The 69,496-nt window shown below is 55.7% G+C and overlaps 1 protein-coding gene across 6 annotated transcripts; it reads left to right on the top strand.

Annotated features, from left to right (window-relative positions):
* The first annotated feature begins 29,516 nt into the window (after positions 1-29,516).
* Positions 29,517-57,024, top strand: CDK18 (cyclin dependent kinase 18). Of its 6 annotated transcripts, none has more exons than XM_053909004.1 (16): positions 29,517-29,623; positions 47,091-47,240; positions 47,426-47,565; positions 48,161-48,286; positions 49,351-49,407; positions 50,207-50,321; positions 50,526-50,620; positions 50,844-50,906; positions 51,807-51,930; positions 52,037-52,157; positions 52,927-53,024; positions 53,253-53,358; positions 53,485-53,527; positions 54,190-54,280; positions 54,609-54,686; positions 55,441-55,586. In XM_053909004.1, exons 2-16 carry the CDS (start codon positions 47,117-47,119, stop codon positions 55,473-55,475), a joined length of 1,416 nt encoding a protein of 471 aa, XP_053764979.1. In that variant the 5' UTR covers positions 29,517-29,623; positions 47,091-47,116; the 3' UTR covers positions 55,476-55,586. The 6 variants fall into 6 exon arrangements, with proteins under 6 accessions (XP_053764979.1, XP_053764981.1, XP_019288961.2 ...); XM_053909006.1 differs by lacking the exon at positions 29,517-29,623 and adding an exon at positions 29,638-29,736; XM_019433376.2 differs by lacking the exon at positions 29,517-29,623 and adding an exon at positions 29,817-29,897 and having other exon boundaries at positions 54,632-54,686; positions 55,441-57,024.
* Positions 57,025-69,496: the final 12,472 nt, after the last annotated feature.

The raw sequence follows: 69,496 nt of genomic DNA, 5'->3' as shown, positions 1-69,496 counted from the left end.
CTCCGTGGGATATAATTACACTCTCTGGCCTGTTTTAATGAAGGCAAACATATTCAGTATTTGTATTCAGGCTTCTCCTGTGTTGGAGAGGGTTGGAGTGGGCAGGGCGGGGAGGTGGTTCCCTGGGAGAATGGGAGAGTACTAACCTCACTGCTCACTTCCACAAGCCTCTCTGTTCACGAGGTCCATTCACGTGTATTTTCTCATCAGTCCTGCTGCCCTATCGCTGTGGCCATGCATTCGAGACCTGTTCGCGCCAGCAAGGTGTGCCCGCGTGGCTTTACAATGATGTTGGCATCGTGTCAGTGCAAGTAAATCGGTATTTCCAGCTCAACCAACTAATTTAGCTGGGAGCTCAAATACCAGGATACGGGTTAATTCACACAATCCCACCATCACAAGTGTTTCATTACGGAGTCAGTTTTCATTTCTCCTACTGTTCATAGTGATAGTCACTAACCTCTGCCTAGCATACTACACAAACCTTGGACCATACAACAAAAGCATAATTATTTTACAAGCCACCAAGAAAATAAAGAGGTTTGCCAATTACTATGCAACCTCCAGTTATGCGCTGTGTGCCGATTTCAAAGATGCTAAAATTTGAAAAATAACGCATGTGAAAATCAGTGGGAGGGCATAAATGACAGAGAACACAACACTACGCATCGGTCCACCTGCCTTTGGCATATGAATCTTTTTATTGAATGTTTACCCCAGATTCAATGGCAAGTGGGAAGAGAGTAGAGAAAAAAGGGGGAGAGAGGCAATTTCCAATTTTTCTGATGCTCTAAAAGCCACTAGAGATTAAAATTTTTATGGTTCCATTTTACAGGCGAAACTGTCAAGGCTCAGAGACATTTCAGGGCTACCGAAGGCCACGGAGGTAGAAGTGGCATGGGATACAATGCTGGGATTTCTGTTTCCAAGTTCAGTGCCTAGGGGCGCGTGGGTGCTCAGTCGGTTAAGCGTCTGACATCAGCTCAGGTCATGACCTCACGGTTTGTGAGTTCCAGCCCCTGGTCGGGCTCTGTGCTGACAGCTCACAGCTCACATCTTGGAGCCTGGATCCTGCTTCAGATTCTCTGTCTCTCTGCCTCTCCCCTGGTCAAGTTCTGTCTCTCTCTCTCACTCAAATATAAATAAACATTAAAAAAAAAGAGTTCAGTGCCTAAACCACCCAAATGTTCATCAACTGATGACTGGATAAACAAACCGTGGTATAACCATACAGTGGAATATTATTCAGCCAGAAAACGGAATGAAGTACTCATACATGCTGTAACACGGATGAACCTTGAAAACATGAAGTAAAAGAACCCTGACATACAAAGCCACATATTGCGTGACTCCATTTATATGAAATATCCAGAACAGGCAAATCTAATTTTTTAATGTTTATTTATTTTTGAGAGAGAGAGAGAGCAGGGGAGGGGGAGAGAGAGAGAGAGAGAGAGAGAGAGAGAGAGACAGATTTCAAAGCAGGCTCCAGGCTCTGAGCTGTCAGCACAGAGACTGACGTGAGGCTTGAACTCATGAACCGTGAGATCATGACCTGAGCTGAAGTCAGATGCTTAGCCGACTGGGTCACGCAAGCGCCCCCAGAATAGGCAAATCTATAGACACAGAAAGCAGACTAATGGTTGCCAGGGGCTGGTGGGGGGAGGGGGGTACCTATTAATGAGTGTGGAACTTGCTTTTGGTGTGATGAAATTTTCTGGATACATAGTGGCAATGGTGCACAATCTTGTGACTATACTAAATGTCACTAAGGGCAAATTTTATGTTCTGTGTATTTTACCACAGTCAAGAAGAAAGATACAATCGGGGGGGGGGGGGATCCCATTCCCTTTCCTCCGTGGCACTCCTATAGAAGCAGGGAGGAAGGGTGGCCGGGGAGAAGGGGAAAGGATGGGGATACGAGAGCAGAGGGCACCCAGGCACTTGGCAAGCCCTCCCCCACCACACACCTAGTTCTGACTCTCCCTCCTCCAGCAGGAAGATGCACAGAGCTGGCCTGGGATCATCTGTCTTCATTACACCATCCCTACGAGCTCCATCGTTTCTTGCCAGAAAACTCATCAATATTCCCCTGTGGCTTGGCAGACCCAGCCCCCCTCCCTCCCCTGCCCCCACACTGGCTCCTTCTCCTCTTCCCAGGTTATGAGCCTGGACCAGCTGATACACACACCCCAGGGGCCCTGCTCTCCTTTGTCTCCCCTGGAGGTCCCCAGCCATGCCCTCCCTCCCTGGCTGCAGGGTCTCTGGATACCCTGGAGGTGTGCAGGGGGCTTTGGGAGCCAGACAGGCTGAGAGGTGCTGAGTGTTGTCAGCCCCTTCGAGAAGCCACCCTCGCACCTCTATTTGAACTTTCTAAGCACTTCCTAGTACTCTGGACTCCTTGTGTCTACTTCATCTTTCTCTAGTCTAAAGCATCGATCATTTTCTAATATGAGTTATATATTAATATCCTATAGTATTTATAGGTTATAGGTATAATATATGTATGCTGTTTACTGTTACTCATCCCCTATTAGAATGTATGCTCCGTGAGGGCAGGGCTTACATCACATGTGTTCACTGTTGCACACCCAGCGCCCGGACCAGTGCCGGAACTAATAAGCAGAATGAATGAATGGGGGCTGGGTTTGGATGCCCAGCTACAAGGTGTTAGCAACTTTGAGGGCTTTTCAGTACTTCTGGAACCCAGTGGCTGTGATAGCAAGAAACAAAAGTGTAAATCAGATCGGAAATTCTCCTGCTCTCATCCATCCGGTGCCCTCCATTACCCTTCGAACAAAATCCATACTTATTCCCCAGCTTGGCCATGTCTCTGCTCTTTCCTACTCTGCCTCATTCACTCTGTGGAAGCTACTCTGGACCTCTTGCAGTTCCCCAGCCTTCTAAGGTTATTCCCTGCCCCCACCCCGGGTCTCAGCACTTGCTATTTCCACAGCCCTGATTCCAATGCTGTTCCCCATTTGACATTCAACCGCCTGCAGATGGCCTGTCTCTCACCTCATTCAGGTCTCAGCTAAAATTTCACCTTCTCTGAGATGCCTGCCCTGACCACCTGAGCTAACACGGCGTCCCTCATCCCCCTCCACCTCCTTTCCCCAGTGCTACCTGGCTATGCACTACATAGGTTTGTTTACGTCACTCTCATTAGACGGCAAGCCTCATGAGGGCAGGAGCTTTGTTCCCTGAAGGTAGCAGTTGCTGTTGGTGCCCCAGCTCACCTCCTCCGCCCCACCACAGTCAGTGCACAGCAGACTCGACTCCAGCTGCCAGCATCTGTATTTCTCTGCAGGATGGCTTTCTCCAGCTGTGCCTGCTTTGCTTGTATCTGCATCAAGCAAAAGGGAACTGACGGGAAATCAACACACACGCAGACACACCCAGAAGGCCTCAAACGAGGCTCCTGGAAATCGGTTTATACATCCCCTTGCCCCCTCCTCCTCGGGCAGAATGACTTTGAAGTGCCGAGTTCTTCACTCCCAGGGTTAGGCAGTGGCCTTAAGCTTCAATCGTTCTCAGTGGTAATTTGCTCGATGATAATCCTTTACTGGCCGCCTTCCCTTCTCTTTCTCCCTCCCCTGTTCTCCTACTGGTGTTTCCTGGGATCACTTCCCAAATAGAATCCTACAGTTCAAATCTTATCTCGAATTGGAACGCTCATGCATTGCTAGTGGGGATGTAAAATGGTCCAGCTGCTTTAGAAAACAGTTTGGCAGTTTCTCAAAATGTCAAACATGGAGTTACCATATGACACAGCAACCCCATTCCTAGGTACACACCCGAAAGAATTGAAGACATATGTCCACACAAAAACTTGTACACGCACACGTTCATAGCAGCGTAATCGATGATAGTCAGAAAGTGAAACAACCTAAGTGTCCATTAACTGAGGAATGGATAAGCAGAATGTGGCAGACCCATATAGTGGAACCGTATTCAGCCACAAAAATGAATGAAACACTGACGTATGCTACAATGTGGGTGAATCTGCAAAATAGTACGCTAAGTGAAAGAAGCCAGTCACAAAAGGCCACGTATTGTATGATTCCATTTATATTAAATGTCTAGAGTAGGTATATCTCTAGACAAAGTCCGTTTGTAGTTGCCAGGAAGGCAGGGAGAGAGGACAATGGGGAAAGACGACTAAGGTCTGTGGGATTTCTTTTTTTTTTAATGTTTAGTTTTGAGAGACAGCACAAGCCAGGGAGGGGGAGAGAGGGAGGGGGAGAGAGGGAGGGGACGCGGGATCCAAAGCAGGTTCCGCGCTGACCGCAGAGAGCCCGATGTGGGGCTCAAACTCATAAACCACAAGATCATGACCTAAGCCAAAGTCTGACGCTTGACTCATTGAGTTACCCGGGTGTCCCTGTGGGATTCTTTAGAGGGTGATGACCCTGTTCTAAAATTGAGTGTGGTGGTGGTGGCACAGCTCTGAAAATACACTAAAAATCACCAAAATATGCAATACGAATGGGTAAATTTTATAGTGAATGAATGAAATCTCAATAAAGCTTTTTAATTCTTTTAAAGCCCTTTTCTCAAGGCCCACTTCTGGAGGAACCCAAAGGAAGGTCATCAGAACCTAGGACCGTGCCTAGCACATAGTAGGTGTTCGATCGACATACAAATAACACGTGGAATAACGAAATGAATGGAAAATAGCTGCCAGCAAAGACTTGATGAAAACCACGCAAATAACTTCAAACAGAGCTACAGCTGTTCCCCCAAGTTCACCCTCAGCCATTACCTCGTGTGCCACCGGGAACAAATAGCACATCTCATGGGCACGTCTGTCTGGAATTAGCACGAGAAGGAAGCAAAGTGATGTGGGTATGTGTCCACCATGAGATGGTGAGGGTGGGAAAGGTGTGGCTGTGTGTTTATATGTGTTTGTGTGTGTGTTATGTATCCGTGTGTGAGGGTGTGCCCATAGTGAGTATGTAAGTGTGTTTGCATGTGTGGTACATGTGGGGTGTGTGTGTGTGGGGGGGTGGCTGGGTGGGGAACCAGAGTCAGGCTAGGAGCTGTCAGGAATCTGACAACAGAACCCTTGGTTGTTGGGGGGGGGGGCGGGTTCTGAGCGCCGCCTCCTGATCCCCGAGAGCCAGGGCGTGCATCCCAGCCCCCTTGGGGTCTCCTCTGGGCCCGTGAAGCCCCTCCTATTGGAGGCCCCCTGGGGTCCCCGGAGCAGATGCTGTCACTTCAGCAGGATGCTCCTACCTGCAACGTTGTCAGCCATTTCGTCGCTCAGCTGGTCGGCGGGTCCCCTGCATAGGGGTGGGGGGCTGAGAGGAGCAAAAGGAGCCCAAGTGGGAGCAGGCTGAGGGAACAGAGGGATCCCTCCACACCCGTAATCCAGTATTTCAGACCTTTTCTTGTCCATTAGCAACAAGACCAGTCCTTAATCGACTTAGAACACAATCTCCATTAGAATGTGCTTCCGATTGTCTGTGACTCATCATCTCCCTCAACTGAGACTTCAGAGTCCCCGCCATGCTGCCGAAGGGCTCCGCTGAGCTTCAAGGACTGACACCCAAGCCTCTGCACGTGTCTTCTGCAAGTCCGTGGGTTGGGTGGAAAGCACACGGGTGACCAGAGTGTGAGCCCTGGGAGGTCCTGAGCAGGTCCCACTTCCTCACAGTGTGTGAGGGCAGGGGGCTGGGTTTTGCTGACGCTGACATTCTGTGTCCTGTCCAACACGGGACAGCCCTCCTCCTCTCTCCATCTTGGCAGCCCCCAGGACCACCCTCTACTTCCTCACACCCCCGGCGGTTCCAGGGGTGACCGACCAGTGCCCCATCCATTCTGGAGGGCCATGTGGACTCTCCCTCTAGCTGTCCCCGGTCCAGGAGCTCAGTGGCAGGAGACTAAATCCTCTAGGCTGGCTCCAAACTCTACCTCCCTGGGCACCTGCCCTTCCCGCCCCAGCAGATGGCCACAGCGCCCTGGGTCGCCGTGAGCAGGAAAAGAAGCATGGCACCCGGACCAGGCTCGCCCTGACGTTGCCTCCTGTGACCCCGGCATCTTTCTTTGGATCCCTCCCCAAACAGAGAGCCCTGTCCGTGTCCGGCCAGTGTTGGCTCTCCCACCAGCCGATCCCAGCGCTCCTACTGACCATTTAGTCAGTCGGCACTCAACAATATTTTTGGCCTGTCTGCTCTGAGCTGGGCACTATGCCAGGTCTCGAGGATATCAAGATGAAGGAGGATGTGGGAGGGTCTCTGCCCTCAAGAACCTTGGGAGAAGCAGACAGGTGACATAACCTGTCATGGTAAGGGGCGCCTGGGTGGCTCAGTCAGTTAAGTGTCCGATTTCAGCTCAGGTCATGATCTTGAGGTTCATGAGTTCAAGCCTGGTAGGGGGCTCTTTGCCTGTCCCTGTGTGGATGTCTCTTCTGTCAGCTCAGAGCCTGCCTTGGATTCTCTGTCTCCCTCTCTCTCTGCCCCGCACCCAGCCTGCTCGCTCTCGCTCTCTCTCTCTCTCTCTCTCTCAAAAATAAATATTAAAAAAAAAGAAGAGATGGGGAGGGGGGCAGGTGGCTCAGTCAGTTGAGCATCCGACTTTAGCTCAGGTCAAGATCTCACCCTGCCTCTGGCGCCCTGCAGTGAGCACAGAGCCTGCTTTGAATCCTCTGTCTCCCTCTCTCTCTCTGTCCCTCCCCCACTGGTGCTCTCTATATCAAAAATAAATAAACACTAAAAAAAAAGAGAGACATGTCTTGGTAAGAGCAAGGACAGTGCTCATAAAACACTGTAAGAGAACTTGCCACATGTAATCATTGTTTTTTGGGCAATTACTGTTTTAAGCACACATATATTAAGTCACGAAGTCTAACAACAACCCCGTAGTACGGATATTACAAAGACAGAAGCTGAGGCTCAGAGAGTTTAGGTAGCTTGTCCAAGATCATCCCGCTGGCACAGGGGGTGAGGAGGGATTCAAACCCATGCCATCCAGCTCCAGCGTGGAACTTTTAAACAATGCTAGCTTGCCTCCAGATGAGTACAGGAGAGAGACACACAGGGGCCAGGCCATCTCAGCTGCTTGGATGAGTAGGGAAGGACTACTGGACCATCAACCTTCTCTTCCCAGATGTCGTGAACGAACTTAAACTTGGCTCTAAACACAAAGGTGGGGCAGGGGGCCGCCTGACACAGTTAGAACAGGCAGCTCTTGATCTCAGGGTCATGAGTGCAAGCCCCATGTTGGGTGTAGAGGTTACTTAAATAATTAACAAACAAACAAACAAATTTACGTATCTGTAGATATTTATATAATCTATATACATAAGTATATATACTTATATATCTATAAGTATATATACTTATATACTTATAGATATATAAGTATATATACTTATGTATATAGATTATATAAATATGGATGAATATAGATGTTAATATACCAATATCTGAATATAGACATTTATATATCAATATGCATAAATATATAGATATTAATATATTAATATATATAAGGCCTTTGAGCTTCAGAATATTTTTTAAAAATTTTTTAAAATGTTTATTTATTTTTGAGAGACAGAGAGAGACAGAGTGTGAGCGGGGGAGGGGCAGAGAGAGAGAGAAAGACACAGAATCTGAAGAGGCTCCAAACTCTAACCGGTCAGCACAGAGCCCAACGCGGGGCTCGAACTCACGGACCGCGAGATCATGACCTGAGCCGAAGTCGGCCGCTTAACCGACTGAGCCACCCAGGTGCCCCTAAAAATTTTTTTAATGTTTATTTATTTTTGAGAGAGACAGAGACAGAACGTGGGTGGGTTAGCAGCAGAGAGAGAGGGAGACACAGAATCCGAAGCAGGCTTCAGGCTCTGAGCTGTCAGCACAGAGCCCGACGCGGGGCCCGAACTCACAAGCCGTGAGATCATGACCTGAGCCGCAGTCGGACGCTCAACCGACTGAGCCACCCAGGTGCCCCTGAGCTTCACAATATTAAGCGCTTAATGGTCAAAGGCTTTTTGCAAACCGAAGAGCAGAAATGTGGTCCTTGGCATGGGAGGGCAGGGAGGGAGCAGGGTCATGATGCCAGGAATCAGTGACCATGAGAGACTACAAGACCCCATGCCTTTGGCACCCGGTACCACCGCACGAGCAGAGGGCCGTCCTGGTGTCTCAGCAAGGACTATCCCCCTCTCATTTCCTTCTCTTTCATTATTCTCTACCCTCTCTTGGTCGTAACTCACCACACTTGAACGTCACTGTTCCACTGTCCGTCTGTCTCACTCTCCAAGTTCTCTGGGGGCCGGGGCTCCATATGTCTTACTCCAGGTCATGCCCTCTGCAGCCAGTGCCCTTACCTGGAATGGAAGACACACAGTAATGCTACTGAATGAATGGAGGGTGGGGGGATGATGGGCGAGTGAATGAATCCGAGCCTTACAATCACCCCAGGAACATAGAGTAGGTATTACTGTCCCGTCTTATAGGGTTCAGAGTGGCGGCCTGGAGGAACTATGGGACCAGAGCGTTGGTCTGACTCCAGCCCAGGGAACGTCTTTGGGTCACACTAGGGGTAGGTCCCCAGGGTCATAAGAATCAAGGGACAGCTGGCTTCTGGCAGCCCCAGGTCCCATTTTCCTTCCTCTTTGTTTCCTCCCTCTGCAGGTCCCTCCAGCCGCGGTCCATAGACCCCAGATGGCTCCATCCCTTCCCTCGGCTTGGCCCATCATTGCGTTCTTGGTGGCCATTGTAGTGGAACAGACATGTGCCTGGGGAGGGACGCAAATAATAACATGTATCCCTGAGGCCACGGTGATGCCAGCAAAGTCCTCCTACACAAGCACTTTCCCTGTAGTGAAATGTGCTGGACTCTCAGGGAAAACATTTCATTCCATTCATTCATTCGCTCACTCAACACACATGTATCAAGGGCACACTGTGTGCCATGCGGTTCTGGGCACCAGGGCTCCAGGAGGGACTGGCAGTCTAGCAAGGGAGACAGACAGACAGTCACACGCCAGCAGGACAAGCAGCAAGCACGTGGTGGGTACAGCGAGGCGGGTAAAAGGAAGTCACCTCTCAGAGGGGCCCAGACACTGAGTTGAGAAATAACGCAATTTGCATGGTGGGGGGGTGATGACAAGAAGTGCCAAGCTGAGCCAAGCTGCCGAAGCGAATGCGTGCGGCAGAAAGGGGCAGCAGAGGAAGCTGGGGGAGGCAGTAGTAACGCTCCCAGTTCTCAGAGGAGCTCATGGAATTCTCACAAGCCTATGAGGCAGGTACTCTTAACCTCTTAACATTCTGATTTCACAGACGAGGAAACGGTGGCACAGAGAGGTTCAGTAACTTGCCCTTGGTCACAAGCTAGGAAGTAGCAGGTGGGATTTGAACCCAGGAAGTCAGGCTCTAGCATCCGTGCCTCAGATCACATCCCGCACCGCCTTGGCAAGCGGGAGTCAAACCACAGGTGCCTTTTGGGTCATGCTGAGCAGTCCAACCTGATCCCAGGGGGGATGGGGAGACCCTGGAGATGTAAATGGGACAGAGAGCGGCTAGGCGAGCCCCTTTGGGGTTTGAGCCTGGAGGCCCCCTGGGGGGACGGGTTTGTGGGTGCAGGCAAAGAGAGCCAGTTCCTGTGATCCAGGTGAGAAGAGGGGAGCAGGGGCTGGTGGGAGAGGGAGGTTGAGTTGGAGAAACACAGAGAAGGTAAACTTGGCGAACTGTGGGGCCTGGCAGGAAGTGAGGAATCAGAAAGAGGAGACGGGGAGGAGGACCTCCTGATTTCTGGCTGGGTCCTGGGGGGCCGGTGCTTCTCCAGCCAGGAAACAGAACTAGGAGAACGTCGTAGGGGAGCGCCAGAGCTCAGGCTGGGACACGTTACCTCTGAAGTAGCTTTGGGACACCCAGGTGGCCGTGTGCGGAGGTTACACAAGAGTCCCACAGCCCGCTGCCTCCCAGGCCCCACTTCCTCCCACCTGCCCTGCCCTCCCCACCCCCAGCCACTGCCCGGCCCTGCCTTCCACGGCACCCCAGAGCCACCAGCTTCATGGAAAGCCCCAGTGCTTACTCTGGTCTTCCAGGGCCCTGCAGTTTCCAGGGCCCCTCCCGGCCTCCTGTCGATGGGGGGTCCACGGACCCTCCCCCACTTCCTGCCTGCCCCCTGACGGTGGGATGGGACTTTTCCACTCTGGTTTCCCCTGGCAGCGGTGGGCGGGACGTTAGTTATCTCCCTTTATGGGACTCCACCCAGCACCAGCACCAAACTGAGGACGACCCCAAGCGGCGTGTGCACAGGGGTGGGGTGGGGAGAGTGTTGGCACCGGTGGCTGGGGGGGAGCTGCCACGGGGTTCCTAGAGGGTAGCCCCCCTGGTCTGTGGCGGGAGATGGGGAAGAGCGGTGTCTGGCAGGCACAGCTCCGGAAGGGAAGGTCGGCCGGGTCCTCTCCCCGGGGATCGAGAGACCCTGATGCTATCCTGGCCCTCCTACTGACTTGCCACGTGACCTCGGGCCACATATTCATCTGCACAGGTCTCCTCGGTCACATCTAGCCTGTACACCTCTGCCCTCACCTCCCCGTGGGGAGCCTCCCCCACCAGTTCGTGAGGGGGAGCCCATAGGGCCACACAGTGCTGTTCTAGAGGGGGGCGGGGCACTTGGCAGAAAGCTCAGGAAGGTATTTTAGCAACAAGCCGGACAATAGGGCGGCTTAGAGCTGGGAGCTTTATTCTGCTTATTTCCCCCGTCTGTGTGTCAGGACATGCCAGGGTTGGGTGTCTGCATTTCGGTAAGCCTCTTGCTACAATAGCATTCTCAGCTCCACTCACTTAGACCACAGGGTAATCGGCTCAGGAAGAGCCTGGCCCTGCCGCAGCCCAGCCCAGCCCAGCCCAGCCCAGGGGCTGCGTTTGGGACAGGGGTCCCGGGTGCCCGTGCAGACACTCCTGCTTGTCTGCCCCCGCTCTTCTTTCTCTCCTCGCCCAGTGTGTCACCTCCAGATGCCCTACAGACCCACCGACAAGCGCCCATCAGTGGGAGGGCCGACAGGTCGACAGGTCGCACTCAGCTGAAAGTTGGGGTGGTTCAGTAAGAAGCAATGTGGTCCCTCTTTGTCTAACGAGTGTCAAAAATACGAGCTGTTTTCTTGTCTGAGGTAGAACTTAGCTGACTGGAAGTTTGGCATGAAGGCAGGGAGATGGCCATTAAGCCTCCAGAACTTTCTGGAAAGGAGTTGAGTAGGGACTGGCGGGGAGTATATCAAAACCATTAGTGAGGAATACCCCCAGGAATAGCTCTCCAAGACTCAGCTGCCCTTTGCCCTTTGAGGTAATGAACTTGACTGTGAGTCCTGAGTCCCAGCTGTGAGTCTGCCTACAGGAACTGTCTGACCCACTGTTTCCTCTTCTGTCACCCAATTTTGGGCTGAAAAGCCGTCTCTGACCTGACACCCTCAGCATTTGATACTATTCATCTTCCCTCCGTTTTGAAACCTTCTCCCTTGATCACTAACAAGTGACATTCTTCAAGTTCTCCTCCTTCTTGTGAATGAGGGATCTTCCATTTACAGGAAACAGAAAACTCTATCTTAACTGCCTTCAACCACAACGGACATTTATTCATTCACCAGTGGTTCAGGCAAGGATCGATGGGGCAACTCTAGGATGTCCCCAAGGGCCAAGTTTCTTTCCATCTCCCGCTGTCTTCCTCAGCCTTAGGCTGGCTCCCCGGGGGCTCCCAGATGGGGGTCAAGTTCTCTTGGTCCCACATGCCTCTTTGTTCATGTACATGGAAAGATCTTTGCCCCGCACGTCCACCAAAAGTGCCGTAATTCTCTGATTGGCCAGACGTAGGACAAATGTTCCCCCTGAACCAACCATGGTTGCCCCACTCAGGAGCTGCTGGGATGAAGAAGGGGACTCCCCCCCCCCGGGAGACCCATACAGACAGCCTGCCCCTGGGCCCTCCCCTGATCACCCCCTCTCCTGCTGGGCCTCAGCCTTCCCCTACCCTGCCCACCTGGCATCCGTTCTCCTTCTCACAGCTCCAGAGGTCATGTCCACGTGGCTACTTCCCTCCTTATCTGTGTCTCAAGCCCTCTCTTCCAATGCCCACGGGGGTTACGTCCCCAGATCCCCGAAACCACAGAGAGTACCGACCCCTCGTATACTATGTTTTTTCCTGTACATCCGTACCTACAATCAAGTTTAATGTATAAATTAGGCACCGTAGGAGCACCTGGGTGGCTCAGTTCATTAAGCGTCCGACTCTTAGCTTAGGTTTAGGTCATGATCTCACGGTTCGTGAGTTCGAGCCCCGCATCGAGCTCTGCACTGGCAGCGCGGAGCCTGCTTGGGATTCTCTCTCCCCTCTCTCTGCCCCTCCCCCACTCGCTCTCACTCTCTCTCTCTCTCTCTAAATAAATAAATAAAGTTAAAAAGATAAATTAGGCACAGTAAGAGATTAACAAAAAATAACAAAATAGAACAATTATAACAATACACCGTAGTTAAAGTTATGGGGTCTCTTTCTCAAAATCTCTTACTGTACAGTACTCACCCTTGTGGTGACGTGAGATGACAAAACGGCCATGTGATGAGCTACGTGGGCACCGGGACGTAGCGTTAGGCTGCTGTTGACCTTCTGATGATACTCAGAAGGAGGGTCATCTGCTTCTGGACCCCGGGTGAGTGAAACTGCGGACAAGCGGGGCACTAGGGTATCTTGAAGTGGTCACAGAGCGTTTCTACCTCATGTCCTCAAATCCTGCCTCCTATAAAAAGAATTCGTCCTCTTGTCCCTACCATTGCCACCTCACTCATGGGCACCACGTGGCTCTCCAGCTGGTCCTAATTTGGGCTAGTCTTCCTCCTTCGCCCTCCCACATAATATCGGGCTCGACACCCTGGCAGTTCACCTGGAACCCGTGCCTTCTCCAGGCCGTTGGTGGCCCTCAGCCTGTAGCACAGAAGCATCCTCCTCTGCTTCCTTCCCGATGTGTCCAGTCTCCTCATCACTTTCACATCAGCCTTCCCGAAACTTCCGCAGCGCTTACTGTCCTACCCTCCTTCAAAAGCCTTCTCTGCTCTCCCCGCTGCCCACATGACCAAATCCACCTCCCTTAGCCTGGCATTCAAGGCTGTTTGCCAAGCAGCCGCCTCTAACTTTATGGGCTCCCATACTCCCCTCTACTCTGCTGGCTGGTCCAGACCCCCCCGTCTGGTTCGCTGCAGCCCCTGAAAGACCATGAGCCTTTCTGCCTCTCCGCTCTCCTTCCTGCGCCTCCCCAAGGGCCATTCTCCCGACAGCCTTCCCCGACCACTTCAGCCCAGCAACCTCCCTGTCACAGTCTGCAGCTGAGCCTCCCGTCCACGTGTGTATGTGCCAGTGTGCCCTCGCGTTCCCAACTGTTCCCACAAACCCCTGGACCCAACAGTCTCTGCCTCAAACCCCCTGGGAGAGCCTGTTCTCAGTTGAAATGAGCTCACGTGCGGGGAAGCACTTGAAATGTTCCCGAGTTCCACAGAGGAGCGGTTTGGTGTTTCATCATCAGGAGCAGGACACTGAGGGAAGCGGCGGCAGGTCGAGCCTCAGGGACAGTGTGGCCGCAGATGACCAGGAGAGAGCCACACCTGGCATCGGAAGATACGTTCCGAGCTATAATCCCAGCCACCCTGCTAATGAACTGTGGCATCTTGGGCAAGTCACCTCCCCCCCCACCCCCTCTGAGCTCCGGTGCCCTCGCTGGGACGACATCATCCCACCTGCTCTGCCTGCATCCAGGGGCACTGGAGGTTGACGAGAGGTGATATGCAAATAGATGGGAGAAGGAATATTTATTTATCCAGCGGCCTGGCCTCAGCCCAGCCGGCCCCAGAAAGGGCAAGAAAAAAGCCTGGCCTGCCCCCGGCAGGAAGCTCTGCGTCAGTCCGGCCCTCAGCAGGCTGTAGGGAGAGCAGGAGCTGATCACAGGCCAGGCTTGTAAACAGCAGGGGCAGACACCTCTCCCCATGCAGGGAAGCTGCAGACCGACTCCCGCTGACGCCCTCCTGGCAGCCAGCAGGGCCCTCCTGCCCCCTAGTGGGCGCGATTAGGAGGTGCATCCACTTCCGTAGCCCTGGCAGGGCCGCCTGCCCTAACAGCAGCAAGGTCTGTGGATGGCAGGAAGCCACTGTGCACTGGGAACTGTGCTGTGAGATTTGTCACCTTGTAGAATTCTCAACAGTCCTCCAAGGTCTGTGTTATGATCCCCTTCTCACAGGTGAAAATCCTAGGGTTTAGAGGTTATGGGATTGTGTAAGCCCAGCAGTTCACAATGGTGGAGCCGGGATTTCCAGACCAGAGGGTGTGGGGAGGGGTCCGGGCGCCTTTAGGATTCCCCTAGGGAGCTAGCAGGAAGCTGGGAAGATGTAGGTTCTTCACTGGGGAGTCTTGTCCTGGGAAAATCAGGGCAGCTGGCTCTGGTGAAGGTCTCCCAAGAGCCTATCTCCTCCTTCTGCTCCTTTGACCGGCCCCTCCTTCCTCTGCTGTCTGCAACCTGCACATCCCGCATCCTCTACCCCCTACCGCCCTCCCCCCAACTCCATCCCACCCAGCGGACAGGCTGCTTCCGCTGCAACAAGGGGGCAGATCCTGTGGCTCAAGGCCCTTTTACTCTAAGCTCAGGATCCACACACTTTTCCGCAAAGGGCCAGATAGCAACTATTTTAAGCTTTGCGGCCATATGGTCTGCGTTACAACTCAAGTCTGCCATTGTAGCTGGAAGCAATCATAGAGAATGCATAAGTGAATGAGCACGGCTGGTTCAATAAAACTTTATCTGCAGACATTGAGATTTGAACTTCACGTAATTTGGGGTGTCATGACATATTCTTCTTTCGAATTTGTTCGACCATTTAAAAATGTAAAAGCCCCATGGTTCACCAGCCCTTCAGTTTACGTTACCCTTCCTTACCTGTGTGTTACCTGGAGAAGGCGTTTCCCTTCTCCAAACCCCCAGCAGCGATGTGGTTTGCTCCAGAAAGCGTGCAGGGTGCTGCTCCCACCCCAGCTTGGGTCTACATCCTGACTCTGACACCAGCTAGCATGTGATCCTTATCTTGTCCTCCTCCGGGGCACATTGTGTCTGTGTCTCATGCTATGTTGTTGGAGAAGCAATGAGAACTGAGTTATGGGCCAGGACACCTGGTGTCTGGTTCCAGCTCTGAACTCGGGGAAATTACGGGGTGCTGGGTGCTGGGGTATTAGGGCCTTTTGCATCAGGACACACAGACCTGGATCTCAGAAGAGATGAAGATTTGGGCTGAGAATAGATCTTAAATGTTCTCACTTCCCCTCCCCCCCCCACATTCAAAATGTAACTATACGAGGGGTGCTTGGCTGGTTCAGTTGGTAGAGCATTGCACCCTTGATCTTGGGGTTGTGAGTTCGAGCCCCATGTTGGGTGTAGAGATTACTAAATAAATTTGAAAGTAAAATTTAGGGGCACCTGGGTGGCTCTGTCAGTTAAATGCCGACTTCGGCTCAGGTCATGATCTCGCGGTTCGTGAGTTCACGCCCCGTGTTGGGCTCTGTGCTGACAGCTCAGAGCCTGGAGCCTGCTTCGGATTCTGTGTCTCCCTCTCTCACTGCTCCTTCCCCACTCCTGCTCTCTCTGTCTCTCAAAAATAAATAAACGTTAAAAAAAATTTTTAAGTAAAATTTAAAAACCTATAACTGGGGGCACCTGGGTAACTCCGTAGGTCAAGCAATCTGATTCTTGATTTCGGTTTAGGTCATGATCTCACAGTTTGTGAGTTCGAGCCCCATGTCAGGCTCTGCACTGACAGTGTGGAGCGTGCTTGGGATTCTCTCTCTCCCCTTCTCTCTCTGCCCCTCCCCTTCTCATGCTCTCTGCTCTCTCTCTCTCTCTCTTTCACAAAATAATAGATAAAACTTGAAAAAAAATGTAAAAACCCATAACTTTACGAGGCCATGGATGTGTGATCATTTCACAGCATATACATATATCACATCATCATTTGCACACCACAGATTTGTGTGGTGTATGTATCAACTGCGTCTCAATAAAGATTGCAAAACCAAACCTTCAATGATCATATATATATGGGAGTCAGCTGCATGTAGGTGGTCACATAGCCCTGGGAGAGGATGACATCAGAGAAGAATCCTGAAAAACACCCCTGGGCTAGTCTTAACACTTTGTGGCCAGGAGGTGGCAGCATAGCCCTTTAAGGGGTGTTCTGAGGGGCGGGAAAGGGGCTTGGGAGAGAGGGGTAGGCCCCCCAAATTTCAGATTTGCCAACTGGTTGGGCAAATGCCTGGTACCCAGGTATAGGAGGGGAGGAGAGCTGAGTCAGGGGGGTTTATGTATATGTGGATAGAAACACATGTAGCTTTTTTCCAACTAAAAACTCCCTGGAATCAAGCAGGTATTATATTGCCAGGAGCACTGACCTAGAAGCCCGAAGGGTAGCACTCACTTGGGGAGGGCTGGAGGAACACAGGGTACACACTCCCAGGCTGCCTAGTTTCAAACCCCAGCTCTGATGTTTACTAGCTGTGTGACCTTGGGCGACTTACTTGACTTCTCTGTTTCAGTTTCAACTCTAAAATAAGGACAATGATAATATCTATTTCCACAGGGCTGTCTGAGTACTGGACGAATTGATACACGAAAAGCTCTTAGAACAGTGCTTGGCACATAGAAAGTGCTTAAATATCAGCAGTTAACGTTATTAACTTTAAAATGCCACACTGAATGGGAATCCCCCAGGTTCCTTACTTCCCAAGAGGTGCTGCAATCTCAGCCTGGGGACTCAGAAACATAGTAGCCACATCAGATCAGCCATTAGCAGAAGGGCCCTTGGCAGAAGCATAGCATGGCTTACCAGGCCAGGAGACTCAGATTTCAGAGGCCATGCCAATAGGAGGGTCAGAGGGCACATACCTGCTGACTCCGAGCCCATTTTACCAGACCTGGGTCCCCACCAGTCCCCAGGAGGAATTCGAACCGTGTGTGTGTGTGTGTGTGTGTGTGTGTGTGTGTGTGTAGAAGGAGGGGGATGGGAAGAAGACAGCCTCTCCATCTCTCATGTCCCCCACTCTCCCAGTTTGTCTCTGATCCTGAATTCAAATGATGAGGCAGAAAGACCCCCGGACTTGCCATTAGGCGACCCAACTTCCAATCCTGGCTCTGTGACTTAGGGTGACTTACCTTCCCTCTCTGATCTATTTCTCAGAGGTCCCTTCTGGCTCTGGCATGTCATGGTCTTTGGGGGGGCTTATGACTTCTCACCCCCCCCGTCATGCAGTGTGGGATGCCACACTCCTCTTCCCAGTGTCTTCTCCCTCATCCTCCCCAACCCACTCCCGTGTCCTTGTAAAAGGATCCCAGGTCAAGTCCTGTTTTGAGAGCGAATAGGAAGAGACAGGCAGCCTCCCAGCCTATCTGTTTCCATTTCCCCTGCAGCAATGCTTCTCAGGGGTCAGTAGGTGGGCCCAGACTGCCAATTTAGCAAACGGGCTGGGCCCCCTGGGAACAGGAGTCTAAAAACAGCTAAGGGGCAGACGCTGTGGAGGTCAGATGCCTCAGAGCAGTCTGCGTCGGAGGGAGGAGGCGGCTCCGGGTCCGGCTCCGGCTCCGCCTCGGGTTCCAGTCCTGGGACAAGCGGTGTCTGGAGTGTCTAACCTGGTCGTCGCTTTCTGACCTTATTACTCAGAGCTCTGTCTCCTCCCTGGCCTGTAGCCCTCATCACCCCAGTGGGTGCCGAGGGGGGCTCGGCAAGTGTCGTGACCCTGCCATGCATTCTTGGAGGAAGTGATTTGGGACGAGTGGAGGCTCCCAACCTTGTGGGGCACTTAACACTAAATGGGGCTGGTGGCATCACGGAGACCACCCTCTGTTGCAGAGAAACTTCGTGGGCATAGAAACTCCTGAAATGATGAAACGGTGGAGGCTTGTTCCGGCACGGGGCACGGTCAATTCTTTCTGGATTCAGGGAACTGAACCCAAACCAATAAGCAGGATTCGTTAGATAATTTGCAGGACCCAAAGCAAAATGAAAACCGCAGGGCCCCTTGTTTAAAGAGCATGAGGAATTTCAAGAAGGCAACAATGAGGCATTAAACCAAGCGTGGGGCCTTCTAAGCGTGGGACCACCTGGGCCCGACCCCGTGCGTTGCATGACTGAGTATCTGTAAAGCCACCCCTGCCAAGAACGATTATGTATTAAGGGGTGCTACATATTTTAAATGATTTTTTAAGTTTATTTTGAGAGACACAGAGACAGCGTGAGCAGGGGAGGGGCAGAAAGAGAGGGGGGTGGGGAGAGAAGAATCCCAAGCAGGCTCTGCAGGGCCGGCACAGAGCCGGACACGGGGCTCAAGCCCACAAACTGTGAGATCATGATTTGAGCCCAAGCCAAGAGTTGGACGGGTAACCGACTGAGCCCCCAGGCGCCCCCTAAGTTTTGGGGCTCCTACAGAGTCACGGTGGGCCCGATCTCTTCTGTGCGTGGCAGCTGCTGGTCCTGATGCTGGCACCCGCGTGCTTTCCTTCCTCAGCGGGGTCTCAGTCCAACGCCGCTCCTTTCCTTGTCCCCATCCCCTTCCAGGGAAAAGTGTCCCCTTCCTGCAGGAAGGCCTCCTGCCATGGGTGCCTCCAACTGGGTACCGCGGCAGGACCTGGGTGCCTTCTTGATCTCAGGGAGAGAACCCTGAGCCCCCTCATCTACTACTGGTCCCAAAGTTTCTTTCTAGTCTCTTCCAGCCCATGGCAGGAAGAGGAAGTAGATGGTTGGGTCCGGGGATACCTAAGGCCTGAGAAACCCTCCAGTACCTGAGAAAATGCAGCAACTTCTCCCTTCTTATCGCCCCTCCCCCAGAACCCAGCCAACTGCCGCCTCGGGCTGCCTGGGGTGACGCCTGCCCCTTTGCCCTCTCTCCAGGAGTAAATATTGGATCAGCCTCAGTCACCAGCTGTTTAACGAAGAGCGAAGTTGTGGGTTCACAAATGGCTGGGATCCCGGAGAAGAAATGCTGAGCCCTATCAACACCGCAGAGGGACCGTGGGCAAGTGCCCCGGGGCAAACAGTAGGCCTGTGGGTTCCAGACTGTTCACGGATCCTTTCCTTCTCTGGGCTGTGCTGAGAACTGTTAGATACCAACCTGCGAGACTGGGCTGTTCACCGGTAGCAGCCGGTCCCCTGGATTGGGTCTTTCTTGCCAGGTCATTTGGCACGCTGGTCTGAGTGGGGGCAGCCTGGTGGATCCAGGCATTGTACCCGGTTACGCCTATTCACTCAGCCACACCGTGGCCACCACTGCCTGGCCACTCAGGTACATTTTCACCTGATAGTACCCGACATATTCAGATATATTTTGATTGGACATTCCTGTTCATTCAGGTATAGGGTCCCTGGACCTAGCTGATCGTTCGGCTGTGTCTGACCTGAGCAGGCCTGGTATCTGCTCCATCACTCAGACAGGGTGTGCTCCTGGGAGGCCCCAGTCATCCACACCCTTCTGGTCACAGGCTTACCTCAGAGAAAAAGGATTGTGAGTCAAGCTCCCTACTCCTTTCTCCCTCTTCTGGTTGTACCCCCAACACCGGGCCTGTCCCGATTCCTTCTGGTTCCAGATCCCTCCTGACCCCTCCCATCTGCCAGGCCCCACTCCCATCCCTTAGGCCACACCTGGCTGCTCCGGGGCCCCAGCCCCTCCCAGGCTGCAGCAAAAGGGGAAGTTGGTCTGGGAGGAGCCCCCAGGAAATTAGCTGCCTCTCCAGGGCTGGGTTCACCTGGTGTGGTGACAAAGGGCTCCCCGCTGGTCCCAGCAGGCCGTAGGCACAGCCTGCCCCGGCATTTCTCAGGGCGGCCTAGCCTCAGAGGCCAGCACTGTGAGTCAGCACTGCAAGGCTGTCCTCGCCTCTCCCTCCTTCCCAGATTGGTGGTGGCAGTCCTGTGGTGGTCGGGCCAGTCCGAGCCGGGGTAACCCCCAGGGGCGAGGGGCAGGGGCCAGACGGGTGCACTTGTCTGATGATGGGCAGTTAGTTCTCTGTGCTGCAGCTGGGTGCTGGTCACCAGTCCAGCTGCTCACTTTGACATTTAAGGCCTTGCACACGTATAGCATCCACGTTTTCTATCTATGCCTCGGTCTCAGAGGCGCTGGCCTCTGGGTCTCCCCGTCTCTGCCCCTGTGAACTCACCTTCTTGCCTGTGCAGAATGATGTGCTCCGTGGCTCTGTCCTCCATCAGGATCCAGCTGCTGGAGCCGGGCTTGGAGCTTGGAGCGTCGGGTCATTCAGGCCCGAGCCACTGAGGCAGAGGGACCGGATAACTCTGGAAGGGTGTGGACGCCCCATCCCCACGCCCGAGGCACCTGTCTTCTCTCCAATCTCCTTTCTGCCTCTACTCCACCCTCGTGCTGCGCCCCCGAGCAGCCCCACTTGGGTAGGGGCAGAAGCCCCGTGGTATCTTCTCTACCCTTCAGCTGGAGATCGTGTTTGGCTGGAGACACGTGGGTGCCCAGGGCAGGCCAATCACGTGGCACCTCTTCATCAGGGTATCTTCGCAGTATTTGTACAAAGTGATTTTAGCAGAGAAGCCAAGGTTTGGGTGGGATTGGGCAGAGAAGGACCGCTGGGCCAGGCTCGGCCCCTCTGGCTTTCCCAGTCAGTTCGTGCCCCCCACATAGCAAAGCAAAAGTGCTCGGTCCTCCCACCCGCCATCTCATCACTAGAGCAGTCTTGAGCATGAGGCGAGCTCACCTTGACCCTAAGAGGCCTACCAAATGATTTCTCCTACGTGCATCTTGTTACATTTTTAGGAAAGGCCTGTGCCCCTGTCTGCTAGCCCACCCCTTACTCCAACTTTGGCTACTAGGGTCTCTGGGGTCCATCTTGTCCAGGCCTCTCCCCCCAGAATCCATCTGTGTCAGCCCCCTTCTGGTTACAAACCAGTGGAGTGTGTGTGTGTGTGTGTGTGTGTGTGTGTGGTGGGAATGTGTGTATGTAGGGGTGTGTGTGTATATGTGGGTATGTAAATGTGGAATGTGTGTGTGTGTGTGTGTGTGTGTGTGTGTGTATGGTGCATGGACGCTGAGATGTTCTCAGACAAACCCGGAGCAAAGACTTAATAACACCCCTCTTTCTAGGACCTCACTTTCTAGAGTCCAGCTCGGAAACCCTGCAGAAGGCCCGTGTGGCCCATTTGCCCTCCGTCCGTCCTGGTGTCAGATAGGGAGAAGGCGGGGTCCCTCCTCTCGCTCCGTGCCCTTTCACTTCCTTTCCCTGAGAACTTCCCACATCTCCTCCCCAGGGGAGGGTCCCGGGGATCCCCATTCACGACCCACACCCCTCTGATTTCCCTTCCCCCAGCAGGGCCAGAGGGAGGCCTCACCCACGCTCAGCCCCTCCCCACTGCCTCCCTATCCCCCACAGGAGGGGCAGCCAGTGCCTTGAAGAGACGGGGATTTTGTGTTTAATTATGGAGCAGGCACTTGGCAAGGAGGTGGCTCCAGCAGGGCGTGCGGTGTCTGGGCACCCTGGCTAATGAGACGGTGTCCCGGCGGCCGACGGAGGCGGGCCCTGTGATCACGGCTGTGGGGGCTATTGCTTCTTCCTTCGATCAAGAGCAAACTCCTTCTTGTTTTTCCTCCCTCTTTCCTCTTTAATCTAACTGGGAGAAACAGAGTTCGGGTGTCTCCTAACGAATGCGTTGTTCCGATCCGGACACACTATTCCGCGGCACCGGGGTCCATTCGAACGTCTCTACTCCAGATGACGTTATGGGCTTTCAGACTCGCTGAAGCCCCGCGTGGACTGTCTCCTGCTGCTCAGGGGTATGAGCTTCTCCGCATTTCGGAGGCCTGAACCCAGACCGAGATACCTGAGGGTAGGAACTGTGCCTGTCACCTTGACCACTGGATAAACAGTGCTTAATTAGTGTTTCCCGAAAGAAGGAGAGAGGAAAGGAGGAGGCAGGGAGGGAGCGCGTGACCCCTGCCTTTAAGAAGTTCAGAGTTTAATTAGTTGGACTAAAGAAATACAAACTAAAAGATTTTTATCATTTTTTATCTTTAGTTTATTTTTTGCAAGAATCTTTATTTTTTAAAAAGTTTATTTTGAGAGAGAGAGAGAGTGGCGTGGGGGCAGGGGCAGAGAGAGAGAGAGAGAGAGAGAATCCCAGGCAAGATCCATGCTCAGTACAGAGCCTGACACAGGCTCCAACTCACGACTATGAGATCATGACCTGAGGGGAAATCAAGAGTTGGATCCTTAAGCGACTGAGCCACCCAGGCACCCCCAAAGAAGATTTTATAGTATTTAAAAAAATTTTTTTTAATTATTTTTGAGAGCAACAGAGAGACAGAGCACGAGCAGGGAGCGGGGGTAGAGAGAGAGGGAGAGGGATAGAGAAGGACAGAATCTGAAGCAGGCTTCAGGCTCTGAGCTGTCAGCACCGAGCCCCACACGAGATTCGAACTCACAAACCGTGAGATCATGACCTGAGCCGAAGTCTGTTGCTTTAACCGACCGAGCCACCCAGGCGCCCCCCCAAAGGAAGATTTTAAATAAAAGTTTAGAAGAAAAGTCGACCAGGAGTAGCTGGATCTGTTGTGCCTACAGGAAAAAATACTACAGATACAAGGGACAGAGGGCCACTGGTGCTGTGGGCATTGAGGTGGTGGGGAGGGTCAGTCAGGCGATAGAGGTAGTGACCCTGGAGCCCTTCGGGAGGAAGTCGTCAAGGGGCACGTGATGTTCTTGACACGAGCCTCGTTTGCTTTCTCCGCAGGGCAGTGGGACCAAGAGAGAGAGGCTGGGAGGCTGGGGCCATCCTCAGGCTCCCGCTGCTCTCCCTCCCAGACCCAGCACACTGGCTCTGCAGTCGGTCACCAGTTGTCCCCAGTCGTCCTTCCGCATCTGCCATTGGTCCTCCAGCCAGCCTCAGGCAGGTTTCTGCCCCAATCTCACTTCCAGCACTGCCCTCGTTAGGGTCACCAACCATGACCAACCTGCAGGGTGGCCAACCATGACCGTTCACTCAAGACTTCCAATTCCAGAACCGGGGGAGTCCCCGGCAAGCTGGGGCTGCTGGTTACCCTACCAACGGCTTCCTGGTTGCAAATTCAGTGATGCCTTTCAGTCCTTAACCATTTTGACCTCCAGCTTCTGATGCCTCTTTCCTCCTTGATAGCCTCTCTTCTCCTGGCTCCTGTCCTAACTTCCTGTCTGCTTATTTTCCTCCTTTGTCAGCTCTGTTTCTTCTGCCAATTTGGTCCTGCTATTTTGGTTCCCCAGACCTATTACATGCTAGGTCCTAGGGACATAAAGACTAAAGAAGTGGTGCCTGGCCTCAGGAAACTCAAAGCTCGATAAAGAAGACAGACACAGATCCCCCATGTATTGGGAGACAGGTAATGAGAGGAGTACTTCAGACCATGGAGTGATCAAGCCTGTCTGGTCAGCATCAAAACCTATGAGGTGTTGACTCCTGAACAGGGCTTTGAAGCATGAATAGGAGTTTACCAGGTAACAGGTGAAGGAAGAGGCCTCTCCAGTTGGTGGGAACACATGCACAAAGGCGTGAAGCAGGCCAGTATGGCGGTGCCCGCAAGGGGAGTGCACATTGTTTGGTGTGGCCTGTTATATACCGGGGGCGGGGGGGGGGGGCAAGCCAAGTGAGCTGATGAGGGAGGCAGAGGCTGGCCACACGGGCCTTCACATGCTATTCCCCCCCAATCAAGTCCATGAATGAGCTTGAAGAGGCCCATAGCTCTACAAAATGAATGGAAAATGCTGGGCACGTATGTTTTGGATGCTAGGAAGGGAGTCTCTCAGCTGTCGTCAGATTCTGAAGGAGGGGACCCAAGGCTGTTGGGGAGCCACGGGAAGAAGAAGCTGGGCAGAGGAGCCCATTGTCAAATTTTCATTTTGAATTAAGGTCTCTCTGGTAGCTGGCTGAAGGGAGGATGATGAGGGATGGACGTCAGAAGCCAGTTCGCCAAGGGGGCCCGCAGGGTCCCAGCTTCAGCCCTCTCCCTTGGCCCGGAGCAAAATCTCCTCCAGGCAGCCTGCTGTCCGTATAAGCACCTGCTCCAGACCCGCCCAGACAGACCTCCAGGACGCTCTCAGATGTCTCCACCTACACGTTCTGCAGGCCCCGCCCAGCCCACCCGGCCACGGCTGAAGTCAGCATCGCTGCCTGGCACAGGGTAGATACCAAGGAAATGTTTTCAAACTGAATCGAGGCCCAACTCTACGAGGAACTCCCGAGCTGGATTTTAGGGTCTCTCTGAGGATCAACCAGAAGTCTTCCTTTCCCCAGGAGTCTCAACATTCTGGAGGTTTTCTGAAAAGATCATCTATAGTTCCTATCCTTATTTATTGGTTAAAAAGTAATTGCAACGCGATAATACAGGCACACACTGAGGATACACTAAAATACAAGTAGGCGTCTGTGACCCTACAGGTCAAAGGTGAGCAAGCGGAGGCCCAGGGCTAAAAACTGGGCTTCGAAGTTCCAGACACACCAGCCCTCTTTTCCTCCCCTCCCTGCATGGGGACCCTCTCTGCATAGTGACCTCACGCTAGCCAGTGCTCACCCCAATGACTGGTCCGGTCTTGTTGCTAAGGGCCACTTTCCCATTTTCCCTGCTTTGTGTGATGGTTTCGTTGCCATGGCAATGCAGCCACCTGAAGGTTGTGTGTGTATATGGTGTGTTTGGGAGGCACTGCCGGACTCGGGGTGGGGGTGGGGGTTCTAATCGGGTTGATGGTTGCTAGGGTCAACAGGGCTGTGATTGGCTTACTCTGTTTACATGCCCATCCTGTTCTAGAACCTTCTGGGGACGCAGCTGTTGTTCCATCGGAAGTCTGGAGTGGTTGTGCATGGGGTGTGTGTGTGTGTGTGTGTTCACACACACGCATGAGTACATGCGCGCCCGTGCATTTAGCACAAGCAGTGAGGAGAGGACGTGATGCTTGGTGCAGTGACAAAGTGGCAGCTCCAAAGTGGCAGCTCCCAGGCTCTGTAGTGGCATCACACTGGAACCAGGTAAATGACACTGACCCTAATCACCGTCACTCTCCATAAGTCACTGGAAAACAATGGTCTGAGTTTCTTCAGGGGAGGAGTAAGCATCGGCTGAGCACGGCCACGTCCTGCCGCCCCTACGGACTCACACACTCGTAAGGAGCTAGCCCACAGCGGGGTGGCCCATGGGCCAAGCTCCGTGTTGCCATTCTCCCTCCTCCTGCTGAGGTCACAGACGTCCTTGGGGAAGACTTCTCTCTGTTCTGAGTTTCCCATTTCTCTTGTCTTCACTTGTCTCCTGAGAACCCTAAGAAGGTCTCTTTGGCCAAACACTAATGATCTCATACACAGGCAGGTGTTTTCACAAAGTAAACTTTCACATTCACACTCTCATTTAACCCTCCGGAGAGGCAGCACTCACATTATTCCCCATTATTCAGAGGAGGCAAACTGAGGCCCAGATAAACGAAATGGCTCTTGGCACCTTAGGGCCAGAGTCGGGTCTCCGGGCCTCCCAAGTGTCCCTGCAGTGCTTTTGGAGACTGTGTCACATGTGTGGGTAGCACCAGAAGGGAGGAGAGTTTGCAGCAACATGCAAAAAGGAGATTCTCCGTTGGCTGGTCTCCCTGTCTGGATGCTGAGCCTCCCAGGGGAAAGTAGGGCGGGCTTGAACTTTGGTTTTTCAGAAGCTATTCGAATGCACTGCCCACACAGTCTGTGAGGGAGAGCTGTTTCCAGCTTCCCCGCCAGCCCTCGGGCGCCCAGGGACGCCTGTCCTATCTGCAGAGCAGTGGCATGTGATCGGCAGCAGGGAGGAGAGACAGGATTGGAGTGGGAGAGTGGGCTGGGCCGCTGCTGGGCCCCCATTGTCATCCTGCCAGCACTATACCCTAGGGTGACCAGGGCCACGCGGGGATGCCATTTAGGCTAGCAGAGGGGAAGGCCTATAGCGTGGGGCCCCAGAGGCCGGTGTGCCAGGGGACATCCTCAGCTGACAGTCTCGTCTGACCCTCTGCAAGGAGGCAGTTACTGGGCAGAGAAGGGAAATAAGCATCCCCTGTCCGCCAAGTTCACGTCACATTGAAACCTCACAACGGCTCCACGAGAAGGGGACTGTTACTATCTCCATGTCACAGATGGGGAAATCGGAGATGTAACAGTCCATCTAGCTGGAAAGCCCAGAGTCTTGCTTGGTGGGACAGCAAGGCAGCAGTCCTTCCTTAGTGGAGGACCAGGGAGCGCGGCTTCTACCAAGCTGGGCTCGTTAAGAGATGGATGGAAAGAAAATTGGCATGGGAGGCAGGCTGAGGACACCAAATGGTTTTGCGGGGAATTTTTAGAAGGGTACAGACAGGGAGCAGAAAAATCAGGACGGCCCAAGTGCACACACATATAGGCTCCTACCCGGCTAGCAAGCTCCAGCCACGTGCCCACGTTCACGCTTACCTGGTCCCCCTCTTCTATCTGCCCATCTGCTCATGCCCTGCCCTGGGGTTGCCAAGGTTCTATGTACCACTCCCTGGGTCCATATAGACACTCATCTGTAGTCCACCCCCTTCTCCCAACCCCGAGGAGCATGTCAAATGCCTTCAAAACGGAACATTTCAGATTCTGAAACGCAATCCCATGTCTGGGAGACGGGGGCGATATGATAGCCTCTGAGCCGATAGCTGGCCCTACGTGGTTTAAGCTGTCATCTCTCCTCGGTGAAGTTGTCCTTGATTCTTTGGGCACAGTTTCCTCCTCTGCCCCAGCCCATACCAGCCCGTATTGCTTGGCTATATGGCTATCCTCTGCATAGCTCTCTCCCACTAGATGGTGAGCTACACGTGACTAGGGAATGAGACTTACGTCCCAAAGATCTAGGACAATCCGTGGCACATATCAGGTACTCAACAAATGTTTGTGGAAAGGAGAAACAATCATAATTACATCTACTATTTATTGAATTCCTGTTACGAGTTAAGCCCTACGCTTTGGCATACATTATCTTTAATATATACAATGACCACGCAAGATCGATTTCAGTATCTTTGTTTTACAGATTGCAAAACGAGGCTCCGGAAGGTTGTCATTTGCCCAAGGTCACACAACCAATAAAAGGAGGTTGTATGAATCAAGGCAACCCGAAGAAGCTTCTAGCTTGGTCTATCACACCAGGGACTCCAACCTTGACATTCTTTGCTCCCTTATCTCCTAGACTCAAATAGGCACAAAATTCCATGATCCTGGCTCCCAAACCGTCTCTCAGGTCAGCCCCCTCCTCTGTCCCTGCTGCCACTGCCCCAGTCTAAGCCTGCGACATTCATCGTCAGGATCAGCCTGCAAATTGGGGGTTCTACCTCCAGATTTTGTCCCACTGTCAAGCCTCCACTTGGCTGTCCAAGGGATCATCCTATATCACAGACCTGGTGATTTCTCTTTCCTCTGACATATTCCACTTTGCCCTGTAGTTTCGGGAGAGGGCGAATGTTAGGAGGGTCTTCAGAACCCAGCACCTGCCTCCTTCTAGCACATCACCTCTAGCCCCGGCAACTCTAAGCTCTGGCCTCTCACCCCTGAAGTCTGCACAGGTGTGACCCTTCCTGAGAAAACGGAAACCCCCTCCTGTCTTCCACTGTCCTCTTATCCCTGGACCTTCAGCGCAAGCAGCAAAACAAACTCTCCAGGCAGCCGCAGCTCTAACCTGGGTTAGACAGACAACACCCTGTCGCTTGTTACCTGTCCCATTAGATCACGAGCTCCCGGAGGGCAGGGCCTGTGTTCCATCCATCTTCGGTGCCCGGAATCCTGGCTATCATTGGGCATATAAGAGATGTTCAGAAAACTTCTGTTGAGACCTCTCAACCCCATCCATTCCCCTGGTTCCTTGAAACTCTAGTTTGGCCCCGTTCTCTTGAATCCACCAGTGTGCACAGTTCTTTAGCCATAGCCCTCTCCCCTGCCCTCCCTGTCCCTTCCCTGCCTCTGCATGGCCTCTCTGCCCCCTGTGTTATCATACACATGGATTATGGAGCCAGGCAGCTGGCTGTTCCCATAGCCTGGAGGCTATGGATCCATCCACTTTTTGCACCCCTTCGGCACCAGGCAGTTTTCTCTTCCTAAAGTGCGCGTGCCCAGGAAATCTCATGCCCTGGCAGAGAAAACAGGTGGCAGAGTTGGGACGCCCTTTGTGGTGTGCCCCTGCTGACGGCCCACAAGTCACTCTACTGCAAGGGCCCAGGGTCTTCCTTCTTTCTGCCATCTCCAGCCCCCGTGGAGTCTGGAGAGATCTGTGTTGCCGGCTGCATGCGGGCTGGTGTTGGGGGGCAGACGGTAGGTAGGCCCATGTCCTCCAGAAAGGAAACACATCCACACTGTGGACCACCCTCCTCAAGGTCACCCCCCCACCGCCTGTGAAGACCCCCAGACTGTAAAGGCCACGCCCACTGGCAAGGCCGAGGACACAGATCTCTCTGATTCGGTGCCCCTACGGTCTGAGGTACCACCTGCTCTCTGATAGCCCCCGCAAGGAGGCAGGGCTGGGCGGGGCCCGGATGGGACAGGTGTGCCCTTCACTCCATCCCAGTTTTCCTTCGATCCCTGAAGTTAGATGGTGTGGTCATTGGCTTGAGTCCCAATCATGGTTTGTCTCTGACTCTTTGTGGAACTGTAGGCCAGTCCAATCACCTTTCTGGGCCTCAGTTTCCCCTTCTGTAAAATGAAAGCGGGACCGGCACTGGCTATTCTGTAAGGGTTCCTGGATGAATCTCAGTCGGCCTGCAGAGTTTCATTCCAAAAGGACAAACTGAATTACCCTCCCGGGTAGGAAGTGGCAGTGATGACTAGCAGGGAAGCTTCATTCAGGCCCCGGAGAGGTGGGGAAACCAGGTGGGAGTTTTGTCCCAAAACGTTAGTGACAAGTCCCACCGGAGGGAGAGCCCTAGGGCTACTGTTGCCAAGAACGCAAAAGGCAAATGTAGCCAACAGGATCACTCTTTGCACATTAGCTCCTGGGATGCCAGGGGCTGGGATCCAGGATCAGCCTCGGTGAGAAAGCTACCTTTCCAGAAAAGCACTGTCAGCAAGTCACCCGTGGTGGTCTGGCCCCAGTCCTGGGGTGCTCCAGTCCAGAGGGTCTCATTGCCTAGTCGGGGTTAACCGGGCCAGCCCCAGAGGGCTGGCAGGGGCCAGGCCTAAGGAACGAAACCGGAAGAAGCCCTTGGACCCTGGTTCCCAGAGTGGGAGAAAGGGGTGGGCACTCGGGCAGAGGGAGCCCTGGGGATTGGCAGCGGCTGTGGGCAGGGCGGGAGGCACGGGGGAGGAGTCAACTTGTACACGTGAAAAACTCTGGCGGGGGCCGGGTTTTTCCCTTCCTCCTCCTCCTCCTCCCCCTCCCTCCTTTTCCCCACCTTCCTCCAACCCTCCCTTCCCCTCCCCTTCTCCCTCCTCCTCCTCCTCCTCCAGCTCAGGTTGCGGCTCCTCTGGGGAGCCGCTCACCTTTCCGGAGCAGGGGAAGCAGCCCCGCGCCCGGGCAGGGACCCCAGCAGGGCGCAGGGCACGGCGCCCAGCCCCGCGGCACCCCGGCCGTCGCGGGCGGGACCCGGCGCGCCGCGGCCCCCAGGACACGCGCGGTGAGTCCCGCGGGCGACGCGCCGTGTCCGGAGAGCTGGGCGGGCGGCGCGCCGGGGGAGGAAGGGGGCGGTCGGAGGAGGGGGCACCGCGGCGCCGGGTAAACCGAGCAAAGGTAAGCGGAGCGGCTCTTAAAGGCGCCGGTCTGCTTTTGCCCTGGGGCGAGAGGTTGGAGGGAAATGCCGGAGCGCCGCGGGGAGATCGGAGATCACGAGGCGTAGGGGCCAGTGTGCCGGGGGTGGGTGATGCCCCGTGCGGCCCCCTCCCAAGTTCCAGGTGCGCTATTTTGCAGCCGCAGCTTTCCCCCACCCCCCACCCAGGGAGTCTCCGCCGGGACTCACTTTGGCCCCCGGGCTCCGGTCAGAACCCTAGGAAGCAAAGTTTTCCACCCAGGCTCCGACCAGGCGCTTTCTAGTCGCCCTTCCTTCTGGAAAGGGCAAGGGTCAGGAGTCTCCGGGTGACGGGAGAACCCGCGAATGTGGGGCCAGATCGCGCCTTGAAGGGCTTTCTGGGCTCCGGTGAACTTTCCAGAGTGGCAGGCTGGAGGGTGGGAGACCAGAGCCCTGGGGTGAAGGTGGAAGGACGCGCGGAGCCCTGCAGGTTCCAGCGCTGGGGAGAGGGGGATGGATTGGGGCCTCTGGGGATTGCTGCCTCTTCTCTGCCCACCAGGGAGACCACGGGGCAGCGGCCCCCACCCCGCAGCAGTCGTGGGCGAAGGGTTAATAATACAGCGAGCGGTGGGGAAGGGCGGGCGGCCTGTTGCGCTATGTGGCTGGAGGATTCTGCTGTATGGGGGGGGGGGGCGGGTGGTTGGAGGGAGAGGATCGGGGATCTGAAATCGGGAATGGGCTGGAAGCCTCTCCTCTCTCCCTGTTGGTGGCAGGGGTTCCCTGGAGCTGTCTGCAGGCCCTGTGGGCCTCCGGCTGTTGAGACAGTGACTGATTTTCTGTGCTGTGGGGTCAGCACGCCCCTAGGCACCAGTGGCCTCTTTAAGGCTCTCCAAACCCTTTCCTGACAGGGAGGCGGTGGGGAGGAGGGGGGGGGGAGGGGGGGGCCCGCAAAGTTAGGGTGGTGTGAGGAGTGGGGGGAGGTCAGCTCCCCCCGAATCTCCTCCCTCCCCCCAGCCTCACCCTCAGCAGTTCCCCAGCTGCGGCCTGGGCGCTGTGACTCACTACCAACACCAGCTTGCCCCTCCTGGTCAGTACCCTGTGAGATACAGCATGTTCGGTGGCGTTTTCCACTGGGCATGGGCACACCGCACATTCCAGGACGCTGGCCTGAGGGAGCAGAGGCCTCCAGGATGCTGGGAGGACGGGCTGACAGGCACTGCCGGCCCTGGGAGAGCCCCTACCTTTAGTGTGGCCTTGGGAGGGGGCTGGGAAAATTGCTGAGGGTGGAGGGGAGGCAAGGATGGGCCCAGGCAACAGTGGCTTCTGGGTTTGGGTCTGCATCTTGAAGGCGGTCTGGAGAGAGGGTCACCTTGCCACAGCAAAGCTCCTGTCTCGGATTACTCTGCCCCAGCCACCTCCTGTTTGGACTGATGAACCTGTGAGGCAGACCTCCCCCCACCCCTGCAACCTCACTGCCCATTGGGGTTCTGGGACTCTCCCCGCTGTCTGCCCATGCCCTTCCAGGAGCCTGGAGCCTTTGTTCTTCCCATATTCATGGGGCTTCCCGGAACCAGAGTAGACTTCAGTAGTTACATCCGATTTCTGAACGCCTTGATGGCTACCATTTATAGAATATCTACTGGGTGCCAAGCAGTGTCTTACCCGGCTTTATAAAGTAGGCATTACTAGCCCCATTTTACAGGCAAGGAAACAGAGACTCTGAGGGGCCAACTTTCCCAGAGTCCCACATAAGTGGGATCCAGCCTTCTTTCATCCGACCCCGAGCTCCCTGCTCGCAGTCCCTGCCCCATCAAGGGAGATCCCAGCCCACTCTGGGGATTCTCTGGTTTGACATCAGTCCTCAGGAGAAGGAAGGATGGGTGTGGTGCTCCGAGTAAATGAGGCCCCCCTGCTTGTCCTGTGCCAGGCAGAGCCAGGCTTCTCCATGGGTCGCAGGAGAGAAGGCACCAGATCTGAGGAACAAGTGGGTTCTTGGTCTGAGATCTCCTGGGATCCAGCCACCTGCCCTGGAAGCCACCCCCCAGGGCCCAGGGGACGTGGAGCTGCCTTTACGGCTGTACTTGTTTTCTCTGTAGACCCAGACTCTGTCGTCGGCCGGCCGGGCAAACACGCCCCATGCTGTAGGGTGGAGCCTGGCTTGTCTTCTCAGCTGCTACCCCAGCCATGCGTCTTCTTTCGGGGGTCACCCTGTCTGGGATTTTTGTCCGGCATGTCCGTCTATCCCTCCCGATTCCTTTCCTCGCTGAGTCTGAGACCTACACGGGAGGGCAAACCCAGGGTCTTGTTGGACTCTGGCTCCAGAACATACAAGCTGTGTGACTCCCTTCTCCCCAGCAAACTCCTGAGCTTCTCTCAGCCTCAGTGTCCTCATCTGTGAAATGGGGCTCATCATAAGGAGGATTGTCACATGAGTTAAATAAAACAACTCCTAGTGCCTGGCACGCAGCAGATATTAAATGACTGCTAGCTGTACCGTGGACGGTTATTTGGGAAGGAAATTTCCTAGTTATCACACCATGCCTGGCTCTGGGGTAGAGACTGAGGCAGGCTTTCCTAATTCCAGCAGGCTGGGCCCTGCACATCGTTTCTGCTCTTGCAGGTTGGGAAAGAAGGGTTGGATGGAAACCTGCCAGGAGGGGACCAGGAGTCTGTGTGGTAGGGACTCCGCCCTCTAGTTTCCAGCATGAGTGAGGGGGGCACCGGAAGCTGGAAAACCAACAGCCTCCTGCTCTGACAGGCCTCTGGCGGGGCCTCCATTTCCTGGGGTAAGGAGACCCTTGCTCACTACTTAATTAATGACGGTCCCCGTTTGGCTCTGTTGTCCATGAGGGAGTGGCTGGCCTGGATCCAAACTCACCTGATCAGCTTTACCTCGTTGGGAACAAGTCACATTTCTCTTCTCTAGCCCTGTGTCCTGCCCTAACCCCTTCTCTCCCCCACCCTGGACCCTTTGCCTTTGCCCTCCTGGCGTGAGCTGCTGAGTGGGCACTCTGCCATTTCCAGGGGGTGGGAACACGCCACGGCTAGTCTTGTCTCGTCCTGGTCCCCACAGCGGCGTGCACACCCACAGAACCCAGCGCTGAGGCTGGGCTTCTGGCAGTTGGGGCAGGGGGCTGGGGTCCCGGGGGTCGCCCCAGAGCTGGGGGCCGGGCCCGGCAGGAGCTGGCCAGTGGTGCGGCAGCAGATGAAGGAAGAAGGAAAGCTGTAGGCGCATCTCAGCCAGAACTCCTGTCTGAAGGAGAGCCCATCTGCTTCTGAAATCTTCCCAGTTTCGTCTGCAGAGGGGGAGGGGTGGGCAGGCAAGGAAGAGGTTTAGCTTCCAACCAAAAAGGGTCCTGAAGCTCCCTGCAGGCATGAGTGTCCCCGCTGAGACAGGGCACGCTGGTGGCAGAGACACTGGCCAGAATTTTGAAGGGACGGTGGTGAGAGCCTCTTTCTTGGAACCGCGGATGGCAGTCTCACCCTGTGCTGCCACCACACCTACCGACGTTCAGGTCTTCCCTGGAATCAGGGGGGGTCGGGGGGGGGGCCGGGGGACAGACAAGAGGACTCCGTAATGGCTGATGCCTTCACTCATTCTTTACAAGTGCCCGTCTAATGTCCTGCATGGGTGGGGGCACTTTACAGACTTTGAGGTTCGTTCAAATCCTGCCCCTGCTGTTCAGTGAGCGGTTGGTCTAGGTGAAGGGACTTGTTCACCCAAGGTTCAGTTTCCTCATTTAGAAAACGGGGAGAGTCGCAGTATTACTTTGTGTGGTTACGAGGATGTCTGTGAGGTCGTGGCCACAGCCCTCCTAGCTTTTTGCCTCACCTCGTGTCGTTATCGAGGAGCGGTGGCCAGCAGAGTCACTGGGACACGCGTAGCAGTTCTCGGTAGCCTGGCCTCTGCATGGCCCCTGAAGAAACCAGGGCTTAGGCCTCAAATCCAGAAGGGCAATATTCCTAAGCCATTTCCTCCCTCCCTCATTCCAGGCACCTTCTGCATTTTTATTGTTATCGTGGTAAGTTCCAGCAGAACTCCAGAATGGTTTCTGTCCTTACATCTTGCCTCCCTAAAGAAACCCACCCTTTCTTGCCTCTGGGGGTCCCTTCAGGAACCGGGGCTGCTTGTCTCCCCTGGCCCCAGCCATCCAGCAGAGGAGACCCTTGCTGGGTGACCGGGTTGGGTCCTTCCCCGTGTCCGTGGCAGGGTTCGGTGCCTGGAAGCAGGTAGGAGGTAGGTCCTGTGCCGGAGGGTATCCCTCATAACGTCAGCAATGCTGGGTCTCCAGACCACCTCTGGGATGAGGCCAGACGAGGGGTCCCAGAGCCCCTCCCTGTTCCTGGCACAGAGCCCAGCGGGCAGTACCCTCCACTGTGGCTGGGCTGGGCGCCGTGTTCTGGGCTGAGGCCATACCTGACATGGCTTCTTCCCTAGGCAAGCGGGTCCTTGGGTGGCCTGATGATTGTCTAGGTGATATTGCCCTGTGCGGAGAGAGCTATCTCTGGGCAGGTCCTTGCAGTCCCTGAGGGAACAAAAAGGGCATTGCACTTACAGTCACAGGCCCTCAGTTCTGGTCTCAGCTCGGCCTCTTCAGCCTGAGTGGTCTTGGGCAGCCCATTCCCCTTTCTGAGAGTCTTGCCTTCGCCTGAAAAATGAGGGCACAGATCAAGGGATTTCTAAAGCTCCATGCAAGACTGCTGGTTTGTGGTTCCAGCTTTTGCCGGTCGTGCTGATCAGGTGAGCTGTACTCTGAGACTCCAGGAGGGACACTCTCTCTGCCGTTCTTTTAAACTCTGGAGCACGGACAGGGGCTTCCCCAGTGGAGGCCTGCGGACCTGGTCCCTGCCACGGCTCAGATGAACCAGGAAACCCTGGAAGGCCTCCCCACAGTCAGATAATGAGGGGAAAAAAAAAAACTCTCAAAGCAGGGGGTGCTGGATTCAAGTGTCACACAGGCACTGGACGCTCGGGGACAAGGGACTTGGCTCTCGGCCGGGTCCAGCCTGTTGCAGTATGGCACGTGAGCTAAGAATGGTTTCTACAGTTTTAAATGGTTGGGGAAGAGTCAGAAGAAGAAAATAATATTCGAAGACATGGAGACTTACATAAAATTCAAGTTTTACTGTCCACGAGTCAAAGTTTACTGGAATGCAGCCACACTCACTTGGTTACATCTGGTCTCTGGGTATCTAAAAAAAAATTTTTTTTTAAATGTGCATTTATTTTTGAGAGAGACAGATCGCAAGCCAGGGGAGGGACAGAGAGAGAGGGAGACACAGAATCTGAAGCAGGCTCCAGGCTCTGAGTTGTCAGCACAGAGCCCGATGCGGGGCTCGGACCCACAAACCGTGAGATCATGACCTGAGCTGAAGTCGGACACTTAACCCGCTGAGCCACCCAGGCGCCCCATCTCTGGATACTTTTCTACAAGGGCGGGGGGAGGGTTGTGTGACTGCCGCAGAGACCATATGACCCCCAAAGCTTAAAATATTGACTCTCTGGCCTTTTACAGAAAAAGTTGGCCAATCCCTGTTCCAGATAATTATAGCCCTCCCAAGGCTTGCACTAAACAGTTTCGGAATCTCAATCTAAAAATACTTTCTTTTTATTTAAAAAGAAGTGTTACTTCTTTTAACATAAGCAATGAATGGCCATTGTGGAAGTATTGGAAGATGCGAATAAGCAAAAAGAAGATGCGACAGTCACCCCCATTCTGCCACCCTGAGCTCACTACCGTTAGCATTTTAACCTGCATCTTTCTGGACTGTATCTAGTGTTCATATTTACAAGTCGACACGTGTAAGTGTATACGTATGACACGTGCCTATCTAGCACACACACAGCTTTCCCAGTTGTACACATCTGCCCTTTCCACTTAAAAACACATCTCAAACTATTTGCTACATCCGGGCCCAGTGAGGTTTATTCTAGTATTTCAGACCCTGGTGGGGGGACATCCAGACGGCGGTGGCCCGGCAGGTGGTCAGATCTACAGGTAGCACTGAGGCTCCGGGGCTTGCTGGGGCCAGAGCTGTGGGTCTGGGAGTCATCGGCACGTGGCTGGTGGTTTCCACCACGGGAGAGCATGAGGTCACCAGGAAAGTGTGTGGAGGGGAAGAACAGAGGGCCGGAGAGGGAACTCTGGGGAGCCCGGGCACTGAGGGACAGGTAGAGGAAGTGAATCTGACAGACGCAAGGGGCAGAGAGAAGCAGGAGGAGAGCTGGGAGGCTGAGGGAGGGGAAGACGGGGCGTGGAGCCTGGGACTATGCCTGGCCCAGAGCAGGTACTTGTGGAAGGAGCGAGTGACGAGGAGAAAACCAGTGGGGGAGCCTGAGCTCCAGGCAGCAGGGGCCACTGAGGGGGGCATTTAGAGGATAAGCTGAACAACTGTGAGATGTTCGGAGGGCGCCTTGGAAGCGGGGAGGGGTGGGAGGAGGTCTGGGCAGAGGGGGCCGCCTGGGCCCAGCCTGGTGGGAGGGAAGCCCTACTGAATGTGAGGAGGCCAGCTTGCCTTAAAGGTTGGGAAATATTGGCCGGGGGTCCTGTTGGAATGTGGGCCAGACTTTGGGGGGGGGGGGGGCGGGGTGCGACTGGGAGTGGAATATAAATAGGAACAGAGTCGAGAGATGCTGGGAAAGCCTCCCCTCCTGCCCTCCCTGCTCCTGAGACTGAGAGGTCCCCAGGGATGCCAGCGCTTAATGTTAACAAAGATCCTGTGACAGACCACCATGAAAGCTGGGCTTCTTCCATGGATGAGGGACAGGGTGGGTGAACTTGATAGGCCTTATTTCTCCTCCTTTTTATCGTGTGGAAGCTGGTGGGCACCGGCCTCTAAACTTCAGCAAATGCAGAGGACACAGGTGTGAGCTGTTTCCTTTGGGACTGAAGAAAAGGTTCCAGACCTTGGGATTTTGAAAACACTAGACTGGGGCCGCCTGGCCCAGCCGGTGGAGCATGCAACTCTCGATCTCAGGGTTGTATGTTCAAGCCCCATGTTGAGTATAGAGATTGCTTAAAAATTAAATCTAAAAAACAAAACAAAAACAACAAAAAAATGAAAATGCTGGGCTAGGTGGCTGAGGGACCTTCCTTAAGGGTCTTTATTTTATTTTATTTACATTTATTTATTTTTGAGAGATGGAGCATGAGCAGGGGAGGGGCAGAGAGAGAGGGAGACACAGAATCCGAAGCAGGCTCCAGGCTCCGAGCTGTCAGCACAGAGCCCGACACAGGGCTCGAACCCACAAACCGTGAGATCATGACCTGAGCCGAAGTTGGATGCTCAACCGACTGAGCCACCCAGGCACCCCATCCTTGAGGGTCTTTAATGGAGCCTGCTGAAAGGAGCAGGCTTCTCCCCTGGGGGGGGGAGGCGGGCCTGGTTTGGAAGCAGGACAGTGTGGGGACAGGCCTTGCCCACACTGCCCCTTGCTGTAGCCTCTGGTCTGGGATGTTCTGCCAGGACTAGAACTGGCGGAAGGGCACCTTGTCCCATCGTATCACTTGCAAATTCAGAGCCTCCTTAAAGATTGCAGACTAGACTTAGCTGGGTCTCAAAAAGGGTCAAAAAGAAAATACGAGAAGATGATACATGAGCCTCCATTCTTTGAACCGTAAGAAGCCAAAGAAAACAACAGAGAGTGAATATCAGCAGGGTTGGTGTGGGGCCCACACAGAGGGGCTAGAGAAGTGGGCAGTCAGGGGGTCAGGAAGGGTCAAGGTCAAGGTCTGATCCCGGATAATGCACCTGACCTGTGAGGCACTGGGAGTCTGCCCCTGAGGGATGGGAACCCATGAGGAAGGTCCAGGCCCTGTCATCCCCCCTTCCCCACAAGCCCTGTAGGCCCCAATCGATGGTGTTTGGTTGGAACCCCCCCTTAGGACTTTCTCCATCACCAGTCTAGCCATCATGGTGGGTCATCAGCCCAAGTAGAGACCTCTGCAGACCTCACTGAGGGAGTTGTCGTGGGGCAGGCAGCTTCCCCCCATGCCTCAGTGGCCCCCTGGCCCCCACCACTGCCATCAGTGGAGGGCTAGAGAAGGAAGGTTCGGTTACAGCTGAGGCCTCGAGGCCAGTGAGCAACGGACAGTCTCCTGGCTGTTCCTGGCTGTTCTCTTGTCTCTGAACAGCCCCTAGAACTCAGAACTCACACCTTCCAGGTACTCCCTCACTGATCGTTTGAGGGCTCGCTCAGTGCCAGGCCCTGGGGATGTAATGACGAGTCCGACCCAGTCCTTGCCCTGACAACTCACAGGCAAACTGGAGAAGCAGACAGGTGAACAGGAACAGTACAGGGAGCCAAGTGCCCTGCTTGGGGACGGCTGGCATGCCGCAGGCTGGGGCCAGTGGGCTTTCCAGTTGGAGGAGAAGGGAGGACCGTCGCAGAGGGCCTCGTGGAAGAGTCTGCACCTCTGTCAGGCCTTGAAGATGTGAGTGTTTCCCTGGCTTTCCCCAGTCCCTGGCCCACCAGTCCTGCCCGTGTTCCAGTTCCCACTGAGAGTCAGGGGAACCAAGGAGGAGCGACGTCCCGGGGGACTAGGGCTGGTTGACTGGGCCGAAGGGCTCGCTCTGGTGTGCCCGGAAGGAGGACAGGGCCAGGCTCACCCCCATTGCGCTCGAGGCCTACCTGCTTAGAGTAGAGCTGGCCTGATGAGGAGAACCACTTAGAATCAGGGCCTTGGCTGGGCTGGATGTAGGAAGAGAATCACATATGCCTCACACAGAGAGAGCACCCTGGAGGTTCAAGGGGACCTTGGGGGATGGAGGGAGGACAATGGGCCTCGTCCCCATTATAGCTGCAGAGGGAAGAGCTTGAAACAGGCCATTGGGGTGCAGTGGCCCGATGGTCTCATTCACTCCATGAACACGGACTGAGCACCTTGTAGGTTCCTTACACTGTGTAAGATGCTGGGAAAACAGCTCACAGAGCCCCTGCTCTTGTCCCGAAGGACACCACAGTCTAAGGACAGATGTTCACAGGCTGGAATGGGAGCGACAAGGAGGAAGCATCCCATTTTACCTAAAGGAAGGAGGTGCGGTCACATGTGACTTTCCAGGGAGAGCAACACTGGAGTTTAGAAGCAGTCTTACCAAGGGAACAATGAAGAAGGGCATCCAGGCCAAAGGAACGACCTGTGCAAGGCTGCGGGGCACAAGTGTGGCTTACTCTGGGAATGCCGAGCACACTCCGTAACACCGGACCCTCCAGGGAGGGGTGAGAGCCGAGACTCCAGAAGGAGACAGGTCAAAACACAAGAGGCCTAGTTGGCTGGGCCCTGGAGTTTGGACTTTTGTCTGAGGGCGATGTTATTTTGAAGGATTTTAAATAGAGTGACATTGTCAGAAAGTAGCCAAGAAAGAAAGTTAAGTCTGGCAGCTTCTTGGCAGTTGGATCAGGGATTAGGTATTCTCTCCACTTAGCGGACAAGGAAACTGAGACATGGGGGGGTTCTTCCCAGGTCACGGTGCTGGTAGGTGGGAGAGCTGGGGTTTCTTCCATACTCCGAGCGGCAGAGAATTTCGGAGAGCAGGCCTGGACAGCATGTGGCCCTCACTCTAGGACGCTTCCATCAGGTGGGACCCTGCAGGGGTAAATGGTGCATCTGTCCAGAGAGCAGAGGCCCCCCTGAGCCCCAGACACTTCACCTCCTGACCATGCTTCCTGTGGGTCAGCCCGGCTGGCTCCCGGAAGGCCTTCCCCGCCTGCTTCCTGCATTCCAAACAGAGGCTGCAGGCAGCATCTGTTCACTGGCAGGGCGGCTGTGGGCCTGTCTGTCCTCCTCGAGGCTGGCCACCCAGAATGCGCCAGGCTCCCAGCCTCCCATCCAGGCCGGAGCTGGGGCGGGGGTGAGGTCCGGGATGGGGGCTCCGGGGCTTCTGCTGTGGCAACAGCTCCAGGCAGCCGTGGGGTGACGGGCGGGCCTGAGGCTTGTCACAAGCTGGAGAAACCGAAGCCCCACGCTGTGCAGGGCAGGGGCAGCCAGAGGAGGGTGGAACAGGCAGTATCTGCAGGGCTCCCTGAGGCACCCTTCTCACTGGGAGGAAGGCGAGTCTCTGAAGTCCCAGCTCATGACGGCTGCAAACTCGCTCGGCCCGTGGCCTCTTGTTCTTTTGAAACCCGCCCAAAGCGGCAGAGTGACCGGGATTGGGGGCAGGGAGTGAGCAGCAGAGGGTGCCCTGAGGATCCTGGCCAGTGGGCAGCCTTTGAGACTGAGGCTCAGACCCTCTGGCCTCCAGAAAGTGGGCAGTTGGGAGTTCTGTCCTTGGAGCCCTGCCCCTGGGACCACGGAGACAGGGATCTAAAAAAGAAAAGGAAACGGGACAAAACCAGAAGAGGGGCTGGGAGAAGCATCTGACTTGTTCCTGGAACCCAGTAGGTGCTCACCACGTGCCTGTCTGCTGTATGTCACCGGCACCGGGCAGAGAGAGCAGAGCACCCTTGTGGGAGAGGCACTTGAAAAGTCCTCACTGTGGCCCTGGGAGATTATGCGCGTTCTCGGACTGTGTCCATCACAGGGCTGCCCGGTGGCCCTGGGGGTTCGGGGAAGCCTTGGAAGACCCCAGGCCTGAACCGTGTGCAGGGGGTACAGGTGCTGGAGCCGAGCTAGGGTTGTGGGGAGTGGGGAGAGCAAAGCCGGGGAGCAAGGGGGCTGGATCGAAGGACCTTGGGTGCAGGCTGCAGATTGGGGCTTTATTTAGGGAGAAGGCAAAGGGCTTCTTGGAAGGGTTCGCTGAGAGGAATCTCAAAGCCTGGCTCCCTGGAGGTTAAGGGATGGAGCTGACCCCTGCCTTCCACGTTAGTCTCACTTCCGTGAGGTGGACGTTCCTACCCAGCTTCCCTGGATGCTCTGCCAACCTCCTTCTCTGCCTCCATAGCTTCCCGGTAAGGGCCCGGCAGGTGGTAGGCGGGAGGGGCTGGGAGAGGTTGTCCTGGGGTCGGGGGCAGCAGGCTGTGTCCGGACTACCTGTGCAAAGGGCCTGTGGACCGGCCTGGCCTGCTGTGGGGAGCTTTCTCCCCTCTGAGGACCGGGGTCCTCTGCCCTGCATGGCTTTGGAGAGTTGTTATCAGTCTGAGCAGGGGTGGGGGGAGGGGGGGGACCCTGCTTGCCTGGCCTGTCCCTCTTTGTCAGGGGATTCAGGCCTGCAGATAGCTGACGGGCTCCTGCCTCCTGCCCCTCTTCCATCCGGGGTCTCAGAGCCCTTCACAGGCTGGAAAGAGGTGTGCGAGGGACGTGTCTGATGAGCTTGATCTGGGGCCTCTCTTCCGGCACATCCTTGCATCTTAGCAGGGGCTTGAGAGAAGACTAGAGAAGAGCTGACGTCTCCTAGTGTCTTCCTTGTGCGGGCTGCACCGTGTCCGGGTGGTCCGTGCCTGCACACAGGTGCCCACTGGACATCTACACTTGCCCCAAGCCCAGTTCCTGGGCTTCCCTCCAGAACCTCCATCCCAGCTTTGCTCACCTGCACCGATGGCCACCCCATCCTTCCACGTGCTCCAGCCAGAGCCCTTCAGGGTCCCGCTTGACTCCCTGCTGTCACCCCCTATACAAATCCGTCCGTAAATCCCTTTGGCTCCACCTGCAAGATATATCCAGAAGCCAACCACGTCTACTGCTCCCACGCTGGTCTCAGCCACCACCATCTGTCACCTGGATCTCTACAGGAGCCTCCTGACTAGGCTCCCCGCTTCCTTCCTTGCCCATACAGTCTGTTCTCAACACAGCAGCCAGAGGTACCCTGTTAAAATCTAAGTGGGATCATGTCAGTCATCTGCCAAAACTTTTCTATTCCCTGTGGGGACCAACACCATCTGCTCCGTGCTCCTCCATGGCCTCCTCTGCAACCACACTGCTGTTCTTAGAGCACACTAACACTTCTGCCTCAGGACCTTTGCACCTCCTGTTCCGCACTGATCTGCTTCCCCCCAGGTTCGGCATGACTAACTCCCTCGCCTACACCTTCTTGGAATTCTTCCTAAGGTGTCAGTTGCCCACGGAGACCTTCCTGACCACCCTGTTTCAGGTTGCGACACCCCACCCCCACACCCCATCCTTCTCTGCTACTTTGTTTTCCTCCATTGCACTTGTCGCCATCTAACATCCTGTGCATTTATGTATTTGTTTGCTTGTCTGCTGCTCCCCACCATTAAAATATAAGTACCATGAGGGCAGGAACTATGTCTGTTTCTTTCATAAATGGATTCTCAGGGTCTACAACAGGGCATGGCATGTAGTAGCTGTTCAATAGATACTTGTCAAATGAAGGACCAGAACCAAAGCTAAAAGAGATCATAGAACATCACTGCCACCATCCAGCCCTGCTAATGTAACACCAGGATTTGAATTTGGTTTTTAATTCGGGGCGGGGGTGGGAGAGACCCGGAACAGGAAACAGCACTCACAGCCTCGTCCATAGGGAGGGGTGGGGCGGGGAGAGCTCCCCTTAGGAGAAGCAAGGAGCCGTGTGGTCACGGAGTCTGTGCGCTCGGCAATGACCAGGAAGTTGCCGCATGATTTTGAGCAAGTCAGCTCTCATCTTGGAGCCTCAGCGTCCTCCCTGCCCGGGCCAGCAAGGGGGTGCAGTGGTGGATCTGTAAGTGCTGCGGCTAACATTCCAGAAGTTCAGCCCTTCATCACTGGGTGCATGGTGGCCTCAGGGCAAGTGTCGGTTTCCTCCCGGCCGGTTCCTCCTGTGCTGCCCGCTTCTCTGGCCCCAGCAGGAAGCTCCGGGCTGGCCGGTGTATGCCCGGGAGAAAGTGACAGCAGGTAGACTGAGAGCTTTAGGCTTCCCTGGCAAGGAGGGAAGGCCTAGGTGGGCATCTGCTTGTGGAGGGTTTACCCCACAGTTCCTGAGGGGGGCCCTTCTGCTTCGACATGCCCCCCCCCAGACAGCCCAGCCAGGCCAGCATCCCCCACGCCCATCCCCCTCCTCCCCTGGCACCAGTTGCACGAAGGCAGCCCCAGATGGCTCCCTGGCCCAGGGACAAAGGCCACACTGTGCCCGGCCTTGGGCCGGCCGCAGGCTGGGTCACACTGAGCCCTTCTGTCCCCAGATGGGGGTGAGGGGCAGACAGCACCAAGGTGACAGGCCTTTTTCCTGTCTCCCTTCCCCCTTGACCCCCAAATCTGAAGAGCCGATTCTCTCAAGGGAAAAGCGACAGAGGCATCTTATGTCTTGAGCTGGGGAACAACTAACCATTCACCACTCCGTCTGCCCTGTCACACCCAAGACCCTGTCCGGCTCAATGCCCCAATTGTCCCCAGCAGAGAGAGACGTCCACTCTCTGCTGTGGCCACCACCCCTGCCGCCTGCTCCACTGTCACCATCAGAAAGTCCATCCTTACATCTGCCCTCTATCCCTCCTGCTGCAGTGACAATCACTTCCTCTGGGTCCCGAGTGGGTGGAGAACAGCCGGTCCCCATCCCTCCGCATCGCGTGGCCCTGCATTCCTGCTTGAGAAGCCGTCCTCTGCTTCACCCTCCTTCCAGCTCCCACCCCACCCTCCACCCCACCCTAGACCCAAGCCGGTGGCTCCTGGCTCCTAACTGAAGTGAGGGGAGAGCAGGAGCAGGTGCGAGTCTTGCAGAAATTGGGGGCCTCCCTCCCCGAAGGCCTTTAATGAGCCCCCCTTCCCTACAGACAAGAGCAAGGGCATAAGATTTATGGCAGCTGCTGGTGGATTCCTGAACACAAACCCAACATGCCATCCCATAAATCCCAGACTGCAGGACGGCTTTATGGGGAGCCCTGTTTTTAGGAGGGGGCATGACTAGTCCCTCTTGGCAGAGCTCAGACCTCAAGGAGCCAAGTGACTGCCCCCCCCCCACCACCACTGCCGCGAGGCCCTAGGATAACGATGACCAAGCCTGGGGCATCAGTCTGCAGGGCAGACATTCCCCTCCCTTCTGTGCAGTGGTGGTTGGCAGGGAAGGGTGGGGGGTCTGCTGCTTTACTCGGCATGCCTTCCTTCTGCCCTCCTGCACCTCCCCAGCTCTGAAGATTCCCCATCAGCACAGAAGCTGGAAACCGGGGTGAACTACCATCCCTTACCTGGACATCGGATGCTTTTCACCGTGGCTCCGTGTCCAGAGCACTGGGGATGCTTCTTTAAAAAAAAAAAAAAAAAGTTTGTTTTCCCAGTCCCCATTCTCCGTTCCAGACTCTGAGGGTGAGACCCAGGAATCTGAGTTTTTAAAAATACTCCCTTGGTGCTGCTAATGTTCAGCCCGTTTGGTAAACAATGGACCTGTACGGTGGGGACATCTCCGCTCTCCTGTCCTGCTTGGGAATGGGAGGCCACAGGTAGGACGCGTCTAGATCTTCTTGTCCCCGGAACCCATATGCCGCCGCTATCATGAAACTTCTATCGCGGGACACCCCCTCGCCCTCAGCTGGCTGCCACTACAGCGTGAAGCGGGGTGGCTGCCCTCTGGGAGCTTCCCGTCTGTGAGTCCTACAGAAGGCACCAGGGGTGCCCGGGGGGCTCAGTCGGTTGAGCATGCGACTTCGGTTCAGGTCATGATCTCACGCTTCGTGGGTTCGAGCCCCACGTCGGGCTCTGTGCTGACAGCTCGGAGCCTGGAGCCTGCTTCGGATCCTGTGTCTCCCTCTCTCTCTGCCCTTTGCCCTCTTGTGCTGTCTCTCTCTGTCTCAAAAATAAATAAACAAAAAACCAAAACCTTTCCTGATAGACACCCATCAGTGAGTGGTCATTGGACTCCACTGAGGGACTCACAAATAGTAACTCTGCTTGTTTTTAAATTTATAGATGGGGACTTACAATGATTATGGTGTGCCCAGTTCTGCCACTTTGTGCAGGTGTCTTAAGGACATCATACTGACATAAAACTGTTAATGCCATGAAAAAGCAGTCTTTTTATGTTGTATTTCATATGTGTGTTACTTAAATCTTTATTAAGGTTGATAAATCTTGTGCTGCTCAACTGAAAATTTTTCTGACTTGCCTTAAAACTAAGATAAATTCTTTGTTCGGATCCTTAAAATTTTGCACTATAGTTTTGTGTTAATGTGTTGATAACCTAGAAAGTGTAAGAATCTAGATTAAAATATGGGGTTTAGCTCTGCCTCAATGGACTAAATTCCTTTGTGCATTTATTCTATGATGACAGATTTTAATAGAACATATGTAATTAGAAAATACATTGGTCCATCCTTAATGTTATTCTTTGTAAACTAATCAGAATGAGCTTTTGACATTGATTTTTAAAAATTAGTCTTGCCGGGGCGCCTGGGTGGCTCAGTCGGTTGAGCGTCCAACTTCAGCTCAGGTCATGATCTCGCAGTTCGTGGGTTTGAGCCCCGCGTCGGGCTCTGTGCTGACAGCTCGGAGCCTGGAGCCCGCTTCGGATCCTGTGTCTCCCTGTCTCCCTGCCCCTCCCCTGCTCACGCTCTGTCTCTGTCTCTCTCTCAAAAAAAGTAAATAAACATCAAAAAAAAAAATTTTTTTTTAAAAGCAGAAGGCAGGTCTGAGATGGCAAAGAGCCATGGAGGAGAGCCTGAGGTTGGCTGGCAGGAATGAGCTTAGGGATGGAGAACCGGGAAAGTCCAAGCCTGCTGGGCTTTGCCAAGGAAGCTGGTAGAAGAGCTTCTGAAACCTTCTCATCAAAGGTGTCACCAGCCCAAGTTCCTTGAGAACACAGGCCGCACTTTACTCGCCATGTGACCCCCGTGCCTTAGCACAATGCCTGGACACAGTAGGTGCTCAGTCCTCATTTGCTCAGTCCTCACTGAACTAAGTGAGCCTCCACGACCCGCTGACAGAGATGGGCTCGGTAGGCAGTGCAGACCTGAGACCTCTACGCTGAGACCTGCCGGCCTGAGGAAAGAGGGCCTGGCCACCCCCAGTCTCTGGGCTCAGGGTTGCTGCAGGGCCACGACTCAGGTGCATTTGGGGGCAGCCAGGAGCCAGCAGGCCCACGGAAGGGACCGTTTGCAGGCTGGCTGAGGACAGAGGATGATCATTAAGCAAAGCAAACATGTTACTGACCCATAATCCCTTAAACCGGGAGGATTCTGGAGGGGTCTGGTTGCCTCGGCAACGGGGGTACTGGCTAGTGACGGGGCGGAGAGCATCCCCTGGGGATGGGCTGTGCCTGGTGCTTGGGTAAAAGCTGGGAGAGGGTGCAGGGTGCCCCCCTCCCATCACAGGACTGGCCCTGGGTGTCTTCTTGTCAGGCATCAGTGGGGCCCTTGTGAGGCCTCTCAGTCCCCCTGCAGCTGAGGGAGGTGTGGGCAGAGCGGGATGAGGGCAGCCACACCGAGAGCTTATGAAATCATGGAGGAGAGCAGGGAGGGGGTGATTTGGGGAAGCGAGGTGGCCCAGCCCCGCTCTGGTTTTCAGGGCAGGATAGAGAAGAAAGTGTCTGTAGGAAGAAGCAGTCTTACTGGGTGGCTGGGGGTGTCCCCTCACTCAGAGGGCAGGAGGGCTGGGGAGCCACAAGGAGGGAACCCTTTCTGGTTGGGACAGGGGCCTTGGGGGTGAGCCTAGCAGCCCACCCTCTTCCCCCATTGTGTTCTCTGCAGTGGACACCCTGCCGCCCTCGGGGCTCTGGCGAGGGACGGGCCCAGCCTCCTGTCCCTGGGGCCCTCTTTTTCCGGCAAACTTCTGTGGTTCCCCTGAGACCTTCAGCTGCTCCTGACCTCCCTCCAGCTGGAGAGATGGGGCCGGGCCCGCTCAGATGCATATGTCCCCTCCCTTGTCCCTTCCTTCTCTTCTCCTGTCTCCCAGGGACCTAGGACAAGCCAGAGAGGGACCTCCAGGTGTCAGTAGCACGATGAAATGGGAGTTGGGGCCAGATTCTGTCACAAAGCTGTAGGCAGAGCTGATGTTCAGCTTGTGGGCGTCAATCAGTAAGGCTTACTGGCTGTTCGCATACTCAGGCTCTCACATACAAGTTGGTAAAGAGCTATTTGGCCTGAGCGTCACCGAGTTCTGGTCCCCTTGTTGCCACTCGAGGCCTCTTTTGAGAACCCTCTAGACCTCCAGCAGCTAAAAGGTTACCATCTGGCCCCGGTGAGGCCCCCAGGGTCCTGCTGGCACATCCTGCGGCTATTATGAGCAGTACTTTGCTATACTGATTGATTCATGGTGTGACCGTCTCCCCCCGGGGGCAGGGGATCCTGGGGAAAGGAGATTTGCAGGGAGGAAGAGGGCTGCTAGGTCCTCCCCTCTGGGGGCTCGAACTTTGGTTAAGAAGATGCAACCCCAGCTTCTGGATGCAGGGCCCCAGAGCTCGAGGGGCAGACGGAGACCAAGACCCAGAATTCACATCTGGTGTCAGCACGGACCCGGTGCCGTGTCCTCACCTGCCCTTCTCCCCTCTCCCGTCTTAGGCCCTGCTGCCTGGTCCCTGCTGACCATGAACAAGATGAAGAACTTTAAGCGTCGTCTTTCCTTATCTGTGCCCCGCACAGAGACCATCGAGGAGTCCTTGACTGAGTTCACAGAGCAGTTCAACCAGCTCCACAACCAGCGCAATGAGGGTGAGGTGTCTGCCCCCCCACCCCCGCCCCATCCTTGATGCTCCCCCACAGCCCCTCCTGGCCCGTCCTGACCACGCCCTCACTGCTGGGGAAGGACAGAGGTGGGGCAGCAGACTCCCCTCCCCACCCCTCCCCTCCCTCCGGGGCAGAGGGCCAGGGTGGGCAACTCATGCCTCTGCTCTCAGACCTGCAGCTCAGTCCTCTCGGCAGAGACCCCCAGCCGGCGTCCAGCACCTTCTCCCCGACAGACAGCGGGGAGGACCCTGGGCCGCTGTCCCCGGGCATGCAGTACCGGCGGCAGAATCAGCGCCGCTTCTCCATGGAGGTAGGGGCCCAGGGCTCTGCCCTGTGCAGGTGACAGACGCGTCTACAACGTATGCCCAAGGAGGGTGGTTGCGTGGGAGCCAGACTTCATGGGTTCAAATCCCAGCTCCGCCACTATTCAGCTCTGCGACCTTGAGCAAGTTTCTCAAGCGCTGCATACCAGTCTCCTTGTGTCAAAATGGCCATCGTGGAGATTAGGCAAGTTAATATATACCAAGTGCGTAGAACAGTCCCGGTACACGGCAAGGGCTGGACAATTTGACTATTGTTCTTGTGACCCGTATGCATGTGCCCAAGTAAATGAAAAACAGGCTTACGGAATCACGGCGTCTGGAGGAACCTCATTCCGTAGATGGTTATACTGCAGCCCAGAGAGGGGAAGGGACCTCCTAAGGTCACACAGCAACCCCTGTGTGTTCACATATGTCTCTGAGCACATCTTTGAAGCAGCTGTGAGCCTGGGGCCACAGTCCATGGTGTGGCCCTGCTGGGATTGCGGTACAGGAAAGCCGGGCCCTGGGGGAAAGGCGAGGGTCCCACAGCACGAGGTACCCTGGAGCAAATGCTAGTGTCCCTGTCTCATCCCGGCCACGTAGGACATCAGTAAGAGGCTCTCTCTACCCATGGACATCCGCCTGCCCCAGGAATTCCTGCAGAAGCTACAGCTGGAGAGTCCAGACCTGCCCAAACCGCTCAGCCGCATGTCCCGCCGAGCATCCCTGGTGAGTCCTAAAAGGGTCAGAGGTCACCAGGGTGGACCATCCTCTCCCCAACTTGGATACATCAGTCCTCGTTTTTGAGGGTCCCAGCTGAGGCCTGCAGTAGTCTGTGGGCCTCCAGCGCCACCTGCTGGCCTCAGGAGACTCGCAAACCTTGTACTTGGTCAACATCCCTTCCCTAGAGGAGTCCCACCGGGCCTGGGGCTGAGCCCCCAGCCCTCTCTGGGCCCCAGGATCTCCACTCTGGTGAGATCCATAGACCAGCTGGCACGTGCTTTCCAGTCTCGGACACTTATCAGATTTCCTTGGGAGCATCTTGCAAAAAACATGGACTCTGGGGCGCCTGGGTGGCGCAGTCGGTTAAGCGTCCGACTTCAGCCAGGTCACGATCTCGCGGTCTGTGAGTTCGAGCCCCGCGTCAGGCATCTGGGCTGATGGCTCGGAGCCTGGAGCCTGTTTCCGATTCTGTGTCTCCCTCTCTCTGCCCCTCCCCCGTTCATGCTCTGTCTCTCTCTGTCCCAAAAATAAATAAAAAAACGTTGAAAAAAAAAAAATTAAAAAAAAAACATGGACTCTGGTCCCTGTTCCAGATACCTACAGAATCAGACTCTGGGTGGTGGGGTCCAGGAATCTTGTTGTTAAGGGTCGGGTACCACTGAGCTAGAGAAGGTATGCTGATGAGAGAGGCTGCCGGGGAGGTGGGTTCTGAACTGGGTCCTGAAAGGCACAGTTCCTGCCCAGGGGGAGCGGGTCATCCGAGCAAGGCGGAGACAGACAGGGAGAAGTTATGCGGCAGTCCCATGTGCCCCAGCCCTGGCTCCACACCCTCCACTGCCAGGGGAGGAGGGAACCCTTACTTCCAAGACTCCTTCCTTTATCACAGGGATAGAGGGGAGAGGCCAAGAGGCAGGATTTGTGGCTGCCCTCATCCCCGCTAGCCTCTGTTCTTCCCTCTCACCAATGGGGGTCTCATTCCCTTCCCTCCCAGAGGCTGGTTGGGGGGGTGTCATGTATGTGGGGCTACTGGGGCCTTGAAGCTCACAGGACCCTGTGTCTCTCCCTCTCAGTCAGATATCGGCTTTGGGAAACTGGAAACATACGTGAAACTGGACAAACTGGGGGAGGTAAGAGACCGGGCAGGACGCTTCAGAGCAGGGTCAGCGTCTTCCTTGCCCTCCCTGCCTTCTCACTGCCCCCGCCCCACAGAGGCGTACCATTTTGGCCCGCCAGTCTGGCCCAGCCTTTTGCAGGCGTTGAGGGGGGCCCAGGTCCTGGAGGACATTGAGGACACAGTGGCCCGTGGGCTCTGGGCATAATCCAGCCTTTTTTTTTTTTTGCCTGAAAGTACTTCTCTGGATTCAAATCCCTGCTCTAGCATTTGCTAGCTCTGTCGCCATGGCCAGTCGTATGACCTCTCTCTGCCTTAGTTTCTTCCTCTGGAAATGGAGACGCACTTGCACTGCCGCCTAGGGTTGTGAGGCCAGAACAGGTTACTATGATAAGCTCGTGTGCACACTTAGTGCCCGGCACACAGTAAGCACTGGGTGCCGTCCGCAGTTTCTGTTACCACGCTTGGTGTCAGAGCCTTGGGGTGGGCGGAGGTCTACAGACGTGGCCCTCTCCCTCCCGGAACCCAAAGAGGAGACCGACCTGTAAACGTCGACACGAGGAAGGGCAAAACTGGTGTTAGAATAGAAGGGCACCTAGCCTACTGGGGGCCTCGGGGGAGGACAGTGCATCCTGAACAGGGAGGAGGGAGGGAGAAAGTCATAGAGAGGTGGCCCTCGGAGGAAACAGAGAATATCAGTGAAAGGAGAAGAGGGACGCAGGGCCCAGCCCAAGCGGAGGCACGAGGGGGAGGGTGCTGGACAGAGGACTGTGGGCCCTGAGTGTGGCTGGTGCGGCTGGGGTTCTTGTCCCCAGGGTACCTATGCCACAGTCTTCAAGGGGCGCAGCAAACTGACAGAGAACCTCGTGGCCCTGAAGGAGATCCGGCTGGAGCATGAGGAGGGGGCACCTTGCACCGCCATCCGAGAGGGTACAACGTCCTAGGGTCCTGCTCTCCTGGGGGCTCCTGGGAGGAGGGCTTCATTGACCTGATCCCCAGTGGGAGCTTGGGGACAGAGGGTCATTGCTGGGGCGGTGGGGGGGGGGGGGGTGGCTCCCGAGGCTGATCGCGGGAAGAGACGGAATGAGGGGTTTGTGGGGCCCCAGGGACCCAGGTGGGCCTGTCACCCCACAGTGTCTCTTCTGAAGAATCTAAAGCATGCCAATATTGTGACTCTGCATGACCTCATCCACACGGAGCGGTCTCTCACCCTGGTGTTTGAGTACCTGGTGAGTCGGGCTGGGGCTAGCGGCTTCTCCTTTCAGTGGTAGGGGTGGGGACAGCGGGAGGGGGCAGCCCAGGCCTTGTTCTAGAACCAGGTTCTCAGATGCTCCCATGCGGGAGTGGGCCAGGGGGGCTTAAAGGGCAGCTCGGAGCTTGGGCTCTGCCCAGGGAGGGGCTTCCGGCCGGGGGTCAGGACAAGTCAGGGCTGAGCCAGGCTCTGTGTTCCAGGACAGTGACCTGAAGCAGTATCTGGACCACTGTGGAAACCTCATGAGCATGCACAATGTCAAGGTGAGGGCCTCAAGGAGGGCCACCTCCCCTCTGACACCCCATCTTGGCACCCACCTGTTTTCAAGCCCAGCGTGGGAACCCACGCTCACCAATAAGGGCCCAGCTGCTGAGGTTGCTCAGACCTTCAAGTGTATGAGGGTTGGGGCGCCTGGGTGGCTCAGTCGGTTGAGCGTCCGACTTCAGCTCAGGTCATGATCTCACGGCCCGTGGGTTCGAGCCCCGCGTCGGGCTCTGTGCTGACAGCTCGGAGCCTGGAGCCTGCTTCCGATTCTGTGTCTCCCTCTCTCTGTCCCTCTCCCCGTCACGTTCTGCCTCTTTCTCTCCAAAAATAAATAAATAAACGTTAAAAAAAATTTTTCAAATGTATGAGGGTGTGCAAGGTCACAGCCATTCGGGGTCAGCACCCTTCTCTACCCCACCAGTGCAGACACACACCCTCTACCACCGTCTAGCTGTTGACATAGAATCCCCTCGCCAGCTCTGAGCACCACTTCCCCATCCGTCAAATGAGTGTATGGATAAAGGAAGGCTTCTGGAGAAGCGTAAAAGGATGAGTGACCTCTTCTGGTCATTGTTAAAGAATCAAGGGCACACCTCCCCGCCCAGGCCCTTCCTGGCCCTTCGTGCCCCACCCCCCCACCCCCCCCAGCTCCCAGGCCAGAGAACTCTCTGGCCTCCAGCACACCTGATGCCCTCCTCTGTGGATGCGATCCCCTGGGACGGACGGAGCCCAGGATGGGGAGCAGCGTGGGTAGAACACGAGGTAGCTCTTCTCCAGACACCTCGCTGCCCCTCCGTCCCTGCCCCATCCCCATCCGAGCCGTGGGGCAGAGACGCAGGGTCTCCCACGTGGGACACGCTGTCTCCTTTACTCGCCGTCCTCTTCCCCTCCTCCCGCAGATTTTCATGTTCCAGCTGCTCCGGGGCCTTGCCTACTGCCACCGCCGCAAGATCCTGCACCGGGACCTGAAACCACAGAACCTGCTCATTAGCGAGAGGGGGGAGCTGAAGCTGGCTGACTTTGGTGAGGGCCACGGCCCGGCCCGGCAGGGCGAGGGGGGATCCGCCACGGTGTCCTCGGGAGGCGGGGGCTGTGGGGGAGGGAGATTCAGTGACACGTCTGTCCCCAGGCCTGGCGCGGGCCAAGTCGGTGCCCACGAAGACCTACTCCAATGAGGTGGTGACCCTGTGGTACAGGCCCCCCGATGTGCTGTTGGGGTCCACAGAGTACTCCACCCCCATCGATATGTGGTGAGTGAGCGCCGTGGGGCCAAGGTGAGGGGGGATTCACACCCCCACATTCCCTTTCGCGGCCTCAAGTCCCTCTGCAAAGAACTGCCTAACCTTTGACTAGAAGCCATGTGACATCCTGCTGAAGCAGCTGGATAGGAAAAACTAAGTCTGGACTACCCCGGGGTTCCCCTGGCTCTAAACAGACCCTCCAAGGCTATGCTTCTGAAACATGCCCCCAGGGACCCCTAGGAGGTGACCAGAGGGTACGGGAGGCCTTCCAGAGTAAACGCGAGGAATCTCCCCCAAGCATCGGTTCTACTGAAAATTTCGGAAGGGATGCATTGTTTTTGTGTGAAAATTAACACGCGTATGATTTGGGGTCGGATGAAAAGTCAGCCCAGTTTTAAAGCTAAAACACAGGTTTCCGATGAATGGCCACTGTGCTCTGTGCCAGGGGTTCCCCAGGAGAGTGGATTTATGGACTTTCCTCTTCCGGTGGGGGCACACGTGGACAAAGCTTGAGACAGCACTGCTTAAGGATGCCACATGGGTGCAGCCGCAAACTCCACAGCGTGAGGGGAGAGCCGAGAGAAGCCCCAGAGAGAGGCCACGGTGGCGGATTGGGCTGTGCCAGCCTCCAGTGTCCCGGGCCGCCCACCCCAGAGCCATGACCATTCGAGCCACCGTGGCAGGCAGGGCATCCTTGGTGCCCTGGTGGAGCAGCCCTAGGAAGGGCAGGTGCGAGGAGGCCCAGCCTGACGCCGCCCCTGCCCATTGCTCCCCGCAGGGGCGTGGGCTGCATCCACTACGAGATGGCCACGGGGAGGCCCCTCTTCCCCGGCTCCACGGTCAAGGAGGAACTACACCTCATCTTCCGACTCCTCGGTCAGTCTCCGGCCGCTCCCTCCCTCTCGCCACCAGGGGGCGCCAGGACTCTGTCCAGCCCAGGCGCCTAAAGGGACTGGGAAGAGGGGCTCCCCCTCGCTCTGAACCGGGCGGCCACCCCTGTGGCCTCGGCCATTCTCTGCCCCCGCCTCCTTCGTTGCACCTTTCCAAGCCGCCCTTGGCCCTGGCCCCTCACCATGCCCTTCCCACCCCCTCTCGTCTCCCCAGGGACCCCTACGGAAGAGACGTGGCCCGGTGTGCTGGCCCTGTCGGAGTTCAGAGCCTACAACTTCCCCCGATACCTCCCCCAGCCGCTCATCAGTCACGCTCCCAGGTAGCCGTGCCTCCCCACACCTCCTGGCCTGCTCGTGGTCCCGGCTGTCCCTTCTGGAGGTGGCCACACACACACACACACACACCCCACCCAGATCAGGCTTGTGCCCGCTCCGTTCTCGTGCAGGTTGGACACCGAAGGCATCCACCTCCTGACCAGCCTCCTCCTGGTGAGTGTGCGCCTGGCCGGGCCCAGGCAGCCAAATAGCGCCGAACCCCCGTGCCCCACCTGGGCCCTCCGCCAGAGCTCAGGCGTCTCCCCCATCTTCCACCCTGTCGCCCCAACCCAGGCCCAAGAGGGACTTGGGAGTGGGCGTGCTCTGAACTCGAACCTCAGTTCAGACCCACCTACTAGCAGTGTAGCCGTGGGCAAGTTCTAGAACTTTTCTGGGCTTCCTTTTCCTCAACTGCAAAGAGGAATTAATAATTCGTAGTTTTGAAGATGGTCACGAGGACAAATTGAGATCATGGAACACAGTATGGGACCTGTCGTGAAGTAAATACGCAGCGAAGGGTAGTTGGTGATATCCCGCGTTAATGTTTCTATTATTGATGTTGTGGTCATGGTTGCTTTAGCGTCTGTGTTTCCATCCCAAGAGGAGGTCACTCTCTGGAAGTCCCGTTTCTGTCTTTCTCTTGGTAGTTGGAGACCCTAAGAGTGGAGACCTAGGACTGGCTTGGAGTTGGAGGCTGGCGGCTGACCCCGGGGGCTCCTGGGTTAGACTGCGGCCCCTCGCATCCTGGCCACCTAATTTAGTGCAGTAGTTGCCCTGCCCAGAGGGGTGCCCAGAGTCCCCAGCCAGGGCCCAATAGCCTACCCTCTGCCTTTCAGTATGAATCCAAGAGTCGCATGTCAGCAGAGGCCGCCCTGAGCCACCCCTACTTCCGGTCTCTGGGGGAGCGTGTGCACCAGCTCGAAGATAGTGAGTGTCTGGGGGAGGTTTGGCGGGGGGGGGGGGGGGGGACCAGGGTCGCCCTGGAAGCAAAGAAGGGGCAGCAGGTGTGGGGGGAAGAGCTGGAGCAAAGAAGCCACAGGTCCCAGTCTAGCCGAGCAGCCTTGGGCCCGGGGCTTCTCTTCCTTGGGTTCTCGTCTGACCCTAAGGGGAGAAACTGTGGGATCTGAGACACCGCCTGAAAGGCCCAGTCCTGAATGAAGGGGTCCCCCAGCCAGGAGGTGTGGGGGGCCACGGGCTCCAGGAGCAGGTCGCCCCTACCCAGCTCTCTCCCTGCCTTTTCCCTCCTTCGTCACAGCTGCCTCCATCTTCTCCCTGAAGGAGATTCAGCTCCAGAAGGACCCGGGCTACCGGGGCCTGGCCTTTCAGCAGCCAGGTAGGGGCTCCCCCACCACTCCCCTTATTGGAGTAGACCAGGCAGGCTGCTCCTCCCTCCGGAAGAACAGAGATGGGACCCACCAGCACCCCCCCCAGCGGGGAAATCAGCATGGCCTCCGCAACATGGGCCTTCCTTTGGGGAGCCCGTGGGGAGCGGGGAAGGGGCTGGCTTCCCTATCTCCTGCCCAGGCTTCCTCCTCCAGGGTGTCCCTTGTCAACTCCCACCCCAGACACAGCATTGACAAAGCCCTGATGAAGGTGCATGCTCTCTCTGGTGCATTCACACTCTGAATACTCTCACCTCCATACCATGTCTCTAGGACAGCTGAGGGGGTGACAGGTGCGTTATTCCAGTCCATCCTAAAACACCCCTTATAGCTGGTGCTTGTGTGTGTGTATATATATTTTCTTAAGTAATCTCTACACCCAGCGTGGGGCTCAAACTCACGACCCCAAGATCAAGCATCACAGGCTCTCCCAACTGAGCCAGCCAGGTGCCCTGAAGTAGGTACTATTAATGCTGAATAATCCCATAATCACTGAATCTGAGGCATAGGGGAGGTTAAGTCACAGTTTCATGCGACTAGTAAGTAACAGAGATGGGATTTGAACCCAGGACCTGCTGGCTTCTGAGACCATACTTTTGCTGGCTCTGTCAGAGTGGCACCGGAGCACGGCCGTCCCTCCCGATCTCGGGCCCCCTTCCGCCCAGGCCCCTCTCTGCAGCCCCACCTCTCCCCTCTGTTGTCCAGGACGAGGGAAGAGCCGGAGGCAGAGCATCTTCTGAGCCGTGACCCCCCTGCTGCGGCCCGAGAGACGAGAGGTCACAGTGAGCACAACCACAGGCAGGACGGGGCCTACGTGGCCCCAGCAGGACTGAGGAGCAAGGGCTGATGGCTGGCCCAGAAGACCTCTGGCCACGGCTGTTTCCTCTTCCTGCTTCCCACATGCCTCCCCTGCAGCCTTCACCTACACACCACACCGTCTGTCACTGGCCCTGGAGCCGGGGTGGGAGCCGCTGTCCTAGGAGGAGACGAGGGGGCGGGGAGGGACCTCAGACCCTGTCTCACCCTGAAGTGCTCGGGCACCAGCGTGGGACCCACACAGGCGGGAGACTCCAGGGGCCAGACTGAGCACCGTGCCCAGGACATGGGCAGCACCGTGCCCCCCCACCCCTGCCCACACTTCACTCACCCTCTTCCCCCCTGAGAGCAGGAAGCGGCACGGCACCTCGTCTAGGACCCTGGAGTCCTGCGTGCCAATGTGTGTGCCAAAGCCCACCCCCCCCACTCGAAGGGAGGGTGTCCCGGGAGCAACAGAGAGAATAGCAGCCCACCCCCCTTCTCCACACCCTCATCATGTTCCCATCCCCTCTCCTGGCCAGAGGCCCCATATGCTGCTGGAGTCCAGCTGAGTCCAGAGGTGGCCTGGTACCACCAGCTTCACTCTGTCACCTCAGCTGGCTCCCACCCCTCTTCCTGGCCTGAACGGGATTGCCTTAAATTGGCAGGTGGTAGAGCACTCACTGCCCTTGGAGCTCTGACCCAAGCTCCTGCCTGTCCACCCTTTCCCGAGAGCGGTTCCTGCTTATCGAGCCCGGGCGCTGATCAGCCGGCCCTGGGCCAGGGTCCTGGGGGTGACACGCAGATATGCAAGGTCACCCTGACACTGGTGCCAGGCCGGCCTCGGCTCCTTGGGGCTAGCACAGCCCCTGCCCCCCCCCCCCACCCCGTTCCCTCCTTCCCACCCCTGTGTCCCTATCCATGCTCCACCCAATCCTGGCACCAGCCTCCCCATACCTCTGCCCACCCCTCTCCCCAGAGGGTAGGGTGTAAATGCCACGGTCTGAGGTGGACGAAGGCGGGATAGAACGCACAGGCTTTGATCCTGAGAGGCTGGGAGTATGAGGGGCCGCAGCCCCAAAGAAGGCACCCTCACCACCCCTTCAGAGCACGCCTGTTGTATCCCCAAGGTCTCCTCAACACTTGGCTGAATCTCGAATGGCAAGGCCAAGAGGAGGCCAGGCCCGGCCTTGCTACACAAGACCCCTGCCCAGCCCGACCCCTCAGCCTGAGGGGCAGCCCTGGAGGGTCTTGGCCTCCCCACAAGTCCCTCCCTTCCTCCCCCACTGTACTGTGAATGTCCTGTGACTCAGCACAAAGACAGATAATATATTTAATTCATGTTGTACAGAAAGGAGCGAGCAGTCTGTACCGAAAAGCTGATTTTGACAGATTGATCCCAAAGACGGACGACCGAAGGCCCTTCTCCAGGCCTCGTGAGTGCGGCTGGGGCGTGCTTGTAGATGTATATATATATAAAGTGGACAGAGAGTTTGGTTTGTGTGGATCTCTGAGCCCACCCTGGGCTTGGGCGGGGTTCCCTGCACCCTTCCTGCTGGATTCCGGATGCTGCCGCCTCCAGGGCCGGAAGTCAGCTCTGGGTGTTGTGGGGTGGAGTGGAGGAGGCCTCTGCCCAGGGTGGTGGCTGGAGGGGTGGGGCCAGCCAGAGAGGGAGGCCCGGGGAGGGGTGCCGGCTGCTGTAGCCGACCCTCCTGCTCCCCCAACTGAACAGCTTCCTGACTAATGGGGAGGGAAGGAGGGAGGTTTAAGAGAGGGTTGACATGGGGAATGGCCAAGGCCAGGGCACAGAACGAGGGTGAGCACCTCTGTCCTCCAGCCCAGCAGCAGTGTCCACAAACCCTGAATCCACCTTGTGCTGCCCAGACCGCCTCTCCCCTCGGGTACACACAACCTTCTTGCACACACATCTTCCAAAGTTCCCAGTATCCTGCTCTGTCTTCCAAGTCAGCGTCCAGGCTTGTTCTCCCAAGAGCACGCGGAGAAGGCCGGCCCCAAACCGCACCTCCTGACTTTCCCTGTCCAGTGGCCTCATAGCCAGCCATAACCACTTTCCAATCCGCTGACATCCTTGGCGTGGCTGCTTTCAGAGAAGGAGGCTAATGCTGAGGTTGGGTGATGTCTTCCAAGGTCATGAAAGTAAGGGGCGGACCAGGGCTTGGCTCTCAGCCCAGCACCACTTCCGCCCCCTGGACTTCCTCACCCTTTTCAGGCAGCCGGTCACCAAACTATAGGACAGTTAGTGCTTGTTGGGAGACGTAGTGGTGGGAATCAGGGATATATATGAATATGAGAGAGACCGTGAGCCAGGGAGAGGGGCAGAGGGGGAGAGAGAGAGACTCTTAAGCAGGCTCCATGCTAAGCAACAGAGGGCTTGATCCCACGACCCTGGGATCATGACCTGAGCTGAAATCAAGAGTCGGACATTCAACTGACTGAGCCATCCCGGTGCCCCCCAAGTCAGACTTTTTAAGCTAAGTTGAGTGGGGGGTCACCCGGGTGGCTCAGTCGGTTAAGGGTCCGACTCTTAGTTTCCGCTCAGGTCATGGTCTCACTGTTGTGAGATCTAGCCCTGAATTGGGCTCTGTACTCACAGCACGGAGGCTGCTTGGGATTCACTCTCTCCCTCTCTCTCTCTCTCTCTCTCTGCCCCTTCAGTGAGCTCTCTCTCTCTCAAACACACACACACACACACACACACACACACACACACACACACAAAACAAAACAAGCTGAGTTTGGAAAGAACACAGACAGACCTGATATTGATGAGACTCCCTACTACGTGCCAAGCACGTGCAGAAGCATCTCACCCCTCACAACAGCCCCGTCGCTCTCCCTGCTCTGCAGGTGAGGACAGTGAAGTTAACTGTCTTCCCCAGAGTCATCAAGCAAATAAGAATCCCAGGTCTGTCGGCCATACCAGCCATTGGTCTTCAAGGAGGGAAAGGAGCAGAGAGAAGGAGGTGTGGACAGTGCGGGGCCCTCGGAGCCAGGGGAGCCAACACAAGGCAGGACTCCAGGCTGCCGCTGCTTTGCTGGAGCACCTCGCGAGACCACCATTGTGGGCAGACAGCGATGGCCACCAGTTCACAGAGGGGCCTGCCCCTTTAAGAGTTCCTGGGGGGGACAGCTGTCCCGTCTGTTGTGGAGGCTCACATGGGTGGGGGGGATGTTGGAGGTCTATGGGGGGGGCATCAAGGCACTCTGAGCTGCCCAAGAAAGCCTGGGGCCCCCAGTGACAGGTTCGCACCAGGCTTCGTATGTAGTTAGCGCTCCAAACCTTTCAGTGCAGAAGTGCTTCCAAAGAAGGCAACTGGAGGGCCCGGTGAGTCTGGTTATGAGCTGTAGGGGCGGAGGGCGTCAGGCGCCATCACCTGGCTGTCTAGCGACCAGGCTAAACAACACAGGCACGTGTTTCCTGGACACCCCCGCCATCATGTCCTTATACCTTAGGGCTCAGGAGACTGCCCGTTTCACTGGAGCCCTGGGCAAAAGCACCCCTTAGCGAGTCATATCCCCCCTGGTACCACTGCCCCATCTGCTCCTGGAGTAGGTCAGGGATCCCGGGGTCTCGACTGACCTCTCCCTTCACCATGCCCGCTCTGCCGGGCGTTTGTAGTTTGCAGCTGCCTGACAAAAGGTCCTAGTTGTGGATGGCTGCAGGGGTGGGGTGGGACCTGGGGCTGGCTCTCCGCAGCCCCACCCTTCCCTTCCTGTGGGCTCCCAGTCGCCCTGCCCCTCCAGTCTGGTCCAGTCCCCCAGGCCACCACTCCCTTCGCCCTGCTCGGCTGCTTGGACCCGCTGAGGGTCAGCGCTGTCACCAGACCTCCTTGTCTTCCTTGAATCAGCGCCCCTGTGGCCCATCTTTCCACCTCCGTCCCTTTGGACCCCTGCTTCCATCTTGAGGCCTCCCAGCACTCATGAGCCCTTCTGTCTCCAGAGCAAACCCTCACACCATGAATCGGTCGCTGGGCCCAGGACGCCGAGGTGCATGGGTTGCCCTCACCTTCCAGGGGCTCAGGCCTGCTGGCAGAGAAGGTATCTCCATACACCTTCTTGTCAAGTGCTCATTGAGTGCCAGGCTCTATGTTGGGCCCTGAGGATGGGGCAGTGAAAGAACCGCCATGTCCCTGCTGTCAAAGAGCTTAGAAAGATGTCACCCAGATACACACATGGTACATCCAGGGGTCAGAAGTGTGACAGGACAAAATTGAGCAGGGTCAGGACAGATGTGACGGCCGGGGGTGGGGGCTCTCTGACAAGATCAGGGGCAGCCGTGACTTGAGGGGGGGCGGGGAAGGTGGACCCCCAAGGACAGAGCATTCCAGCAAAGGCCCCGAAGGGAGCGTACTTGAGAATGAGCAAGGAGGAGGCAGGCTGGAGCACAGTGGCTGGGCAGGCTGGTGAGGCCGCCGGGGAGCACGTAGGACATGCCAATGCCTGGCTCCAGCTCAGATCGGTTCGCTCAGACCTGGCAGCGGGGACAGGCATCAGTAGTTTTTCAAAAGCTCCTTAGATGACCCTAATGGAACGTGTGCAAGTGAGCAGGTTTGTCAGGACTTGAACCCAGGCCCGCCCGCCTGAGCAGCACCACCGGCCTCCTGGGGAGATGTGGGCGGCCGGCGGCCAGCACAGAGGATGCACAGCTGGGGTCCTGAGGACTGGGAGCAGCACCCTCGCCCTCCGGTCACCTACAAGCAAAGGTCACCATAGGCACCAGAGGGTTAGCCAGCAGTCACTGCGCCCCCACCCCACCACACGCCCCCTGCCACCAGCCAGCTCCTCCTCTGGACCCTCTGGACCTCCCACCATCCACCAATGGGAAGGGCAGCATAGGACATGGAGGCCGGAGGCCGCTGTGCCTGGCGGCCTTTCTGAAGGTCGGTGCTCAGCTCCGGTGAGGGTGTGCCACCGCCCGAGACAGGACAGGACGGGGCAGAGGGTACGCTGCCTGCTGGCGCCTCCCCCGCCCATCAGCCTCTTCTCCTCTCCCTCCTTCCCTCCTTCTTCCTGGCTCTCGCTCCCTTTTCCCCTCTGCCACGCCCTCTTTCTGCCCCTCCCCCTTCCTCTTTGAGGGGGAACACTTAACCCTGGGGAGCCATCAGCTGACCTGGCCTTCTCCCTGAGGAAGAAGATCTTGCGGCCTCCCCAAGCCCCGAATCCCTGAGAAGCTCTCTTGAGGCCAAGCTTCCCTTTCTTTCACCCTCATCCCTTTTCTAGTGACATCGACACAAGCAGGGGGCATGGGGCGCTGTGGCAGTGGCTGTGCGGCCATGGGGGGGTGCAGCCAGAGCGTGGCAGGCGCGTGGCTTTGTCCTCCTGGATGCAGGCAGCACTCCTCCCTGCTTGGAGCTTCTGCCCTGTTCCTATTTCCTGACCCCTCTCCCCCTCCCCTCTCCCCTCTGTCTCCTCCTTCCCCTCTCCCTCCTCCCTCCCTGCCTCCTTCCCTCATTCATTATTCATCTGAGGGCTCCTGACAATGTGCCAGGCTCTGTTTCCAGTACCACCCGGATACAAACTTGACCCTGACTTAGACCCTACTTGGGGGAGCTCAGAGTCGGAGTCAGTTAGGATGTGGTCTTGGCTTCCTCTCATGAGATCTCAGTTACTTGAGGGAAGGAGAGTTGTCTTTTAAAATTTACCAAGTTCTTTTCTTTTCTTTTTTCCTTTTCTTTTCTTTTTTCTTTCTTTTCTTTTCTTTTTTCCTTTTCTTTTTTCTTTCTTTTTTCTTTTTTCCTTTTCTTTTCTTTTCTTTCTTTTCTTTCTTTTCTTTTTGTTTCTTTTCTTTTTGTTTTCTTTTCTTTTCTTTTCTTTTCTTTTTGTTCTTTTCTTCTTTAACATTTCAAACACAACAAAACCTTTTTATGCCATCCAGGTTTTCCCTGGAGGAGGGGTCAGCTGGGTCCTGGGTTCCTGAGACGGAGTCTTACACATCCAGGGCTCCAAAATACACAGGCCTGGATTCAAATCCCATCTCTGCTGCTTGCAAGCTGGGCCACCTTGGGCATGTTACACCCCTCTGTGCCTCAGTTTCCTTCTCTGCGGCATCACCCTTTTTCACAGGATTGTGAGGGTTCATGAGAACCCTGGGGCTGGCACCCAGTGCTCGGTAAACGGTGGCATGGGTACGCTGTGCATGCCCACCCTGGTCCCCAACAGCAGGGATTCCAGCCCCCTCCTTCCCCCCGGGATCCCAATCCTGGCATTAGAATTGGCCGCTATTTCTTTTCTTGCTTTCTTCACCCTTGATAAGATCTGTTATTTTCAACAATGTATTAGGCACCTTCCATCTCAAAGATTTTGCAAGCCTTTAAGATGACCTCAGCCCAGAGTATTGTCTCCACAGAGCTGGGGAAGGAAGCATGGAAAAGTTTACAATAAAAGCATTGGGTCAAGGTGTCACTCAAAGTGGGTCAGCTGCCTTCCGAAGTAGCCAGTGCTCTGTCCCTAGAAGCACTGTGGCAGGGGCTGGGGGAGCACCTGTTGGGAGCTCTGGGGGCATGCACTGCCTCGCCTAAGTCCTACCGGCTTGCAGAGGAAGGGGCCATCTGGGTCGGCCGGATCCGTACCTGGTCTGACACTACTCTGGGTCTCTACTTTGCCAAGCGGGGGAGCAAGGTCTGGCCCACAGGTGAGAAACATTGCTCAGAGTGGCCGAGAAAAATGTAGTAAACCGTGGCTGTGGGTTGCAAACCTCCTTCCCCCTGGACTCCAGGAGGCTTGGGCCACCCTCCCAATCAGGTCACTCGCTTTAAGACCAGACTACTTTGGCTTTTCAAGAGCTGGGACTGACTCTGGGGTGTGGGAATGAACAAACCTGGGGTTCCAGAAGCTGGAGCTGTTGAGGGTGGGAAGGCTGCCTTGGGGAAGAGGGGATGGGGCCAGGGGTTAGAGAGGTGATCCTAAGCCACCTGTGACTGTATGCCTCTGGCCAAGAGTTCCACCTGGTAATGGAAAGGACGGCCCAGCTTCACCATACAAGGTAGCGGGGAAGGTCAGGATTCACAAGCAGGGCAGAGGTCAAGAGCAGAGCTCTCTCTAGTGCCTGGCTGCCTCGACTTGAATCCTGTTCCACCACTTCCTGGTTGTGGGACCACATAACATGGCTTCTCCGTGCCTCAGTTTCCCCATCCGTAAAATAGGGTGAGTGTAGGATTAATGTGGAGATTAAACGAGTTAATACATAGGGGCGCTTGGGTGGCTCAGTTGGTTAAGCATCCGACTTTGGCCTAGGTCATTACCTCGCCGTTCCCAAGTTCGAGCCCCACGTCGGGCTCTGTGTGGACACCTCGGAGCCTGAGCTTGCTTCGGATTCTGTGTATCCCTCTCTCTCTCTCTCTGCCCCTCCTCCACTTGTGCTGTCTCTCTCTCTCTCTCTCTCTCTCTCTCTCTCTCTCGGCAATGAATAAACATCAAAAAAAAATTTAACGAGTTCATACACGGAAAGCACTCAGAATTTATTGGCCACGTAGAAAGCATCACATGAAGTGTTAGCGTTGTTACCTGTCTCACAGCATAGAAGCAGACATCACTCACCCTCTGTTTTCCCAGTGAGTGCCATGAGGGAGCACTAGAGGGAGGAAGTGCTGTGGGGCGGGGGGGGGGGGGGGGGAGCCCAGGGATGAATAAAACCCCTTCTGTCCGAAGGGAGCCACTCTTCCTCCTGAACTGCCATCAGAGCTGGAGAATTCCGACGTCCCTTATCCTAACACATCTATGTTCCAGGCAGAGTGCTGTGAATTTAACAAATTGACTAAATTTAAAAAAATGTCCTTTGTTTACTTCAACAGACATTTATTAAACATCTCCTTGGCCCAAGCAACCCTGTGAAGCACTAAAGATTTAGAAATAAGTAAACAGTGCTCTCTCCTCAAGGAACTCACGTCTGGTCAGGGAGAGATAAGCCGATTGCAGGAATAATAATAATGGCTTCGAAGTGGGCTTCGTTTATCTGCTCCTCACAGATGCCCGGGTGATAATCCCAGAGGGTGGGAGCGGCCTGCCCGCCGTGAGCCTCCCTCCCCTCCCCTTCCTCAGCCCCCGCAGTACCTGTGAGTGTTACGAGCCTCATAAAGTGAGTTGCACCTTTACACTCTAGGTTCGGGTCAGGGTCGTGAAGAAACATGAATTAATATAAAAATGAAACGTCTGATCCATCAGGAATCTTCCCGTCGATGGTCCTACCGGCATCTTCGCAAGGTTCCCAAGCCCTGTGTTCCCCAGCCTCTGAGCCTCTTTCTCCACCTGTGTCTGACCATCCACTCTGTAGTGTGACCATCTACACTCGTGCTGCTGGGCCAAGGACCCGCCCTTCCCGGAAGGGGCTTCCTCTCTCAAGCCTCTGCACCTCCAGAGCCCATCTGTCCGTGTTCCCTCTGCCTGGACTTCTCCTTCCACCTCCCTCAGCAGCTCCGGCTCAGTCAGACTCACTGGGCCTTGGACAGGTGCTTCCCCTTGCTGGGAGTTCAGCGCCCCTGTCCCTAGAGTGAAGGGGGGCCCCAGATGCCCTAGAGTGTCCCCTCTGCTCCAGATTTTACACCAACCTGTTTCCACTTCAGTGTTTTGTATGAATCATTTCCCTCCCTCCTCCTTTCAAGCATGTCTCAAACTCCCCTCCTCCAGGAAGTCTTCCGTGATCCACCCCATGAATACTTTCTGTGTGCTCAGCTCTGCCGGCACCAAAGTGCTGACACTAGGGCTTCAGGGGGTCTCAGCCTCTCATAACCCCCATCACCCAAACGTCACCCAAATACACACAACCTGAGTAAAACCAGAGCTTGATATGGTAATGTGACCTCGAGGTAAGTCATCCAACACCCTCCACCTCCAACCAGTCGTACCCCCAAGCCTCACTATCTAGAAATTCTAACAGCCTGCGTTCTGTACTCGGGTTTCCAGTGTCTTCCTAGGGTTCAGATTGTAAACTGTCTGGGCGGTCTTCACTGCCACCCCAACCCTAACTGCTTTGTTAGGCGAACAACACCAGTTGGTGAGTTTGTTTGCAATGACTGAGGCACTCTCAAGCACAGTAGCCCATTTTGCTCTGAAAACATCCTGTGGGGTAGACAGGGCAGGCGCGATTACCCCATTTCACGGATGTGGAAACTGAGGCCCTGGGAGGTTTAACGCCTTGCACACGGTTAGTTAAGTGACAAAGCAAGGTCTCCCATCAGGTACACCTATTTGCCTCACTGAACTAGTTTTTTGCCAGCTCCGATTTTAATCCGTTCCAGTGTGGAGCTGTTGAGCCCTTGGCCCCTTAGAGCTGGCAGGGGAGCCAGAATAAGCAGATTTGACTTCTAATCTGACTCGCCCAGCTGGTTCGGAAGACAGCCACTCTTCACCTTGCCTCTTCCACAGCTGCTCCGGGCCCCTCTCTGCACCCCTCCTTCTCCCCCCACCCTTTCCCACTAGCTCTGGGAGCCTTGGGATGGGCGTGGGGTGGGCTCCCAGGAGGATGTGAGCCTAAGGACAGGCGGGATGTTTTTCTGACTCCACATTGTTCTGCCCGTGCCCATTGTGTGGGCTGAGAGCTGGACGTCACCGAGTCGCCTGGCAGGCTTTCAGCAGAGCTGGGGAACATTTCCGGAGGGAACTGACCCGTTATGAATGATGGAAGCTTCTCACAAGTGTTGGCATTTCTTTGGATGGGCCAGACTCGGGGAGCCAAGGCAAGGAAGACTCCCAGACTCCCCACTCCTGGCAGCCGGCTACCAGACTAAAGGTCCCAGGGACCTTGGCTGACCTGTGATTTGCCGAGAGGGCCTAGTCCCACAGCGAGAGGGGTTTGGGAATGTAAAGTGGAGGGGAAAGGGGTTGGGGGCTGGGGGGGGTGGAGGACTTGCCTACGAGGGGCCAAATTGAACGGTTATTCTGTTTACATCACCTGACTCCAACTTGGGACGGCTCACACCTGAGGACGGGAACCGGATCTGGTCACCTTGGAAAGCTCATGGAGCTCATCCTACAGGAAACGCGGGTCAGAAATGTGTTAAAACAGTTCGGCGTTTGCCATGGATGAGTAATGCTGGGTGTACGCCCAGCTCTTCCCTCCCGGGGAAGGCATTTAATTTGTGCACCCCCCCCCCTTTACCACGTGGCTGGGTGTGCCCCCGGAGAGGTTCCCCGATGCCGGGTGTTGTGTATCGATTTTCCCACAGTTTGATTTAATCCTCAAGAGGCCGGCATAGTAACCCGCTTCTTACAGATGAGGAAACCGTCTCACAAAGGTTAAGGAATTAGTTCCAGACCACACACACACAGCTATTTCGTGGCAGAGCTGAGCTTTGAACCCAGGTCCGTGACGCTGCAAAATCCACATTCTACAGCAGGATTTCTCAACCGTTCGCGTGCGTAAGAATTGGTTGGGGTGTTAGCTAAGAATGCAGAGTTCTGGGCCCCGTCCCCCACCCCACCCCTCAACAGAACAAGGTTAGGTGACTGGAATCTGCATTTTTTTGCCAGACAACACAGGTGACTCTGAAGTTGCTGGGGCACAATCAGAGAAACACTGCCTTGGGGTCTGGATTGCCTTCTGTGACTTTCGCCAAAGAGAGCACCAACCTGGTCTGAAAATGTGGGTGCAGCCCGATGCCCCTGCCACGACCTCATGGTGGCCTCACCTCACGCACATGTCCCTTGCCTGAGGAGTGAACCCCAGGAGAAGCAGCCTGGAGCCTATGAGGACGACAATCTGCAGCCTAGAAAAGTCTCCCGTCGCCCTTTACAACATGTTAAGCCCACAAGAGAAACCTGAGTGACAAAATCAGGGATAAAGGGGTCCTCGTTCATCCCTTGGATGTTTATGGACCTTTGCCATGGGAAAGGGTTTGGGACAGACAGCTGAGATCCTGAGCTGACAAATAGTACAGGTTTCTCAGAGCTGGGTGCCTCCAGGAACCTCCTGCTTTAGAATTATTTGCTGTGTGCTGCGAATTCAGAACCCTGGGCCCCAACCCAGACTCCACAGTCAGAATCTCGGGGCCGGGTGAACTCTGGCAATCTGCATCTTAAATACCCTCCCCGGGCGATTCTGAAGCAAACAGAGGTTTGGGAAGCAGTGCGCAAAGGGTCTGGAAGGCAAGGAACTCCTGCGGGGATCCCAGGAAGGCCCCACAGCTACAGCATTGGCTGGGAGCCCCGGGGGGCAGCTGTGGGTTAGTGGAAGGGGCGTCACGCTCGGTGTGTGCAATTCTGGGTTTGAATCCTGAGTGAGTGGCAACCTCCCTGAGCGCAAGTGCTCACGGGCTAGATGAGGATAGTCTGGGCCACCTCCCCACATCACCATGAAGACCAGGGGGCATGCTGTAGGCCCTGAATGGTCCACGGCACGGGTGTGGTGGCACAAGTTTATTCTAGGTTTTTAGGCAATTCCAACAGAAGGATCCTGGCCGCATCTGGCCTCCAGCTGGCACAGACACACTTCATGCCCCTGGGGAGCCAAGAGCTGGGCTGGGTGTGGGGGGTTCAAATTCAGAATCATGACTCTGGACTCTGATGGAGTGGCCCGGGGCATCCTTGGAGGGTCAGGGCTCAGGCTATGGCCCGCAGGACCCTGACACCCAGATCAGGCCTCGAGGGCTGTTGCCACCCCTCCACTGCCCTGTCTGTCCACTCCCCTGTCCATCCGCTTCCAAGCCCCTTTGCTCCTCTCCAGGAGGTCACACTAAACGCATTGGCTCTGAGAGGCCAGCTCAGGCCTTTCCTCACTCTACCCTCACTGTTCCTCCTCTTGTCTCCCTGCTGTTGTCCCTACCGAGCTGGGGGACCTAACCGTTCCCCCTCTCCGCCACCCTCAGCGGCTCTGAGGACCCTGCCCGCTCTTCCTTGACCCGCATGCCCTCTTTTGAGGCTGCATTCCCCACCCACCCCGCGAGAAGCCCAGGGTTATCCTTAGGCCCGCAGCCAACTCCTTCCGGGGGGGAAGGACCTGCTAAACTAATTCACACTCAGGAGGTGGACGAGGCGTCCCTGGGCCCTCGCCGGGAACGTGTGCGCTTCACAAGAAGCTGCAGGAAGGAGGCAGAGCAGGGCTGGCAGACGGCCTCTCCCTTGGCAGCTTGGCCTTGCAGTTAAGGGCACAGGCTCTGGAGCCAAAGGGTTCAGATCCTGGCTAGACCATTCACCTTGGGTCACCTGCTTTACCTCTCTGTGCCTCAGTTTCCTTGTGTGCAAAACAGATGTGGTCAATGAATCCATTTCCTTAACGCAGGAGAGCACTCAGAACCTGTCTGGGACGTACCAGGTCCTCGGTAAATATCAGCCATTAGCGCTTATTAATGGAAGGGTTTCGGACACGGGAGACCGTTAATGGTCTGGGCTCCATCAGTAACTGCCCGTGTCCTCCCAGGGCCATGTGCGCCCCGCCTCCAGCCTTCGTGGCACTCTCATCCGAGGGCGATGCTGCAAAGGGAGCCAGTGTCCAGACTCTCAGGCCGAGACTCAGCCTCTTGGGAAATCTGGGGAAGAAGGATGAGAACAACAGTGGCCAGATTAGGGGCAAGGTCTCAAATAGCATCCCTGAAGCCAGGGCAAAAATGGACAGGAGAGGAACTTGACATCTTCTCCGCTGTCATTTCCTTTAGGTTCAGCTCCCCTGTGAACTGGGGGCAGGGCTTGGTGAGAGATGGGGGGCACAGGGGCGGGGGCGCAGTTTATGAACCACTGGGTCTATGGACTCTGGGAAACCGGGAAGGAATGGAATTCTCTGGCAGCAACTTTCTTCTGCAAAACGGAAAGAAAATTCAGGTCCTCCAGGCAGGGAGACGGGCAGCAGGGCCCTGCTCCAGTCACCCCTCCGGCTCCCACCCTGTCCCTTCTGGCCAGCATCCCTCCAGATAGGGGCGGGCAGGAAGACTGGAAGGCTCCTGGAGGGCGGGGGGGGGGGGGTCCGTGGACAAGTCTCTGCCACAAATGTCACCTCGTCTCCCAGCCCCGTGTTCTCCAGGGACATGAAGAAGGGGACTCCTCTACTTCCTCAGAAGAACCACCCCGGGAGAGCCCTGTCTCCTCACACCGGACCACTGGGAGTGGGTCCAGCACCCCTTGTTGGTTTGGAAGATGCATCCCCGTTTGAAGAACGCCACTTAGGTAGGGGGCCCCGCGAGGGGGGGGACAAGGACTGCGGCCAGGTCAGGCAGAACACCAAGTTCACACCCTAGAAACTCTGACATGCAGAAAGGAGACACCGAAGCAGAGACTGTGGCCAATAGTAATTCTCTCAGTACCTCCATCTTGCAGAAGGTGGAAGAAGCCATGAGGGAACAGCCGTTAGGCCCACACTTTCCTGGCACTCGGAGTGAGTCAGGGCCTGCGCTGCACCAGGAAGCACGGTGACTCATAAGACAAGGGCCACACACATGAGGAATCCGGTGCAGAGGGGGATGGTGCGTTACCCGGCCACAAAGGAGGGCGCCCCTGATTCTATCTGGGAGGGGGGATATTTGAGCTGGACAGACTGGGTCGCATTACTGCAGGACAGGGGAGAATAGCCAAGGGGCCGTGTTCACGGGTCATAAACCCTCCCAGGGGTGCGGGGTCGGGGGGAGGGACGGGGAACCACAGAGGAGGATGCAAATGCAACAGGGGCCTCGACGTGCACATTGAAGGGATTCCTGCAAACAGTGGGGAGGAAGAACATACATGGCTTTTTCCTGATCATTAGAAGCAATATATCTTTATCATTAAAAATTGGGGGAGGGGTTCCTGGGTGGCTCAGTTAAGTGCCTGATTCTTGGTTTCAGCGCAGGTCATGATCTCAAGGTTCTTGAGATTGAGCCCCGCGTCGGGCTCAGCACTGGCAGCACGGAGCCTGCTTGGGATTCTCTCTCTCTCTCTCTCTCTCTCTCTCTCTCTCTGCCCCTCCCCCACTCTTGCTGTCTCTGTCTCTCTCAAAAATAAATAAATTAAAAAAAATTTTTTTATGTTTATTTTTGAGAGAGGCAGA

Source organism: Panthera pardus, unplaced genomic scaffold (genome assembly GCF_024362965.1).
Source record: "Panthera pardus isolate Hobbes unplaced genomic scaffold, ASM2436296v1 HiC_scaffold_21, whole genome shotgun sequence".
Lineage (NCBI taxonomy): Eukaryota > Metazoa > Chordata > Mammalia > Carnivora > Felidae > Panthera > Panthera pardus.
Note: the sequence above shows the minus strand (reverse complement) of the source record. Positions and strands in the feature narration are given on the sequence as shown.

What these genes read in the sequence shown, in the direction of transcription:
- CDK18 (XM_019433376.2), top strand. Translation starts at nt 29,867, where the DNA reads ATGCCCCGTGCGGCCCCCTCCCAAGTTCCAG. An exon ending in CCACAACCAGCGCAATGAGG is followed by an intron (nt 47,241 to 47,425) that starts GTGAGGTGTCTG and finishes CTCTGCTCTCAG; the next exon opens with ACCTGCAGCTCAGTCCTCTC. An exon ending in TGTCCCGCCGAGCATCCCTG is followed by an intron (nt 48,287 to 49,350) that starts GTGAGTCCTAAA and finishes TCTCCCTCTCAG; the next exon opens with TCAGATATCGGCTTTGGGAA.